The 72,089-nt window shown below is 37.6% G+C and overlaps 1 long non-coding RNA gene across 1 annotated transcript; it reads left to right on the top strand.

The window, feature by feature from the left end:
• The first annotated feature begins 19,491 nt into the window (after positions 1-19,491).
• On the top strand, positions 19,492-53,138 carry LOC144259451 (uncharacterized). The gene is made up of 5 exons (XR_013344843.1): positions 19,492-19,620; positions 20,054-20,242; positions 34,076-34,200; positions 50,578-50,781; positions 52,962-53,138. It is a non-coding gene; the product is annotated as an uncharacterized LOC144259451 (long non-coding RNA).
• Positions 53,139-72,089: the final 18,951 nt, after the last annotated feature.

Raw genomic sequence — 72,089 nt, 5'->3', positions numbered from 1 at the left:
GTCACTCGTAATTCCTGAAGCACTTCTACAAAATAATCTTTATCTTCAATAGCAGTTGCCATCTTCCTCTGGGCCTACAGCAGCAGAAAATTGTAGCAGCGTGCTCATTGCTGAGGGCATAGACTTGAATATAAAGAAATCAATGTTTTATTCATGCCTTTTGGCATTTTAAATGCTTGAATCTACGTCTCAGAAATTGCACTATTCTGAGAGTAAAGGGAGGAGAACCTGTACCAGTAAAACATGCACGTGTGTTTCTGAGAGAAAGCGAGAGAGTGGCTCTGTCTATCTTAGGTACTTATATATAGCCCCCATAACTGCAGTATCTGAACGCTCCACAATCTTTAATTCATTTATCCTAACAACACTCCTGTGAAGTAGGGCAGTACCGTTGTCCCCATTTTACCCTTACCACTAGACCATCCTTCCTCTCTAGGACTCATGAAAGGTGCTAAAATTGAGGTCCTCTGGTCACAGAACAGGTGTGACACGGCGGCAGCAGAGTAAATTTTTCTGTTTCTTCCCAACAATATGCCTCGAACCTGGCCCAAAGGAGCCACCATTGAAATACGAGGACAATTCAGACTTTATACTGTTTGATCCTAAATGTTCCAACCAGGGTGTCACTTATGCCAATTGTGATGCAGACACCTCTCTGCTCAGCAAGACTAAGATAATTTACTTTCACATAGGATACTAATTTATAAACAGATCAAGTGGTGACAACTTTCAGTCCTAAGCTAGTGATTGGGCCCCCATTCTGCAACTGACTTCAGTGGAGAATGGGGGCCCAGTCACCAGCATATTCATGGCACAGCAGTACATCTGCATGCTCTCAGCCGCAGGACTGGCACATTAGAGATTGAAGGATCTATGGTCTGTCAGCTCAAAGGCAGGCAGTCCCTCTTCTGCTACAAAGAGAAGACAATTCCTCCGTACTTTTCACTCAAATATAGCAAAATCTACAATAGAGATCACTTACTCACTTCTTTTAAATAGTTCCCAGACATTAGTGGTGGAGAGTTGCTCCTCTTCCCTGAGGATTCCCACAAGGATAGTTCTTGCCACCTCTTATTCAACATTGATTGTATGTAAGAACACTAGTAAGGATTGTGAGTCGTACAGACTCCACTGTTATCAATAGGCAGATGATACCCTTTGACGTTCAATGTCTCTGTTTCGACAGAGAGACAGTGCAGAACCCCTGAAGACAGACTGCCCAAGAGAGAATGCGACCTGTGCCAAGAGTAACTGGCTCAAGTTTAATCTACATAAGATGGAAGTGATGTTGGTTGGCGGAGGAAACCATTTTAAGGCACTGGCTAAAACAGTAATCTCACTGAATGTGTCTGCTCCTGTTGATCAGAGGGATGCAGTCTCTGCATCCTACTGTATTCACTGCTGCTTCTGAAATCCCAGGAGGGACGAGTGGCAAATAAGGCCGCCTTTTACCTTTAGCTACTCTGCTGCAGTCACTCTCTGTTGTTGATTTAATGACAGTGACTCATATTTGTCAGCTCAAGACTCCACATTCACAATATATTCATTTTTGGGTCAACTCTAAAGGCAGCTGGAGGAGAATGCAGCAGATTGAAGATCTGTGTTTAAGCACCCCACCCCCCCCAACACACACTCTAGTGTAGTACACTCTCTCCCTCCCTCTCTCTCTCTCCCCCCAGCTTCAGAAAGCTGTTTCTTCTGGAAAATTGACCACTGGCACCTACGTGCTCACTGTGTAAAAAGTGTCTTAAACTGGAGTGTCTTTCTAGGGGTAACTGATGTAGAGCAGCTAGATACAACAGTAATGAGTGCTTTAGAAAGATGTTTTACAATAATAAAGTGCTATTACAAAGCACGTAGGAATGGCCAGCCTATGGTGAATGTCCCTATGTCTCTTTCCATGACTGATCATTGTTCTCTTCAGGGGATGGGAGCAATAGTTTTTAAAAAATCCCTTTTCCTACTGCTCTGACTTAGGGAGCCACAGCGCCGCTGCCTTCATCGTGCTGGCCACCAGGATACTGTATCGCATTTCTGTCCCCTGTGCTGTCGGTTTTGGAGGAGAGCAATGTGCCATCTCTTCCCTCTCGGTCACTCACCCCAGTTGGTTGCTGCCACGCAGTGGGGAGCAGTGGAAGGGAAGGAGCAGCTGCTGTGGCAAGGACTCAAGAGGTGGCCCCTGTTCTGAGCACCATCCTGTCCCCCTGGGCTCGCAGAGTGAGAGGAAGAATCCCTAGTTGACCTCCTATCTGCACAGCGTCCCCTTGTGGGGGGAGGCCGGCAATGCAGACTTTAACACAGTGCAGCAGCCATCATCCCCAGGGTTACCCAGGCTGGATCTGGAAATGACCAAATGTGCAAACTCCAGAGCAGTCCTGGTGAGATTGGGAATGCTGCTGCTATGGTTTCTATGGAAACAGAAGGGTATGATGGGAGCCAGCTGAGGCAGCTAACAAGAGCTCAGACTCAGCTGCTGGATGCTGATTTGATAATATGGACTTTTTAAAATAACCCTTTACCTTATTCCCCCACAACCAATCTCTGTTTCCATAGAAAGGGATCAGAAAGGCAGTGGGTTGCCAGCAGCAATGAATGAAAACTCTTGCTTGTCACTTTCATCAGCTGTCTGTCATGCGAGACCTGCAAATACCAGTTTGCTAAAACCAGCTGCAGGCTCATAAAGTGTGTAGTAATTGTAATTTCAGAAGGAAAAAAAAGTGTGAAAGGCATTTTAAAGGTATTTTGTCCCTTTGTTGAATGGAATGACTTCAAGAATGGCATATTAGCTCTTTCCAACCTGTGAAGTTACACCAGATACCAGCACGGTCAGAATATTTTTCACAGATTGTGAAATCTCTTCTTTTATAATACGAGCATTTTATAAATAGATACAGTTATAACATATATTCTCAGAGGAAACCCAGATGTATCCATGCTCTAAACTGTGTATGTGGCTGGGTGGAAAAGAAAGAATATGGTTAATTTGTGATTCCTTTTAATTTGTCTTATTCCTTTTCATCTTTGCCAATATCATCCCTGCATTAGCATGTCTTGGTCTCTTAGCCCCAGTTACATAGTGTTTCAAGTTAATTTTTCTGGAGTTTTTCAAGTGATATCTCATGTGAAGGTCACTAAGTATTGATAAAAAAAGAGAATTCATTACTAAACTTTTATTATTTAATTGTTCTGATTTTTTTATTTAAGATATTTTTACAGTGGGGGGACTATAGTAATAAAATCTTCTGTATAAAATTAAAAAACTGACTATAGATTAAATTCAGCACCCATTTAGTTCAATGAGAATTATGCATCTGCATATGACAGGGCTGAATTAAGTGTAGCAACTGTTTCTAGTTTGGTAGATTGCTTCTGTTATTATTTTGCTAGTTGAGTGCTGCTAAATCTATTTTTTTGTTTACTTTTAGAATGTGAGCTCTGGATTGAATTATGATGGAATTTCCTAATGGTCAACCTTCTTTAATAATTTAGTCATTTAAATAGAGATTTTGAAACAAAAGAAATCAGGACATATGTGGGGCGGGGGGAAGAGAGAGCAAGCTGTCTTTCTCTCCCCACACAAAATATATCAGCAGCTTAGTGTTAAGGTTATTATTGCAGAATCCACCAGTGAAAACCCTAAAACATAATGAAATAAGCAGCTGAGTGATGCAACATTTTGTCTGTGCTACTCATTAGTTTCGCTTCTCAGCCTCAACTACCTCCATTACATCAGCCATAGTCCATGTATCTCTAGCCTTATCTGCTGCCTTGATGTGCCAGAGGTACCTTGGCACACAGCTACTGGCCCCCCAGACCTCCCCAAATTTCCACTCTCCCTGTCTCCCATGTCACACACATACTTTCCTGCTCACCCCACCTGTGGCTATGCTGAGGCCCATATCTTCTTGAGACCACTCTCAGATCTTCTGCTTCCCAGCCTGCTGGGTTATTTCCACAGCATGGCTATCTAGAATAGAACTGGTGAGAAAATGTTGACAAACATGAACATTAATATTTTAGGTTTTGTTTTTCAAAATAGCCAGTGGAACTTGACAATTCTGTCAGCTAATCTGGCCGAACTCAGGTTCAGAGGAATAAATCTTTGTGTCTAATTAAAAAAATGTCAGACGTACCTATGAGCTAACATGATATCTGACAGGTATCAGAGGTTTCAGAGAAGCAGCTGTGTTAGTCTGTATTCGCAAAAAGAAAAGGAGTACTTTAGTCGCTAAGGTGCCACAAGTACTCCTTTTCTTTTCATGATATCAGTGTGTGTATGTGAGAGAGAGGGAGGGAGAAATGTTTGGAGATGGTGGGGACTCTGGTGGTTTAATTAGAGGAACCCAAAGTATTGTGGAAAAAAACAGAGCAAAATTTCAAAAAGTGTCATTTAAAAATATTTCTTCAGCACAAGTTAGTAAATATTTTTTCTTAAAATTTTACATGGAAAATATAGTTATCCTCTGAAGAATTATTGGGCCAAATTTAAAGATCTTCAGTGTATTCACTGAAGTGTGAAACACAGGAATTTTTTTTCCATTTTCAGTGCAAATTTCAATGCAACCTTTGCTATGGAGACTCTACCAACACCTCCAATGATATAGATAATAATTTAAATTTTTATTTTTTGGAAAAAAGCTTAGCATAAATAAAAGTACAGTTTTATTGTAATCATTTTTCAGTGTATTTAGCATTTTTCAGAAAAGAAATAATTGAGTTCTGTTTATTATATTAACTTTATTTTTACCTTTGATTTACTCTGCCTTCCTACTGCTGATTATAATATATTTAGCTTTTGCTGTGCTTCCAGTTCTACATACTGATTTGTCTTCCCAGAGGCACGGAAAATTTGACATGCAGTTTTTGAAATATTGTACTTATAGCTGTTGAAATGCTTCTAAAACTATAAACATCATTAGCTGCTAAATAACACATCAGTTGCTATAGCGTAGTGTGTTTGCATACACACAGGTATGATTATAGAGTTCTCTGAATAGCATCGAGTGTGTAGTGATAATATAGCTATTATAATAGATGAAAGTACCTCAAAATCTTACTATGGGTCTGCTTTAAAATAACCTTTACCAAAACTGCGACCTTGCATACTGTCCACAAAAGGACTTCCTTTTATATTTTATTCCTTTCTCAGAAGTATTTGCATAAAACTGCAGCTGGCCTTATGAAAATACTTAAAGCTACAGTTTCCTCCGGATTCTTTCAATGAGACTTAGGCTTCTAAGACCCAGATCCTCAAAGGTGTTTAGTTGCCTAATTCCCATTGGTGAAGTTAGGCACTTAAATACCTTTGAGCAACTGGGCCTTAGTGCCTGTCACTTTTGAAAGTGGGACATAGATTCTTCAGTCCCTTAGCCACTTTTGAAAATTTTACCTTACTGACTCTGCCCAGTTGGCTTTTAAGGCTCCTGCAAAGTGGCAATGATGGGACTAATGTCAGGGGAGATTGATAGAAGTACCTAAATCCTGACGAATGTGGTCTGGGGATCTATATACCTCTCTAGGTTTTTTTATATTAGCACCCATCACCATAATATCTGAGCACCTCCCATGACCAAACTGCACTCTTTTATTTCTTCTTAGTGTGACTCATTCCAGCAGGGGTAGTTTTAAAATGAATGTATTTATATGTGAAGTGTGATAGTGTTGCAATGTCAGCATATAAGAGAGCTATTGCAGTACAGTTAGTGCAAAAGCATGAGTTCTGGAATGCAACAAGGCTAATGATCATTCTTATTTTAGCCAGGAGTGGGTTCCTAATGCTCCTGCATCCGATGAAGTGAGCTGTAGCTCACGAAAGCTTATGCTCAAATAAATTGGTTAGTCTCTAAGGTGCCACAAGTACTCCTTTTTTTTTTTGCGAATATAGACTAACACGGCTGTTACTCTGAAACCTGTGAAAGTTCTGTCTTCTATGGATCTTAGCCTCTCTCTACTCCTCAACCATTTCATTGTTCCAGTGGAACGTAGCCATCATGGGAGGTAATGGTTATGGTGAATGAAAGAAGAGGTCTTTTAAATTTCTAGGATAAATCCCATGCACCCTTCAACATCATTTCTATTGTGCTGGAGCCATATACAGTGCTATATGTATGGTAATCAGTCAGACTCTGTAACTCTGCTGAGGAGGCTGTCTAAGGCTAGTCAGCTATTTATTACAGAATCATTGGCGTTGGAGATGGAAACAAACCTATTAGCTGGCCTATTCCACTTCCAGTTGCCAATGCATTTTAATGCATTTTCTCACATTTAGTTTTTAATATTCCCAGAAATTGAGCTTTTATCATGGCCTTTTACCTGGTTCCGCACCTTAATAGAACCCGCTGTCCTAATATATTTTCCCCTTAATTTTCCCTTTCTTCATTTCATTCCATTATTACTAGTTATATCTCCCTGTACCACCCTAAATAATTCTTCACTACTCTTTAAGTGCTGAATCCCTTCAAATATTTACAGACTATTATGCTCCACCCAGTCATCATTTAGACAAATGATGCATATTTAGCACTTTTACTTTTTCCTTATAAATTAAACATTCCAGTCAATTTCTTTGTTTCTTTCTGTACTCTTTCCCTGATGGGGGAAGGTGTGTGTGTGTGTGTGGGGGGAAAATACTTGATTTCTGAGGAGGCAATACCACTTCAGACTAAACGTGGGACAGGATAGATGTCTGAATTATTTTAAACCAGAAAAACCAAGTAACTGGTGAGATAATTGTACCTACTTAGTAGTGACAACATCTACAGTTACTATAGTTAATTTTGTTATAGTAATATCTAATACATCTGTCAGTCAAGTCAGGAAAAATATTAAAGCCCCATGGCCCAAAGAAATTCTTCATTTGACAGCTCTTTCATGGGGCTTTGGGAGGGGAGCTATCAAGCAGCTGATTCCCCACCAACATGACACGTATGGCAATGGATGAAGTGGGGAATGAGGCAAACTAGGAAATGGACAGGATCATCAAGTTCCTCATATCATGAGCTGTTCAGAGACACCATACATAGGGCCTCCTGCCTCCAGTCAGTTCTTCTCTCCAGTGATGGGAGATCTCCACTTCACTCTAACTGCATTTTTTTTTAAAGAACACACCAAAAGAACTGACCAGGTCTTCTCAGTCTTCCACTCCTGTGGTTTGTGTGAGGAGAAAATGCACAGATTTGAGTGGGGAGTAACACTAATCATGGAGCTAGAATCCCCTATATGAGCTCACTCCCTGAACAACTTTGCAACTCTCAGTCATGGGGTGTTTTGATTTATTTATCTGCCATTACACAGTCTGTCTCCTGTATAGGTCAAACTGGTCCAAAACTGGCATAGACAGATGTCAAGATCTAATGTGCCCGAATAGTCTGTGCATCTTTTATGGTGGATTAACATATGTTGTCATAACAACAACTTGGAGGTACAGAACAATAGAGGTGGTTGTTAGTTTATTTTAAATGATTTTTTGGGGGACGGGGTTTCTTAAGTATATTTTTAAGAGATTTTAGGAAGAAATACTCAAACCAGTAGGAATCACCTCTTCTAAATTCTCTAAATCCTTAAAAAGAAACAAATCATAAGCTGCTGGTTTGTTTTGCTTAATTGTGTAATAATGTAGTTACTCTTTTTTTCTCAGAAAGGACAATGGGTTTTTTTATATGATGTAGAAAAAAATTAATGAAAACCTATTTGTCTATAAATCTGCTCAGAAAGACTCAAAAAAAAAGTTTTACCATAAATAGATTGTGGATTTCACTTCATTTTCTCAGAGAGTATCAAATACTGTATTGAATTAGAAATTTGCTACTTATTAATCAACTTCAAACAATTACTAGTCTAATTTATTACTAGTCTAATTTGGAAAAATAGAAACAAAAGTTGTTTTGAGTAGCCAGTGAAGAATCATTATGGTTGCACGCTGACATGTACTTTCAGAAATATGTATATTTCTGATTCAGATTCCACTATTTCCAGACCTAGATGCCTACATTTGTGCAACTAAGTTCATATGTATTCAGTCCACCTTATAGAACTAAGTTTATACTGTTTTTCAGAAGTGCTGAGCATCCTGCAGCTCCCATAGACCGCAGTGGGAGCTGCAGGATGCTCAGTGCCTCTGAAAATTACGTAGGTGCTGAAAGCCCTGTTACAGCATCTGGTAGTGTAGATCCCCGTGCCTGTACAGAGTCTCATGGAAGTCACTGGGACTCTGCACAGGCCTAGGGGGGCATACTAGAAGATTCCCAATGCAGTAATGGATCCAAACTGTAGATTTAGGTGACCAACTTTAGGCACTCATGTTTAAAAATGTGGGCCTGAGTCTCTTGGTAGACTCACACTGTTACATTTTCATCACAGTTGTCTTTGCTTTGTGCCATTGAGGTAGAAGATACCACTAAAAGAATCTGTCATAACAACAACTTGGAGGAACAGAACAATAGAGGTGGTTGTTAGTTTATTTTAAATGATTTTTTGGGGGACGGGGTTTCTTAGGTATATTTTTAAGAGATTTTAGGAAGAAATACTCAAACCAGTAGGAATCACCTCTTCTAAATTCTTTACTTGTTCTGTAAATTGTTGGTCAATGGCAGGTTGACATGGTTGGTCAATTTTTATATGGTTGGTCAATTTTTTTTAAAAAAAATTATTAAAGTGTACTTAGTGCAGGTATTTTAACATTTGTAGTAATTTGTTGGCTGAAAAAATCCTCCAATGTAGACCTGCTACAACTAAGTTATACTGATATACAGCCAAAATATGATTAACCTATTCAGTTTGCTGAGATAAAAACAAGTAAATGAATGTGCTTTCATCCATTATTATATCGTATGTCCCTAGTGAAATATGTTACATTCTACCAGCCTATTTAAATAGGAACTTAGAACACATTAGAGGAACATTGGAAAGAATATCTTGTGTGCGAGTGCGTGTTTAATTAAGAATACTGGAGAAAACAGATGGTTTATTTGCTTTTTCTTTAGATGTTCCAATCTCCCTAAAATGTTTGATAGCAATTTAAACAGTTTTGAAATGTGGTATGTTCAGCACAGAATGATGATAGTTTTCAGTTTGGGGAATTGTATTTCATGTTACCTTTTACCAGTGGTAATTCTGCTTTTGGCACAGTGCTGGGGCACTGTACACTCAGAGAAATATAAATCCAGGTTTACTTTCAGGTTTGGGGTTCATGCAAATCGTAAATTCAAGGGATGTGAACGTATATACATCAAAACTGAAATAATGGTTCACATGAATCCCTGAAAAACAAAACTACTGAGTTCTGTATGACTCTTCCTTTACCCTTGCATTGTGCCTGTGTCAGCAGATTTGGTACCATCCACCATTTGGAAACATTTTTCAGTTTGAGCAACCTTTCGTATTATGTGTGAGCTTATTTTTGAGTGTGACTGTTAAAACTTTCCTCGAGTCACGAGTTGTTCACAATGTTGGAAGTTGTGCATTGAGTAAAAATTATTTCAGCAGTGAATAAGTGCAACTCTATTAAAGTCAACGGAGTTATTCCTCCTTACTCCAGTGTTGAATTTGGGCCAAAATCTGCTCTGGTTTATACTTGTGGAAATTTAGAGTAACTCTGTTGAATTTCCTTGAATTACTTCTGAATTGCACCAGTGTAACAGAATAGAAATTGTCTCTTGTTCCTCAGAGGTCTGCCATATGTATTTTAATGATATTAAATGGGGTAGAGTTATGAGATTTTTTTAAAGGCCCAGAAAGGCTGTAATTTTCCTCATTTCTGATGTCAGTGTTGAGACATGAATGTATTGATGTCATCTACGTCCAATGACCTGAAAAATTCTAGTACTGTTATGACTTGAATACCATAATATGGTGCTTAAGTTAATTCTGCTATCATATCTGCATTGTGTATCTGTTTGTGATGTGGGTTTTAAGTGAATGTGACTCTGAAAACATATAAGATTTAAGCTTGTCTTACATACTGCCAGGTTTCCTCCATTCGTCAAAATACTTGTATCTACCTGTGGGAGCAGATCCCCTAAAAGAAATGTGTGTTGGTCAAAAATGGAAAAAAATGCTCAAACACCAAAGGTCTTTGTATTCCGTAGTTCTTCCCAGGTGGATTTGAAACCAGTTTTGGGTATCTGTTACAGTTGACCTTTGATAGAATAATTTAGATGTTTGAGCCTACTCAGACATGTAGCCAAAAGGGAGCTGTCTTGTTGCATGCATTTTTAAACATTTGCAAGCTGAATCAAAGATCAGAATGCAAAATTTAGGATTCGGAGATACCTGTGAATTTGTAATATTCTCTTCAGGACTTTGGGGAGCTCTGAGCCTATGAACATACATTATTCTGAATACTGTATTTTCTCAACTGAACATTGTTTTTGATTCTACAGTGTTTGCCTTAATTTTCAGTAACTCAAAAATATGTAAAATGGAAGTAGCTTAGCAAGCATGTGGCAGTAAGATCCGAAAACTCTATTTTATGAGCTAAAGTAAATGTTGTTTTACCTTTTCAAGTAGACCTCTTCAGAATTTGAGAAATTTAATACAAGTCCTATAACTTCCATTTCCACAGTTATAAAAGAATGATATATATTTCTTTGTAATTCACATTTGTCAAAAACTTTAGTATTGTAGCTGATGCATATTGTGTGACAGAATAATTTCTGACCATGTTTTAAGTATAAATAGCATTCTTCTGATGATCTCATTATTTTCATAGAATAATAAGATCCCAATAGTAATATTTAGAAGAATGAGAAGAGGACTGGGCATTAGGGGCTCTTGAGTTAAAAATCCAGGTTCTGTTACTTGCTCACTCTGTGACATGGGCAAGTCAGTTACCTCTCTGTAAGATGTAGATAGTAAAAGCTTCCCAGCTCACAGGGGTGTTGTGAGGTTTAATTAGCTAATGTTTATATAGCACTTTGAAGATATAAAGCTAAGATGTATAAGTGCTAATTATTTTCCAATTGATTGAATATTCTGTGCTTTATTTACATAATATCTGTTCTATATTTAGTGTATAATGATTCTTTAAATTCTTTTATAGTTTATTCCAATGAGTACATTTCTTTAGAAGTAGCTGCTAGGATACTGGCATTTCAGCATAACATTGATTATTCATCAGTTAATATTGGAGGGAAATGCTTAGTGGTCTAAGAATTACTTTTGAACTACCTAAATTCCCTGCAACCATGAGTTTGAATCCCAGAAGGGACCATTCACTCTTTCATCATTCCATGGAGTGTAATATGAGCTCTATTAAACTTTCTTTGTGATGGGCATCTGGGTAAAGCCTTTGTAAACCAAGGTCCTGGCTGGTATTTGTGGACATGAAAGAACTCCATGGCCCTTTTCAAAACAGTAGAAGTTTGCCTCTTGCATAATACATTTGCAAGCTAGCCAGCTGGCTGCCATCAACCACCCCAAACATGGTTGCATTTCAGCATTCAAGTGATTCCTATATGCTATAGTTTATGTGGTGCTTTGTGATCCTCCAGCTTGAAAGATGTTGTATGAATGAGACATTATGAGCATTAATCAAATCTAAGATGACGATCAACATTTAAGGAAATGGAAATACCAGTGACTTTATGATCAAGTATCTTTCACCCCATGCTCCGCTCCAGAACACCCATGTTCAAAACTCAGTCTCTTCCTGGCTTCCTCATTTGGCTTTTATTAACAATGTAAACTCCAACCCTAGCCATGTCCCTAGACTTGGCTGTTCCTACCGTTCCTCCATGAAGATTGCTTAGTCCCAGACCCTACATTCCTCTGCTCTTCCCTTATAGCCAGGGCTGCAAGTAGCTACACCTGCCACCGTGAGTCAATAGACTCAATTAGCATTTCTCTGCAGAGTTCCAGCATCTACTGACAAGGTGGGTCTATAGAACTATCAAGACACACTGTTAGATACCGCAATAATTCCCTCTCCCCTTCTCCCCAGGATAAAAAAAAATTTAATATAATGTGCTATCCTTTCCAAAAAAAATGTGCCCCTGTCAGGGATAACTTCTCTGGGTCTAATGTAGAGGAGAGAGGGTAGATCACAGAGGCAGTGACTACCCTGTCTAAAATGTAGGATAGCTCAGTGGTAATTTCCCTCCTTATCACCTCCTATAATGATAAGCACTTTAGGAAGTCGGGGGTCTGATTGACCCAAGCTATGAACTTTTCTGCCTTGTTTAGCTGGGAGAAGGTTCACAAACTATTTGGTATTGTAACATTGAAGTAGAACTGCATGACAGCTCTCCCAATCAATTTAAACATTACAGCTAGGCTAAGAGCTGTGGTTACAATCTCCTTTTTCCCCATCTGTGGCTTGGAAATCTGCTGTCTTTTCCAGGTGCTCCAGCAAATTGTCCGTTTTTTGTCGTGGGGACCTCTCATGGATCTAAAGGGAGTTAAATCTTTTAGCCCTGCTCCTCAAAACAGAAAATGGAAGAATCTAAATCAGATAGGAAGTAAAGTTTACTCCTTAGCCATGCTGTTTATGGAGATAGGAGTTGAGGTTTGGTGTATCACAGAACCTCTTTCCAGACAGGGTCCAGGATCAAGGTTACACAAACTCTCTCTTTTTTTAGGTTGTTTCTCTGTTTATTTTTTTCTGATTGTTGTGGGAACTGTTTAAAGAGCAACAACTCTTAAATTTATAAAAAGATGAAAAAAGGCAGTGTTCACCTGATTTTACCTTCCACTGCCTTTTGCTGACCTTTCATTCATACTTATTCCCAGAGCCCTTAAGTCTTCAGAAGTATGAATCTATTTTATAGGGTATTTGTAAGGGAGGATGACTTCCCTATAATAATTCTCCTCTGAACATCATAACAGATCAGCATTCAACTACTCCTTCCAGAAGAGAGCTGATGCTTTGATAGCCTGTTTTATCTTTATCATTCAAATCCCTTTAATACCTGTGTGAGTAACTTCACATCTTGCTTTAAAAGGAACTGATGACTAAAGTACGAGGGAGCGAATGCCTTCCATTGCAGTGGCTGGCAAAGCATGCCCATTGTGGGACCAGAGCTTCAGAATGTTGAGCTTATGGAGTTCCCATCTTGGCCTTGTTGTAGGGATGTGGAGGCAGGAGAGAGTGATCTTTTATGATGCATTTTCTCAGAGAACAACAATTACAGTTAACTAATATTCTTTCATAATTGTGACTCCTATGATGACATCAGAATGTTTCTGCAGAGTTTCATCATAAGGTAAACTGCTTAGCATTTTGAAACTTGTAGAGTGTTCAAGACTTAATTTGATGATAAAGGGAAGTGTAACGTAATTTATCATTTGAAATGAAGCAACACTCGCTCTGGCAATAGTTAAGCAAGAAAATTTCAAGTCAAAGCTTTATCATGAGCTCAACTCACAATATAAAAATTAAAATAGCACACATTAAATGGTTTACAAGCTGGCTAACTGATAGGTCTCAAAATATAATTGTAAACTGGGGGTCATTGTTGAGTGGATGTTTTTCTTCTGGGTCCCTATGCTATTTAACATTTTTATCAATGATGTGGAAGAAAACATGAAATCATCACTGATAGTTATAGATGACACAGAAATTGGGGGTGCTGTAAATAATTTAGAGGGCAGGTTGCTAATACAGAGTAACCTAAATCGTATGGTAAACTGGGTGCATGCAAACAATATGCATTTTAATACACCTAAATGTAAATGTATACATCTAGGAACAAAAAATTTATGTGATACTTACAAGATGGGAAAATCTATCGTGTGAAATAGTGACTGAAAAAGAAGTAGGAGTCATGGGGGATAATCAGCTGAACATGAGCTCCCATTGTGATGCTGTTTTTAATATCTAACTAAAAGAGCCAAAAGGACTAATGAGATCCTTGGATGCATAAACAAGGGAATCTCAGGTAGGAGTAGAGAGGTTATTTTATCTATTTGGCATTCCTGTGGCTGCCGCTGGAATACTATGTCCAGTTCTCATGCCCACAATTCAAGAAGGAAGTTGATAAATTGGAGAGGATTCAGAGAAGAGCTATGAGACTGAATAATAGATTATAAAACATGTCTTCTTGTGAGAGACCTAAGGAGCTCAATCTATTTAGTTTAACAAAGAGAAGGTTAAGAGAAGGACTGATTACAGTCGGTAAATACCTACATGGGGAACATATATTTAATAATGAGCACTTCGGTCTAGTAAAGAAGCGCATAACAATCCAATGGCTGGACATTTTTAAACTACACAAAATCAGACTGGAAATAAGGTGTAAATTTTAAATGGAGAGCGTAATTAATCATTGGAATAATTTACCAAGCATCATGGTGGATTTTCCATCACTGACCATTTTTAAATCAAGATTAAATGTTTTTCTGGAAGATCTGCTCTAGGAATTATTTTGGGAAAGTTCTGTGACCTGTGTTATACAGGTCAGGTGACATTATCACTGAGGTCCCTTCTGGCCTTGGAATCTATTAATCTGTGGATATGTATTTGGCAGGTTAGCTGTTCTTATAGGTTTATTATCTGTCATGTCTTAATATAGGGCTTGTCACAGAATAGCATGAGCTGTGTCATTTCAAACTAGGATGTCACATATATTGCAGAAAACAACCTTTATGCTTTCTCTCTCTCAGGATTTGCTGACCGAGCTGCAAAGTTACCAGAAATCATCTTTCTCTCACACTGCATTTTCATTCTGCAGATACTACAGGCTTATTGAACAATCCATTGACCCTTCTGTAGTGAGTCTGCTTAGTGCAGAATGGCTGCAGGGAAACTATTCAGACTTCCCATTAGAACACTGCACCAATTGGAACAAATCCCTTCAGGATTTAACACAGGTGTCTGAAAAATGATGGGAAGATGACTCATTATTGGTTTTACACTAATGTTTGACAAGTACAGTGGGGGAAGTATTCTAATGACTATTGCCATTGAGAAATGTACCATTATATACAATAATGGTCATAGCTTAACCCTCTCTGAAAACACTGAGTTTAAAGGGACATTGTTAACCTGAAGTTTTTGAAATGTGAAGTTTTCTGACAGAGCACATGTTAATTAATATGTCCTGAAATATTTAATAAACCCTTTAATGTATAAGGTTTTCTTCTGCTCAGGGTAGATGTTTAGAACTAGACGTGTCTTGGGTGGGCCCAAGAGCAACACCAAAATGCTCAGATCCATTTCACCCTACTCTCTCTTTGTACGCATCTGTCTGTTGCTCCCTTCGTTTCAGTTTCCCTTTCAGCTTCGCTGCTGCCCTTATTGGTCAGTGCCCTGTTGGGGGCACTTGTGACTGGAGGGGTAAGCACCAACAAGAGAACAGTGGCCAGGACCATATGTCAAAGTAAACAACCTGGAAAAGTAGAGAAAATATTGTTTCACTTGCAATAATCACAGAGGACACTCATGTCAGTAATAGCTACAGACCATTGCTAAACCCAAATCATGAGTCAAGCCTCAAAAAAACTTTTGAGATGAAATTTAAAAAACATAACAAAAGCAACACCAAATTTATTTGCCTGCATGTTTGAGAAAAATGCCAAATATCACAAGATTCAGCATAATATTGTGAGTCTCTGCAACGCTGGGTACAACATTTTCAGTGGAAAACCTTGGGTGGGATTTTCAGAAACATGCTTTGTGTTGGCCTAACTCTGCTCCCATTGAAGTCATTGAGCGTTTTACCATTGACTTTAATGGGAGGAGAGAAAGGTCAGTAATAAGCACTTTTGTAAATCACACCCAGGATTTTCAGGTTGACTGTGGCTCTTCTATAAGTAACTCTCTAAGGTGCCATAAGGACTCCTCGTTGTTTTTGCTGATACAGACTAAAATGGCTACCACTCTGATCCTTGTTTGTTGCCTTTCATAGAGGAAAAACCTGCACACATATTTCCCTTTAATTGTTTTTTATGATTTTTACATGTGAATTTAGTATTAATTTAAAGTGTCTACTTAGCAACTCGAGAGAGTGATGTCCCCCATCCACAGAAGATGTGAATCACAGAAAGGAAATTGGCAAACTTCCCTACTCTACTTTGCCAGTGAACCTCAGATTTGATAAAGGACCAGCATTAGAGTGGGGAGAGACCTCCATGTCGATTCTCTTCCAGTTCCTTTCTAAAAATCTCTACAAGGGTGACAATCAACACCAATTTTGTGGTGGAGACACATGTTCAGTGACAATGGATCAAGGCATCCAACTGGTTTTTCACTGCACAGCCCCATCAAATAGTAAAATATTTTGGTCACCACTGGTCTTAACTTCATTCTAACCTGGAGTCTAGAAGTAAAAAGCTATGAGGGCTCAACTTTGTTAAGTGCTGAGTCCACTTTGCTTTCATTTAAATCAGCAGGAGTTGTGAGAACCGGGCACCTCAAAGGAATGCTTGTCGGATCAAGACCTAAATCCCATTACCTCTTCTCTAAGCTGTCCATTCCCCATTAGTAGTCTCTAAATTTTTTAGAATAACAAGATTAGCATGAATGGGCAGCAGCATTGTATTATTAGGCTTTTCTTTTCCCCTGTGCATAAGGTGCTCTTGAAGAATCAAGGAAAGAAGTGTGATATCCCCTTGAATGTAAATATATTCATTTTCGTACAGTGTCTCCTTGTCTTGAGGATAAAGTTAGATTTCAGTGTTTTACTTTTCATCTAAATTTCTTTTGTGTTCCTAATACACTAAAAGGTTTACACTGAGCTGATGATGTATCAGTTCTTTGAACACTAAGCAAGTGATTATCAGTCCAATTGTGTGATACAATCTGAGATGACAGACTTAGAGAATTATGATAAATGAGATAATCTGAGCTAATATAGAAACATATGAGATGTTTGCTTAAAACTAAGCCCGAGTTGTTATACTTTGGCCTCATATTCAAAGTTTTGAATAAAAGAACTTAAACAACAAAGATTGTGTTCTATCATTTATTGTCAACAAATTCTGAAAGGTTAATACACACGTTATTTTGTGATATAGTAAGTGACATTTATTTAATGCTTTTAATGACTGCATGTTCTTTGTTGCTGTATGTTGTTGCATAGGAAGCACAGGACGTTTATGCAGGTACAATAAAGAAATGAATATTGGACTACATCACATAGGTCTCAGAGAACAAAAGAGGCTGTGCATTGAAATACCTCCAAAAGTAAGTAAAGAAAATGTTGATCCTTTTCATGCCTGAAGAAATAAAATACAAATTACAATTTAAGTTTATTAGAAATAGTGAGCAGGTTTGCTTGAAACAGTACAATTCCTTTACTTTGTTCTTGTAAGTTGATCACACTATAATTAACACTGAGTGGATAATTGTTTTTTCAGTTTGGTAACCAAACCAAAATAATTAAACAAAAAAACCCCTTTAATTTGACCTGAAATGAATTTTGTAATGTTTCTTTATTTTATTTAGTTTTTGGGTACTTTTACCCGTTTTGTTTTGTTTGTTTGTTTTAAATAAATCTACATAAATTTCTAAACAAAATATCATTACTAAATGAAAAGTCAAAACATTTTGTTTTGAACACGTTAAAATGAAATATTTAGACTTTTTAAAAAAATCATTTTTTGGCTGAAACTATTCAGCAAATTTAACCTGAATTTGTGAATAGTTTCAGTCAACTTGAAACCACATTTTTGGCAAATAAACTAGTCCTCTAAAAACCTTTGCCCAGCTCTGATCATAAGGCATTTAATGAAAGCAAAATGGGACTGAAAACTTGTACACATTTTGTACCTATTAGGTTTTTTTTTTAAGATTATTGGAGGTGTTTTAATTTTTTTCCAATAATTCTCCCATTCCTCATAAAAAATAATTTGGTATAGAATATGTAATTTCTGCATAAGTTTTATATTTTTTAAGGCTGTTGATGAATCACAGTTAACTCACGCGATTAACTCAAAAATATTAACTGTAATTTAAAAAATTTAATCACACTGTTAAACAGTAGAATACCAATTGAAATTTATTACATATTTTTGGATGTTTTTCTACATTTTCAAATGTATTGATTTCTATTACAACACAGACTACAAAGTGTACAGTACTTACTTTATATTAGTTTTTATTACAAATATTTGCACTGTAAAAATGATAAAAGAAATAGTATTTTTCAATTCAGCTCAGACAAATATTGTAGTGCAATCTCCATTGTGAAAGTTTAACTTACAAATGTAGATTTACAAAACAATGTAAATGTTTAGAGCCTACAAGTCCACTCAGTCCTACTTCTTGTTCAGTCAATTGCTAAGACAAACAAGATTGTTTACATTTATGGGAGATACTGCTGCCTACTTCTTATTTACAATGTCACTTGAAAGTGAGAACAGGCATTCACATGACACTTTTGTAGCCAGCGTTGCAAGGTATTTACGTGACAGATATGCTAAACATTCATATGCCCCTTCATGCTTCAGCAAGCATTCCGGAGGACATGCTTCCATGCTGATGATGTTCATTAAAAAAAAAAGTGCGTTAATTAAATTTGTGACTGAACTCCTTGGTGGAGAATTGTATATCTCCTGTTCTGTTTTACTCGCATTCTGCCATATATTTCATGTTATTAGCAGTCTCAGATGGTGACCCAGCACACGTTTGATTTATGAACACTGTCACTGCAGATTTGACAAAACGCAAAGAAGGTACCAGTGTGATATTTCTAAAAATAGCTACAGCTCTCGACCCATGGTTTAAGAATCTGAAGTACCTTCCAAAATCTGAGAGAGACCAGGTGTGGAGCATGCTTTCAGAAGTCTTAAAAGAGCAACATTTTGATGCGGAAACTACAGAACCCAAACCACCAAAAAAGAAAATCAACCTTCTGCTGGTGGCATCTGACTCATGATGATGAAAATGAACATGCATTCGTCGTCTCTGCGTTGGATCGTTATTGAACCGAACCCATCACCAGCATGGATTCATGTCCTCTAGAATGGTGGTTGAAGCATGAAGGGACATATGAATCTTTAGCGCATCTGGCATGCAAATATCTTGTGACACCAGTGCCATAAGAACACCTGTTCTCACTTTCAGGTGACGTTGTAACCAAGAAGCCGGCAACATTATCTCCTGCAAATGTAACAAAATGTGTTTGTCTGAGCGATTGGCTGAAGTAGGACCAAATGGACTTGTAGGCTCTAAAGTTTTACCTTGTTTTATTTTTGAATGCAGTTATTTTTTGTACATAATTCTACATTTGTAAGTTCATGATAAAGAGATTGCACTGCAGTACTGATATTGGGTTCATGGTAATTTCTGCTGTTTTTACAGTGCAAATACTTGTGATCAAAAATAAATATAAAATGAGCACTGTACACTTTATTTTCTGTGTTGCAATTGAAATCAATATATTTGAAAATGTAGAAAACATCCAAAAATATTTAAATAAATGGTATTCTATTATTGTTTAACAGTGCGATTTATTGCAATTAATTTTTTGAATCGCTTGACAACTCTAATTTTTCCTATGGTTTTCTAGTAATATAATTGGGTATTATACTGAATATATCATCATCTTTTTTTAGCTTTCTGAAAATGCTAATAGAGAGAAGTTTTCCGGGCATTAAAGAGTAAATCATGCACAGTTAGTTGAAAAACATTTTATACATCACTCATCCTGTTATATCCATGAAGCTGTGCAATTTCCCTACAAGGTAAGAGACCGATTTAGGTTCAGTTACATACAGATGAAAAGATATAATGCTCCTTTATTCAAATTATAAATTTTAATGAAAAAAGTGGGAGTGTCAAAATGTTTTTCTTCAGAAAACAATATAAGGAATAGCAAAAGGTGTGAATATTAAGCACAAAGTGCTTTTCTACTCTCAAGAGATGCACATGCTGTCTGTTTTAATGCAAGTATGTCAGTAAAGTCTTGTTCTCCCGTTGAGCATTCTAGTTAGTTTGCAGCTTCCAGGTATAGAAAATTGTCTTATTGAAGCTAAATAGGAATTAAATTAGTAACAGAATGGTTTCGTTATATTATGAGCAAGAGAGCAAAGTTCATATTTCTAATGTAATGACTGTGGGAGGATATAAAAGTCCCCTTTGAATAGATACATAACCCATTTATTTCTTCTCCTCTAGGTACCAGATGGATAGACTGGTAGATATTGAGAACCTCTGTCAGGTTTTAGCCTATGAGCTAGTTAATCACATGTCTTTAGTTGCCAAAAAAGAGCATTTATCCTGCAGGAAGAATGGTTGAAAGACTATTGTTGCATTATTAATAAAAACGGAGACAACACAGAATCCCTGATGCCTCAGGACGATAAGGTGAGACTCAGGAAACAGTTTTATTTTATTTATTTTTTCAGCTAGTTTTGCATTTCCATATTTCCACAGGCAACTGTAAAGTGTGGAATATAAAATGCATACAGCAGCTCTGCAGTGAAAAATGACTGGAAGTGTTCCATGTCATATGAATACATTATCTCATTCATATTTCTGTTTTGTATTACATTCGCATAGGCTTACTCTGCAGCTTTAACTAGTAGCGCACAATACATGATGCTGTACATAATGATCTGTGTCACTCAAGTGAAAAACAGTGTAAGATAAAATAGTTTAGAGGAAACATCAAGCAAGATTAACATTATTCTTGTGAAAAAATCACTACTAATCAGTAGCTATAAACAAAAGAATGGATAGTGAATTAAATATGAAACTGATAAGTATACATATACTATATGCCTGACAATGACATATATGGAGGTGTTTTAAAGTTAACATCAAAACATCATGTAAATGTACCTAGATTATAATGTCAGGCTGTCTATTTATTGAATTAGCATTTAAATCTGTAGTGGCCAAGCCTGAGAATAGAGGCTAGCAAATTTGTCCAGTAATATTTAACAGGCAATGGAGCAAGGAGACCTAATGTGTGCAAGATATAAAGCAAATGAGAGTCCCTAGGCCTCAATATTTTTACCCTTCTAACTCTCACTTACAAGCAATCTATTTTCACTAACACATCTCTCAAATGGGAATGATTATTTTTGAACTATAGTACATTGTCTTCATATTTACTGTTTAACATTATATGGCACTAATATTGTTCAGAAATATTAACATAGTAAATCTTCATATTGTGTTACTAGTATGTTGTCTAATAGTAATAGAATGCAGTTTATTGAAATTTCTGGGCTATGATCATAATGTCTTAGGTAATTAGGTAAAAAGTGCACTTTAAGAAAAAATATATATCTTTTATTCAGTGTAATCATGTAATATTGAAATGAATCACAATATTGTTTTTAAATGACACATTTTTAAATCACTGAGGTTTTGGGGAGTTTCCAAGAAGGGCCATGGTTGTACAAACATTTATTTTTACCACTCAGTCTATAATTACTGGTAATCAGGATACTGAGACACAGCTTTAGTTGCAGAAACAACATAATTTAGAAAGGTTTCAGAGTGGTAAATGTGTTGTTCTGTATCAGCAAAAAAAAAAAAAAATGAGGGAGGTTGAAGGTTTAACTTCCCTGGTCACTTAGTTTCAGACCTAAAAGTCACAATTCTCCAACAACAAAAACTTCAAAAACAGACGCCAACGAGAAACTGCAGAATTGGAATTAATTTGCAAACTAGACACCATTAAATTACGCTTGAATAAAGACTGGGAGTGGATGGGTCATTACACAAAGTAAAAACTATTTCCCCATGCTAATTTTTCCCCTACAGTTACTCACACCTTCTTGTCAACCGTTTGAAATGGGTCATCCTGATTATCACTACAAAAGTTTTTTTTTCCTCCTGCTGATAACAGCCCACCTTAATTGATTAGTCTCATTACAGTTGGTATGGCAACACCCATTTTTTCATGTTCTCTGTCTCTATATATCTTCCTACTGTATTTTCCACTGCATGCATTCGATGAAGTGGGTTTTAGCCCATGAAAGCTTATGCCCAAATAAATTTGTTAGTCTCTAAGGTGCCACAAGTACTCCTCAGGGTTTTTTTTGATAATTTAGAAAGGGTCTAGTACAGTAGGTGAAATTTGGGAGTGTTAGTAGGCAGGTTGCAAGTCATTTAGGATTTTATAAATCCAAGGCAATGCGTTAAAAATCCACCTAGAAACCAACAGATAGCCAATTCAGAGAATTACATCACTTAATAAGCAGGTTGCCACATTCCACACTAGTTTCAGTTTCTGTGTTGATTTAAGATAAAGTTGGAAGAAGAGCACATTGCAGTGGTCTAATCTCCAGGTAACAAAGACATGCATCAGAGCAGCAAGGATCTACATCTGAAAAAAGTCATATTCTCCTGGCCAAGTGATGATGAAAAATGGTCATTCTTGAAACTGCTGCTGTATGTTAATCTAGCAGCATTTTGAAGTCTAACAATCCCACCAGTTTATGAGTTCTGTTAACAAATGGCTGAGACACATCCTCAATATAAAGTAGGCAAACATCCTCAGTATAATATGGAAGGTATCTTTGCCATATCTACTGGTTGCTTCCCTCAAGTTACCAGCATTACTTTACCGTGACCAGTCTTATCTGGATTGAGTTTCAGCCAGTTGCCAATGATTTCAACCAGCAGTTTCATCCATTTCCTGATCTCAACCAAACACTGGACCAGACATTCAACAGCAGTGTCTTGGTTAGGTGAGATTGATACACTTTGACATCATCACCATATTGATAACTCTGCAGCCCATACCTCCTCACTCACCCTTTCAACAGGGGAGACAAGATGAAATGCTGTGAAAATCCAGATGATAGTTCTCCTAAAGATGAAGAGCAATTGCACAAGGTCTGGAAAAACTACCAGGAAGAAACTGAGCTGTCCCAGAGCAGTTGTGTCCAAACTTGGTATGCTTTTCATGTGAGTTATCAGAACTTTGTGATCATTGCTATTATGTGCATCTGATGGATCTAAAAATAGCAGCGTGGACACCCCAATCTTCATCCTTACCCAGACTGCAGGATCTTTCATTTACACCGCACCTCAGTTTCTGTCCTCTTATTCCAGTCATACTCAGAATGACAAGGGGTCATGTGAGGCATCTAAAGGCTCTAAGAGTTATCTCAGTTTTCTCTGTAGTCTTAAACAAAAATAGAAGATTAGATAGTGGAATGTTGTTGGCCAGATTGCCAGCATGAAGTGATGGTTTCTTGAGCAAAGGTCATACAACAACTTCCATAAGAAAAGACGATGCCCTACCCTCCCTTAAGAAGGAATTGACAGTCTTGACTAGTGATGAGCCACGTTCTTTCCTCACTGACCAGAAACAAGGAAGGACACTGGTTCCAAAGGGAGGTTGTGGAATGGAAGACTTGTGACAATGCCTCAATGAACATCACTGACTTAAATTCAACCAGAGAGAATTTATCATTTGTCCCTTCCTGCATTGAAGACCTTGCCAATGAATTTTAGCTTGGACGTGGAAGGCTTGCATGGTCAGCATTTAGATCTGACTTAATTCATTGTGACGCAAAGCAGTCAAATGGAAACCTAGAGGTACTTGGTGAGGATATTTTCAATACTTCCAACTATTTGTTTATGTATTATTGCAGGTGCAATCAAATATGGTGTTGATTTTCTTCAGCTGAAGAGTTTGTCATTACCTTGGGAAAACAGACTCTCCATTGCACACTCAATTCCCTGTGGATAGCTGAGGATTGCTGTAATTTTGAAACCAGTGTTCCAATTGAATGTCTGTGTGGGACTTGACCTATATGCTATATTAGGTCAATGTCCTAGTTTGAGGATCTTCTCTTATTATTCTGGGCCGAGTCTGCCCGCTTTCATGGTAACTAGTAAGAACAAGTCTATGGGATTTCCTGTTAATGTTTGGCGCAAATGACTTGGTACTAATGTAAAGAAGACTATATCCTTTTATTTATCTAGCTTGCCATGCATAATATATTCATATGGATACTTCTCTTTATCTTAACGGTCCTGGTTTGGCTGCCTGTGGTTCACCATCTATTTGGTTTTTCCCTAACTCTCCCATATATTGTCTGTGGAAGGGATTTCAGCATTCAACTGGAAATATGAAACAGCCTAGGAATTAGTGTCTTTCTAGTTTAGAGAATTTGTTTGTGGAGACTGTCCTTCATACTTCTTAATCTTCTTTCCAAGAACCGGAATATTTTATCTTTAGACAAGGAAAAATTATTTGCCTGTTATTTTGCTCCTCTCAACTTATAATTTGACAAGATTCATAATTGCCCTCATGCCTTCTCCTCATACTACATACTTGAATATTTTCCAGTGATTGACTTAATGCTCATTCTCTCTCATGTGTGTGTATTTATTTATTTGGGTTCTAAATTATGCTCAGGGGATGGGGAGCTCTTTACCTCTCACTCATGAGGGAGCCAGGCTCATGGGGAACAATTCTAATCACTTGTCCACAGACAGTTACACCTTTACATTCAGATTTCCAATAAGAAAATATGGTTGTGCCAGTTTCAGGATGGGGAGTACTTGTGGCACCTTAGAGACTAACAAATTTATTTGAGCATAAGCTTTCGTGAGCTACAGCTCACTTCATCGGGATGCATCCGAGACCTGTCAAGATGGGGTTTCTCGTTCTGTTAAGTAAATTTAAATTATTTTTTCTGCTGTGACTGCCTACTAGTATTTTTCTATATTTACTTATTCTAATCGGGATTATTATGCGAGGATTTCTCGCTATTATCCTTTTATTTTTAATGTGTATGATAATCACTTGACCTTATGTCTAACTTTATCGTTATTGTAATTTAATTAAAATGTCATGGCCACCATCAGTCTCAGACAGACAGTTAGAACACGGACCTTGCCGTAATTTATTTCCTATTCAACTACAATTTTTAATACGTAAGCAATAATATAAATAATAATCACCTATCTTGAAATCTAGATATGATCATACAGAATACCACCAGTCTGGTCCTCCACTGGTGCTACCTGTTGCTGAGGAATGCTCATTGTGACTCTGACCACAGATAAGGTTTGTTTCTGGTCCTCCTTCAAGCCAGGAGCAAAACATAATCTTCCAAAAAAAAAAAAAAATAGCCTGATGGTGCTAGACAGTATCACTCATATCTGCATGAAGTCCTGGCATGTGCTATTCTGCATACATGCGTGGTCATGAGACCATAGTTAGGGTTGCAGCAGAGATTTCAGTTTAACAGGAAATACTTTGGGATCTCTGCTGAAAGTCTGGGAACAGAAATAAACAAAACATAGATAACCTAATTTGGAAGGGGTTTAGTTGTCTGTATATATAATATATAGGCCTGTTTTGACTAAATTAATTGAAGAAAACGCCATATTCTAATATTTATTTAGTTTAGTGAGAACAGTATTTACACCAACAGCAATATCTCCTGTCAAGTGGATGGGCTGGTATTTAAAAGCTTTGTTCAAATATGTTTATGTACTGCGATTATTTTGTGGATTTGGTGGTCTTTAAATAAATTTTAGAGGCCACCATGGACATAGATAGGGCATTCTTCCTTTCCTCCTCATTCGGTACTTGCGTAAAGTGACCTAGCAGATTGTCAAGTTGCATATTGCCATAATGAGCAACGTTTTAATCACTGGAGCTGCTGTTGCTATAGCCTGGTGACTCAAGCATCCTGCAGTTCAATGGCAGCTTCATGCATATAAATCTGATTTTTTATTCACCTTTGCTACTAAAGACCCAGAACTAACTAAGCACTCCAAAGGGCCAAAGTACTGTAGGAGCTTCCTTCTATCACACTAAATGCGCAAGACCCAAAAGCATGGATCCAGTGAAATGATAACTTCAGAGAAGCAAAATTAGAGAGAAATAATTTTCCCATATGGGGGGCATTTTCAGAAAACTTTCAAAAAGAAATTTGAGTTTTTAAAAATTCTGACACATTTGTAAATTAAATTTGAATCTCGTTCTGCACAGGTGAAAGATGGCTGTCTTAAGTCACTGGTCTTTTCCTCACTGAGCATTTTTAGGCATTTTCAACCAGCATGCCAATTAGATCTGCCCTGACTAGAGTTAGATGGCACAGTGATAAACATGCCTGTGATCAGTCTACTGTGTCACTCCCATTAGTGCTAATACCGGAGGATCAGCATCAGTGATGGAGCAATAGTGGGAGAATTTCTAACAATGCTCAGTTTATACGCAGTCACTGCACCACCTAACTCCTGTATGTTAGCTGTGTATATACTGTGATGCTGGTGAGCTGTAGCTATCGTCATAACTAACTTAAATTTTGTTTTTGTTTGGCTTTCTCTGCTCTTTTCAGTCCAGTGAGTACCAGTGATGTTCTTACAGAAAAGATCAGGAATGGAACTGACTGGGTTGAAAAAAGCCAGGATTTCTTTCATGTATTGGAATTATTAGATTTGCCAAATAATTTTGCTCCTTTACTTGTGAGTACAGAAGAAATCGCTGCAAAATATTTTCCCTTGTCACTGCTGCATCTTTAGTAACATGAGTATGTGTAAGTTAGGCTAGCAGTAGCTCCTCCTTTCCATTCTTTGTTTTTATTTTTCCATAGTCATTTCTTCCCTCTTTTCTATTTCCACACCAGTCCGATATGTACATGAGACTCAATGTTGTTGAATATAGAGACAGAATCAGCAACTCCAGACATTTGTGTATATAATGGGTTATTCAATACAAGGGATTGGCTAAATAAGAAGTCATGTAAAAAAAAAGCCAATTATCTGAATTCGAAACTGTATAGCACAGCATGTTTACATTAAGCTTTAAAATAAAGTTTTCCTTTTCTTGAACTCTATTTCCATTCAGCTTCTTTTAAAAAAAATCATCCAATTTGACCTTCTGTATAATACAGGTCATGAAATTTCACCTAGATAGTCGTGTGCTAAGCTCAATAATTTGTGTTTGACTAAACCATATCTTCCAGGAAAGCATTCAAACTTGATTTGAAAACATCAAGAAATGGGAAATCTACCACTTCTCTTGGTGGTTTGTTCTAATGGTTAATTGCCCTCACTGTTAAAAATCAGTGCCTTATCTCTGATTTGAATTTATCCGGTTTTAATTTCCATCCCTTGGTTCTTATTGTGCTTTTTTTGCCAGGTTAAAGAGCCCTTTAATACCTGGAATATTTTTCCCCGGGAAGGTACTTGCACACTGTAATAAGTCCGTCTTTTTTTTATAAGCTAAACAAACTGAGCACCTTAATTTTCTTACTGTAAGGTATTTCTTCCAGTCCTCAAAATGATTTTTATGTTTTTTTTCTGAATTCTCTTCAGTTTTTCAAAATCCTTTTTAAAATATAGACACCAGCACTGGACATATTATTCTAGTTTGTCTCACCAATGCTGCATACAGCAGTAAAATCACCTTCCATTTCCTACTCATTACTTCCCTATTTATATATCCAAGGATGTATATGCAAGCCCTTTTTGCCACAGCCTCACAGTAGGAGCTCATGTTCAGTTGTTTGTCCACTAGGTCTCCTAAAATCCTTTTCAGAGTCACTGCTTTACAGGCTACATCAAATATGATGTCTTTTTTTTTTCCTCCCAGTTTTACCACCCTCTGTTTTCTCCTTTTTCCCATCATTTCTCCACATTTACAATATCTTGTCCCTATCTTTTTACCTTCTCTGTTATCTCAAAATCCAGTTTTTGGATGCAAGTTTTCTGCATTGAGGTGGTGGGCAGGGCTCTACTCTGCTACAACCACTTAGTTACATTTAGTGGAATATTGATTTTTCAGCATGTGCTGTAAAAGTCAATATTTCAGTAGACAGAACAAAGTGGAATCATTATTACATGGGTCAGTCAGTCATATTACATATATGACTTCAGTGCCATGCTTAACATAGATAATTGGCCTTCTCCAGTCTTCTCCTTGTCTGTTCTCTTCTTCACACTTGACAGAGAGAGTTCCAGTCTCTCAAGCAGCTTCTCTCAGGGTGGTTCTCTCTTGATGATCACTTTTTCATCCAGATTAGCCACCATAACTTTCCTCTGTCATTCAGTTTTTTTACATAACAGTTAATTTGGGTTCTTCCTCCCCAACCTTGCCCATATATATTTCTTGCACACGCTTCCATATTGCTACTTCTATGGCTCGGCCTATGACAGCGCAGATTCTGGGTTCCTACTGCTCACTCGCTCCGACAGGTGATGACCAGTCACCACCCAGCATTTTCTTGCGCTCTAGAGCTCGCCTGCCACTTTGCCAGTTTGATTTCATCCTCACTCAGAGTAACACACAGGGATGCAACCTTTATGGCCTCTTCTGGCTGCCATTTGATCTCTTCTTAGGAGGTGTTGCTAAGAAACAAAAGAAAAACCCTCATCTGCGCCTTTTATCCCTGGTGTCATAAGCATTTTTTTAATCTCCCTATGAGTAACATCCACTACCAGAGTAAAGCAAGCCAGCCATTTCTGGAGCTGGGAGCAGTTTCTGGAGCTCGGGCTGGGGCTGACAGACCTTTTAAGGAAAGAGTGGCCCAACCAACAGCAGTGATAGCAGGTGTGTCATCATCCCAGGCTGACCCGGACTGCCCCCTTAAAGGCAGTCATGGTGTTGCAAGTGAGCCCTTACTTGATTTTTCCCTCACCCAGGGTATCAATACGTCCAGACTGACTGTTAGATGCTAAAGAGCACCCCAAGTTGGAGGGTTTCATTTCTTAACAGAAAAGCCAAGGCAAGCCATAAACAAAACGCTGACTCCCACATCTTAGCTTGGTGACCCGGTCATTCTGTGTTCATTTGTCCCCGAACTGAGTCTAGTGTTCACCTCTATCCAGACTCTTCACCAGGGGTTCTCTCAGTTCCAGTCCCTCCCCTGGTATTAGACCTCTTGCTTCTTACGGAGTAAGACCCTGCTCTGGAGTCAGGGGTCCAGGCAGGTCCATCCACTGCGACTCTTCCAGGGACAGCGGGTGATCCTTGCCAGGCTGGGCTGCTGGGCAGAGTCTGGGAGACCCATGGCTCAGACCATGCCCTCTTGGATGCCTGCCATATGCAGCCCTCTGTCTAGGAGCTCCCCCCCAGAAGCACCTCTTATAGACTCTCCATTCTAGTGGGTTACCTGGAGAGCTCACCCTCCAGGTTCCCTGCTTAGCCTTTTGACTCAGGCATCTCTTGGGATCTCCTCTCCACAACAGCCTCCTGTTTTCCTTGGGAGTCCCCGCTTCACTGAGCTTGGGGTAAACTTTATTAGTTCCAGGGACTCATTTGCTAATCAGCCACCTGTGGCAGTTAGCTATCCCCAGATGAGGCCTTCACATGGCAGACTGATCCCTAGCTCCCCATAAAGGCAGCTGCCCCATAATAGGTTGTGTGTTGTGGGAGGGGGGGAGGTATTAAATGTTGGGTTTTTTTAAAGAATATATTTAGATTTTTTTAAAAGGGTTTAATATAGAGGAATAATATAATTAGCAGTTTACTAGCGCAATCGTATCAAAAGTTGTCATGAAAGATAAGTATAGTATACCAGGATTTCAAGAATTCATCACAAGCACAGTACATAACTTCTAGCAACCTTCTCCTCTTTAGAATAAATTAAACAAACCTGTAGTGCAACAATGAAGGACATATGTCAATGTAATGACTGCTTTTTACATTAAGGGAATGCAATAAAGTGCTATAATTGTATAACATCTCTGCCTGGGTAGAGCTTTTTTTCACTTACAGATTTATGTATGTGCTCAGTTCGTGTTGTTTCATGAAAAAGTTTTTAAAAACTGTTTCAGGTAAATCATGTTAACAAATATTTTATTATGACTTCTATTTTTTTCTATTCCAAGACACACGCCTGGGCGCACACCCAGCAGCAAAACCCAAAAACAAACCTTTAAAATGGCATTAAGGTTAAGTGTATGTATCAGTCATGTAAGGGTTAAAAACATTAAATAGATGGTGTAATTATCTCAAAATCAAGCATTACAAACCCAGGAAATTCAGAATTGAGGTTATACTTAAAAGAAATCCAAACACTAAAGAGACACTTCCAAAAATGTAACTCTTCTCTTTACTGATGCCATGCAATTATCATATAATTATAATTAAGGCATTCAGTGGTTGTGGTCCCAGAATAGATTAAACTAATTCTTAAATTTGTATTCATTTTTTCATATTTTCCTCTTCTGGATATCACTTTAGGGCACAGTTGAGGTTGTTTGATTGTGTTTTTCTTAACCTGTTTGGATTTCTTTATTTTAACTTAAATTAACTCTGAATTTCCTGGAATTATAATGCTGGGTTTGGGGATTATTATTACATCTCTGTGTTTTTTTTACTTTTACATTTTTGATATGTGCTCTCAACCTTAACTCCACTTTGACATAGTTTCCGTCTTTTAGATACCGTGGGGGAGTGTTTATTAATTGTTAAAAGTTGCATAAATGAGCACTAAACAACAACCCAAAAAAGAATACTATCATGTGACATTTTGAATGATTTGAAGACATGTAATACCACCCTTAAATTCTTTATTAATTTTAACTTTTAAGAGCAATTTCACCTGTAAAACAGAGTAGCACAAAGCAGCCAAAGTGAACTAATGAATACTAATACTAATGATACTAATGAATCTTGCAATTGGCTTGTTGGCTTAGAGGACTTTCTGAGTGAGACCAGTGCTATGTGAAGGAAGGGCAGAGGGAGCCAGTTCCCTCAGTTCTAATGTCTTTCCCCAGTGCTTCTGTCTCCGTTTCCCCAGCAATGTTGTTGGCAGCACACAGTGGAGCCAAGGCAACAGTGCCACGAGGAACCTTTCAAACACTGATGTCCAAGCTAGCATGCAGTCATGGAACACTTAGGGTATGTGTACACAGCAAAGAAAAACCCATGGTTGGCCTGTGCCAGCTGACTCTGGCTCGGGCTGTGGGGCTGTTTCACTGCTGTGTACCCTTCTGGACTCGGGCTGCAGTTTGAGCTCTGGGACTCTCCTACCCCTCAGGGTCCTAGAGCCAGCCACGGGTTTTTCTTTGCTGTGTAGATATACCCTTAAAGAGCAGTGATGACTGGGCCAAGTAATTGACGAGTGAGAATCCTTGAGTCATAAATCCAGTCTCTTATACTACTGACGCATTATAATCAATAGAATTGTTGCATGCAAATTAGCAATAGAGGAAGGGTGGAGATTGGTTCAATTACCTATACTGTCACAGTGGTTGTTGACCAGATCCTGTCTGGAGCCTAAAATATCATGACAAGTAGAAAAAATAATCACTAATAACTTTACTTACAACTTATTTTCTTCAATATAGCCTTTGCACATTACAGTTATTTTTAACTATATGGAAGAAAATTCCTAAAAGACCCAGTTTTTAATTAACTTTAACTCATACATTAATTAGCATATGGTACATTTTCAGAAAATTCATAGTCAGAGTATTGATGAAGCAAGCGGGGGGAGGATACAGTGTCTTTTCAAAGAGTTCGTATCACTTCTTTATCTGCAAATCAGAACTTTCCTTGTGTGTCATTACTGCACATTACTTCATTTAATAATAAAGAAGGCAATGGCTTTGTCAGACAGCTGTATTAACCTATGATTTTCATCTGGCTGCCCCATTTTAAAGGGTGTGGTTAGGATTTCAATCCGTGTTGTTCAAAAAATGAAACACAGTGAGAAGTGAAAGGTGTCAACTGTAGTCGCTCATACTTCATTTGGGTTTGGTTGGTCAGCATCCATAGGCAGCATGAATAACAGACTGGTCCTAATTTCAGCTGTATACATAATATCTTACTCTTTCAGTTTGTGGATAAGAATGGGAGCGGTTTGTGGGAAAGGTTTTCTTATTTCAGTAGTCAATACCAGCAACATCAAAAAGCTCACCTAATGTATTCTTTGGCAAGCCACAAAGCCACAATGAAAGCGGATTTCCAGGTTTGCAGTTTACTGGAGCACCTAATGTAAAGTTTTGCTGCTATGCCATATGTAGGGTCAGGTTTGGTCATGTCAAGTTCCCTGTAAGTCCTGAAGTGAATTTTTTCTATTTAGATTTGGCTCTTCTTCCTCTGACTCTGGCCTTCTCCCAGCTTAGTAGTGCTGCTGTTGCTCAGGCAGATGGAGCAGCCTTATAGCCTTCCTACTGAGGCCTCAGAAACCAGTTTATGGCATGGTGCATGAAGGCCTACGCAAAGGCTGACGTTGCTGCCCAGCCCCTTTTCTTCACTCATGGTGATGGCAGTTCTTTTAGGGTCCACCATTCTGTCCAGCGCACTGAGTCCTACCACAGGAAGAGATTAAAGCTGTACCCTGGGGGAAGAGTTGGGAGCTGTTTTTTTTTTTCATATTAGTGACAGGGCTTGTGACTAGATGTAATATCTTCCCGCATCTGGACGCCATACTGAAGGAAGAACTGAGGTGGCAATGGAAACAGGTCTCTTAAGAGCCACAGCCTCAAAGGAGGGGTATGGGGTTGTAGCAATGTCTCTCGAAAGCTTGCCCGCTTAGCTCAGTGTTGCTGGCCAATTCCTGTAGCCACTGTGAATGAGAGAGCCTCGTCCTGCCTCTTTGAGCAACAGCACATACCAGAGAAGGAAGGGAGGATCAATTGTACATAGAGAAACCCTATTTCAAGTCTTTACTGAGTGCCAGGAAGAGATATGGAAGGAAATGTGAGCTCTTCTCTGTGGAGAAATGAGCATCACCCACACCACTGGCACTCTCCGCAACCACCATTCTGCATCCTAACTAGTCTGTACTGGTATGTCCCCTGCTAGTGTGGATGAGTGAAGTTCTGCTGTGTGTGTCATTGCAGTGAAATATCAGTGATATTGCATATCCATCTTTATTCTTTCAGTACCCGTTGGCCTCAAGCCAGTGAATTGAGTTTGCAATGGACTTAACACAAAATGACAAAACATAGGAAAAGAAGTATCATTCTTGACTATGAAACTTTTTGATTGGGTGGAACGTGTAGGAAGAGGAAAACTCAGGCTGGGGGAAAACTGAGTGATATTTATTGTCATAGTCTGAGATGCAGTCAGCCTAATATGGTTTGGGTTATGCTTTGCTAGGGATTTTGTCACCAACATTTCTTACTCTCTGTTTCTGTGGGTGGAATTACACAGAAAATGACATTCTGTCACCTTTACTCCCCTTTACTCTGTAAGCAGTCGCATTTATTTCATTTATTTGACTTGTGGTGGAGCAGAGCACTTTTCATTGTGGGTAGTGGTCACAGAACCTGACCTTAAATGGGGAACGTCATACATTGCTCAAATAAATTATTAAAAAGGACTAGTCACAATTATACCTAGCTTCATATACAATATGTAAAAAGAGTAATAGAAAACAGTTTTCATAGGTTTTCATTTTATACATAAAGTACTCTTTCTACCTGTGACTAGGCTATGTTAATAAATAGTAATCGAAGGGGAAACTAGATGACTCAAGGATAGGCTACAGGAGTCTTTGATTTATGTATCACGAGTTCAAATCCAACCCAGACTGATAGTGATCAAAAGTTGTTACTAGCTGTGACTAGGCTCTAACTGGTCAATAGCAAAATGGGGATTAAGGACTTCTCGACAGAATAAAATAGTGAGGCAGGGCAGTTGTTTTTAGCAGGAAAACCTCCATTTGGGAATATTAAAGTCACATGAAATAAATAGAGTATTTCTCCACTGGAAATAAATTGAGCAGGATGAACTCTCTGAATCTGTAGCTTGCTTGCTATTGTAAATTGAGTGGGGCTGGAGACTTTGTACGGTACACGTTGTTTGATGATCACAGCTGCTGCTCATTTAGAATCAAGCCAAATGTTGCAAAATGTAAATTTAAGCTTGAACACTTTCTAAGCCACTTTGGCTGCCTTTTGAAAAACACTTTAGGCCTGAAGTCTGCTTTATTCATATCAATGGGAGTTTTTTATTAACTGTAATGGAAGCAGAATCAAGCCCTTATGTTGTAATTTTATTGCTGTTGTTGAGAAATAGTTGACCTAGAAGTTGAAATAATTTAATAATACAGAGAAAACAAGGTATATTAGATTCTCTTATAAAAAAAAGGGAAGAAAACTCTTTAAATAGATTGTAACTCCTGCAGAGGGTATTTGCATTGTTACCTAGAAACATTGCAATGATATCACATTTCACTGTACTGCTTTATACCCAGGAACAAAGATGAACTACTTCTTTGCCTGTGTTGTTGTAACATATGTATCCACTCTACTTAGGAAGAATCTTTGGCTGACCTTGTTGAGGTGAATGAAGAATATGGCAGATGAAATGAGAATGAGGGGATTATGCATCTGAAAACCAAGGACATCCAGTTAAAGCTCATCTTATTTTAATCTTCATGGTATGTTCAAATTTATTTCACTTTGTCAGTAAGCTCATGTAAGATAGTTTAATTGAAAAATACCCTTTTCTCAGTGGGATTTATGCTTTCAAACAGGTAAAACTCAGTTATCAGTAGTGTGCAAATTATGTCAATAAGCCCAAGGAAAAATCAATGAGAATATTTCCCTCAGGGCCTAGCATACTGATTATAAAAATATTAATACTTAATACCTTTATTACTCTCATATCTCTGCAACTGAAACATATAAAGATCCTTCTTATCCATTTATAAGGAATATATGATGTGTGCAAGTCCTTCAAAAGCCTGTTTGTTTGAGAAACATTTACATTTTGGACAAAAGTGCAAGAGGAAAGACAGCTGAATGCAAATTTATGTCTATCTTTGAAGGCATTATATATACATGTATACATATATATATATAATGTAATATAATATACATTTTGTAACCATATGTGTAAATCTGACACACATCAGACCTGACAATGTAGACAGGAATATCTTACGTTTTGAACTATCTGTAGTAACACTTTGTCATTTTCTGTAATAAAACTTCAGCTTTCCTAGGATGAATTACAAATGTTTGCTCTCACACAAAGCATAAATATAAATGTTGACAGTGTCATGCAACACTAACTTCTGTCATCCTTACCAGTACTTGCCACTACATGTACAATAGCCGGTGAAGCTTATTTGTAAAATAGAAACTACACAGATTGCTTGGGGGGAAACATATGTCAGTGTTGCTGGATTTCTGTTTAGTTTGACTTCTGTTGTTTAAGAATGCAGAGATATTTTTAATTGAATTCTTTTTAGCTTCCTGCGAGGACTGCACTGTTTAATGGTCAATTATCATGTTCAATGTAAATTGATTTTCAAGAACTTTTTATTACTTGGCTACAAAGAAACTTGACCGATGTGTTTTCAGCCTGAGGATCAAATTCTTTTACAAAATGAGAAACTAGCATAAAACTAGCTTTAACAAATAAATAAATATGAAAAAAGGTCATATCCATATTGTCAGATACTTTCTTTTGGCCAATCTTATCCCCATTGAACTCAGAGGGAGATTTTTCCATTGATTTCAATAGTAGCAGGGCCTAACATGTAAAGGTGTCTTTGAGTATTTCTGACACAAGGGTGAAGGGGAGAGGGGTCATAGGAGACTCACATTTAAAGTATTCATTCTATGAATATATTTTTAAAAATAACAATTAAGGACTTTTACGATGTCGTTTTAGCACTAATGCCTCTTGCCCTGCAGACTTGGAGGTGCGGGGATTTGTCTGGGCCAGCAGAGGAAAGAAAACTGTTGTTCCCTTAAAGGATTGTGCCCCCTGTTTAGAGTTGAGGAGTGGGATACTGTGGCTCATTGGCTGGAGCAGCACAAGCCTATTGACTCCCACACACTCAAAGGAAGGGCTAATAAACCCTTCCTCCGGCCCCAGCAGCACCACTTGCACAGGGAAGAAAACCTCCCCCATTGGATTAGAATAGCACTGGGTTTGGGGGCCTCACTGAATTTACCCCTGGACTGCCAGGTTGGCCAGAGTGGTGTGAGGTTTTTTTCATCTTCCTCTCAGCAGCCCAGGGACCCAGTGGCTCAGTTAGGTTGTAAAATTTATTTTGTTGCAACTTGGTAGGTGCCCAGTGCAGGTATTTGTTCAGAAGGGGGTCTGGTTCCCTGAACTGGAATTGGAAGCAGATTAGAAGATATCTCCTAAAGAAAGTGGGGAATTGGGTTCCTAATGTCTGGGTTCAGTAGGGAGACAGCCTGCTCTTCCCCACCCTCCTTAGCCCTCATAGAAAGGGAGGATAATGGGGTCTCAGCAATATCACTGAGACCAGGTTAGCTGCTGTCAGCTCTCCACCAGATGAAACAGATTACAAAGGAATTACCTGCATTGGGCAAGTTAATCCCAGATAGCTCCCAGATGTGTTACTTAAAAGTTTCAGCCTGGTTAAACCACATTCCTGGTGTCTTGTCTTTCTTCCTGTGGTGTATGGGATAATGCTTCATATTTGCCATAAATTGGATGCTTGCACCTTTTAATGAGTTTTGGCACAGTGGCCACAATTTTTGCAGAAGGAGATTTAATGACAAAAGAAAGACATAATACAATTAATTCTTACCATAAGAATAACCCTGGTCTATCTCTCAACTTGGATAAGTTGTCCAAATCAAGCAATTAAAGAGATCCTCAGTTCCTCATAACAGTCTGCCTCATGCATTCAGCCTACTCAGGTCTGTATGGCTGATTTAGGCCTCAGTCCTGCAAGTGCACGTGCCTAGGCAGACCCCCCATCTCTACGCTCAGAAGTCTGCCCATTTCCCATTTTTTGTAACCTCACAAATCATCACCATTGTAGAGGATATTGGGTTTGCCACCACTCCAACTGTGGCAGTATTTTCTGGTAGGTTTCTCTATGCTGTCTCACAAATTCTTCTTCTGTCGTTTTGTTGGCCTTATAAGGAGACAAAAACATTTTCCTCCAAATACATTGCTAATTCTACTAACATTTAAAACACTGTACAAACTTATCTACAAGGTACAAAAATCTCTAACATGATTGCAACCTGAAATACACCTTTCAATATTAAACAGAATGGCAATAATTGCCTGATTGAGTAAAGCAAAGTATGGGACAGATTAATATACATTGAAAATCAAATATTATTTCACATAAATGAAATGTCCCAGGCAGTTGCAGTTTTTGCTTTTTATGCTGCAACTTTAAACATTATTTATTAAAACCAACAAAACAACGGAATTAAACAGACTGGCATAATCAAGGCATAATATTGACGTGTTTTTGACAGTTCTGCCGATGGCAGTAGAAGGGAGGGAGGAAGGGAGACCCCATTCCTAAAGTAGTTATTGATACCTTTGTTAAAATTAAGGAGTGTTTTACATATTGTCTTTTGAGAATTTGACACTAGTTATTATTAAACTTACAGCTGGACCTTTTCTAGATCTTTTAAGTTACAACAATTTTACTTGTGCATTTTTCATATGGTCCACCTGAAGTCTTTGAACAGTGCCATAGTGCAGAATGTTGCTATTTTGTGAATACGCAGGCCTCTCTCTGCTTTATTTGATGCTTTACAGTGCACTCCAAAGCGTTGAGATATTCAGTGCCACCACACAATCTTTGTATTGTCTTACTACTTAAAACTCAACAGTGCTTTTGATACTGTCTCTTGTCTGGAGCAATGCTTTAAAGTAGAGGAGACTATTTATTCTTCCAGTATAATATGAAAATGATAACAGAGTCAAAAATTCCTTTTTTGTACAAATTTTTGGGGTCTTGTCTTTAAAACCGAAAAGGGTTTCTTTTGGGATTTGAGTGTCTAAATCTATGGTCTCTCCAACATATGAAATGATAGGCCATTCAAAATGCCCAAATATTAATTTTTGTGGCATGTCTGTTGTATATTCATCTGTCAACCTTGGGTGAATTTTCTGGATTTCTATTAGCTTGTCCCAAACTGCTGGCAAGCTAAATTTCTCTAGCAGGCATCAATTCATTGTATTAAATGCCTGTTCTGCCCTGCAAGACATATTGATTATTTTTTTCTCAGCAAAGTGACAAATACCATTTTCATGACTATAATAGAGATTGATTACAATTTTATGGAACACAGAGGGAGCTCATCTTGCAGAGACAACCTTGGGGCATATAAAAATTGAAAAAAATCATTTGAATTAATAAAGAAATTAATGAATTCATCTGTTGCTGATGAAGCCAAAGCATTTTTGAGATAATGAAAATACTGTAGATGCATGGTCATTGCTGAGTGGGGACGCGAGCTTAAATGTATTTATAGCAGCTAGTGTCTGAAATCATTTGCAAAAATGCTAGTAATCAATCTTTAGGAGCCCAAAGTTAAACTGGACTTCAAAATCTTCTTTGTCTATTAAAGCACATGTAATTATATAATGTATGACCAAAGTCATATCTTTATTGATACAAAATAAATCTGAAAAAGGGAGGGAAGAGTTTGAGCTTTTTGAGTTGTGTGATTCGTTTTAAGCATAAAAAGAACTAATTCCTTTAAGGCTTTTTCCATTTACCATAGACAAATGTTCCTAGATACTGATTTACTGATTGTCATGTTAACTTTGAACCAGATTCTTATACCCTCACACTTCAGCAGTTTACTCCACTATTAACTTCAGTGGGACCACAGCGGGGCAAGGTGTGTAAATGATGTTGAGCATCTACATCTGACACAGAGTTAGCTTATTCATGGCACTGACGCCACAGTAAAGTGAATTATAATAGCAACAAAACGTATGCTAGGCATTTAGGTTAAGACAGGATTTTAAATTCCGTGTGTGTATTATTTGTTTGGTTGTCTTAGTCCAATAATGTAGTATTTGCTGATAATATCTTATTGATACCTTTTTTAATATACATATTGTAAAAGTAAAAATGTGTTTAAAATGATTGCATATTCATCCTTATTATTTCCATTTTCAAAAACATTTTATCTTTTCCTATACGTATACATTTTTTTTAAAATGAGGTGTGAATAGCAGTTTAGCAGAGAATCACAGGCAGGCTGAAAATAAGACAAGGGGAAGAAAAGTCACACTAGTTAATGGCTACTTCCCCCTTTATTAAAAGTGTTTTTTAGAACTGTAATTTGCAGTAAACTTTATTCTTTTATTGCTGAAAAAATGTAAAGAATAACAACTGTACTTGAATAAAGTTTTACATTTAGAAATCTAGACACTGAGCAAAAGGATGTGCATGATATACAGGTGCAAACTTGGTCACAGTGGAAGCAAATTACGAAATTTCACGTTTTGCACCTATGACACAGGAAAACATGAGTTTTCAAAAAAAAAAAAAAAAAAATGGTCATGCCTGCCTAACAAACTGAAGGCTAATCATGGCTCTTACTTTCTGTCAAACAAAATCAATGTGCATTTTTTAAAAAACAACTGGTACATGGAGGGATTATAGTCAGATACCAAATATAAAAAAAGAAAAGCCAGGTATGGTATATGGGTGGACGACGTTTCTCCAATTTATAGTATTAAAAAGTAGATTCAGATTTTCTTTTTTGTTGTTCAAAATATAGTCAAAACATAATAACTTTAAAACTAACAAGTTCAAATTCTTTTGCTTTAAAGGAACCACCACTGAAAGAGTCACATGTCAGATTTTCCCCATCTGTTGAAGAAATTTAACCATGAATATAATTTTATAATGGAAAATTTGGTTGTCCATATGTAGCAGATACCAAGAGCTGAACACCCCACAATTCCTCACACCCCTCTTTGGGACTTCAGTAGTAATTAAAAATAACAATGAAGCCAATTTATGTGTTTAGTCACTCTTTTCACGTATTAGGTAGACATTTTCCCAGCCTGGTCTCTGCCCAAAGGGGATTTTTTTTTTAAGTTTAAACAAGAAAGTCCTGCTGTTTTCAGAGGAGAGGAGAGTGAAAGAATGTATCCATTGTCTGGCTACACCGGAAGAAAGACAGGATGCAATGGATGGATATTTCAGTGGTAAAAGTAGCGAAATATAATCTTCTACTGAGACAAAATTGGGAAATTTTTTTCTTTAAAATACACCCCTTTCCCACCCCCAAAAAACATAAACTAGTCAATTCTATGATTATGTTAAGAGTACATGAACATTGCAAGTTTACACTCTGAAAACTCAGGAAATGATTATACTGAGGTTGCAGGCACAAAATTAGTTTATTCCTCCTTAAATATACATGTTACTATGGAGTCTGTAATTACATGATCACCTACTGTTTCTCAGATAATGCAGTATAATATGTTGTGTGCCCTTATTTTATTTTAGTAGCCTCTTAATATAATTCTGTAAAAACTGTCTTCAAAAATATTGCACATCCACACCATTTTGTGAAGCAATAAACTTTGGTGGTCATAAAATGGCTACAGAGAGTGAAAGTTAAAATAAGCTCTATTACCCCCCCTTTAAAATAGAGACTTTGGTTTTTTACAGAAGTAGTGCAATATATTTAGCTGCTTATGGCTCACTGACAATTTTTAAGTTATTTTTAAAATTAAATTTCGAACCAATACCTGCAATGAGGAAGCAATACATTAAATGGCCAAAAAAAAAGGTGTGTGGGGGGGTATTTACTACCCATAGAATCTGACCCTTGGAATAATTTACCTGAAACTGAATAATGTAGGTATTTCAAAAATAAAAGAGGTGTAAAAAACATATTCTATGTTTAAAGGATCTGATAGAAACGTACCCTAAAACTATTGAAGAATGAGGATAGGGCCGTCTAATCCTTTGCAGCTGTTCTGGTGGATTTCATACAGAAGCTGCTTATTTTTACAGCCATATTTTGAAATGTGTTGAAATTTTGGAAACGGCAAGTCATTTATTTTCATTTGTTTTGTAAATATAAATCCATTTTACATAAGTAAAGTTATTAATAATGAATGTGTGTGATTGATAATTAACTTATTGTTGTATTCATTCTTTCTTTTTTATTAATTGTGTTTTGCATTGGAGTCAATGGGAGTTTTGCCAGAATAGGGACTGCAGGATCAAGCCCCACATTCATGTAGTAGGTGAAGCACTCTTAAATCAGTCTCTATGGAGTTATTTAGCTGTTACCAATTACTCTTGCATTGTAAACAATCGAAGTGCTTGTATCTGCAGGCAGTAGATAACCTGGAAATCAAATATATCAGCTCTACACAGATCCATGAAGAGATTGTCCTGTCTGCTAAAACAAGAGTAAAAGATGTGATTGTAAATAACACTCATAGGCCAAATAGGTTAGTGACATTATATAAAAGAAAAAAGGGAGAGAAGCCACCTATGGCAACAAGTTGAAATCTAATTGAAAAGTTGGTGAAAATCAAATCAAAGCCTTAAAAAACTTCAAGTTTATTGTAAGTTTATTTTGCTTTGTGCAGTACTCACTTTCAGTGTATGGACTGCAGGCTTGCTTTGGAGCTTGTTTGATCCATTACTCTGAGTAAGACCTGGAATAGCATGTTGATGATGCCATAAATTTGTAAAGCCTCAGCAATTTACCCTTTGTTTCAAGTACTGAAATTATTGTTACTACTGTACTTAATTTTTTATATGTAGGGATTGTGTTTGGAAATAAAAGTTGTGGACAATATAGGAAATAGTTTAAAATTAATCTAGTTTCTATTCCAGCATCACTTGAAAAACGTTATCTTAATTGGTTTGTTGTCATGACCACTACTTAGCATTATAATATTTTTCCTAGTTTTATTTCTCATTACCAATGAGAAAAATAAGAGCAAAATAATGGGTGTCCTATGCTGGGATTTTTAATTTTTTTAGTCTATCTGATGGTTAAGACAAGAAAGGGAACTATATATGATACTATTTAAAATGATTCCTTTATTAGAAATTGTCATTTTTTCAGTGATCTTGAAGTTTCATTCTGCCCCAAAGAAGTCATTGATAGTTTTTCCAGTTAGCATCATATTTACAGAGTAAGCAAATGGATTCTAAACCAGAAATATTGTTGCTGATATTTCTGTAGAGTTCTAGGCTGACCCTATTATGTGGGTTCTTAGGCTTCTATCACAGGAACAATACTTAGTAGGCTTTTGTTTCCTTTATAAGTGAATGTGAAGATGATGGTAATATTTGCTTTTCATCCATGTTTTAATGAAAATGTTTGATAAACCAACTTACTCTAAGGGTAAAAAGAACAAATCTATAAATTGTAATTTTCCTGAACTGAAAATTTCTTGGAAAAGTGTCCTGAATGCACGCTTTTGATTTCTCCTAAAGATAGCTATTTAGTCCATTAGTGGATTTTTTTTTCTGCCAGCCTGGCTTCCTGTTGGTTTGACTGTGGAGTAGCAGGTGTACAATTCCAGAGTGTCTTTAAAAGTGGCTCAGCAGGGCTTCTCCGCCGTGCGTTCACAGGAGACAGCTCATCTGTTTAATCCTTATGTTTTAGTCAACCTTTCTTATTATGCGGACAGAGCTCTGATGCTCAGCTGGATTTTGACTCTCAGAATGAATTGATGGAGCTCTTTGATCTTTCTGTGTATTGCATCTGTTTCATCTTTCATCTTAATGCATGATCTTCACAACTCCAGCTAGTGCTTTATTTATTTATTTTTCCACTTGAATCCATCAATTTTACTTTGTTCTCCTTTTTTGGCATTCCTTTTTATGTGCAATGAACTAGATTGCATAATTTTAATATAATGATAATTAAGTTGGTATGTGTATTTAAAATAGGGTGACCAGACAGCAAATGTGAAAAATCTGGACAGGAGATGGGGGGTAATAGGAGCCTATATAAGAAAAAGACCCAAAAATGGGGGCTGTCCCCTTAAAATCAGGACATCTGGTCACCCTAATTTAAAAATACAGAGGAAGACCAAGACAGCCATGTTTATTTAAAACATTTCCAGAGACTTGATCAAAATCTTTAAATGAGACGTACACATCTTTACAAATTTGCAAATTATTGTATACAATGTGTGTAATTAACAGACCCGATACTGAAAGGGCAGAAGATGTAATTTCATACATATTTGGGAAAGCCCACCACTCGAACTAAAAAGTCTCATAAATTCAGATTTCTAAGAGTATTTAGCAGTAGACTAGAACTAATATATAATGCATTCTTGAGATTTCCCATTAACATTTCAGGCTATAGGCCCTAATTCAGTACAGCACTTAGATGTAAGTCCTTCCCTATTCAGGACAGCACTTAAACATGTGCTTAAATTTAAGGAAGTGCTTAAGTGTTGTCTTGAATAGGGATGCTTTTCTGAATCATGGCTTTAATCTGCATCCGACAATTCTGATTAAAAATATTCATGGAACCATGTAGTAACTCTGTTAAATTGCATATAATCGATAGCAGGTTTTTAGCTTCAAGTACAACAGACAATAGGGGATTCCTTTTGTTGTTTTAATGAAACCAAGAAACGTGAAATTTAGATTATTCTTTAAATTCAACTAAAAGACTGTAGAAGTGTAGCATTTTGTAATTGTATGTTTGATTCTTATGCTTATACCAGAGAGTTTGTGAATTCTTTTGTTTTCTATAATATTTAGTTAGTGTTCAGTTGTGACAGTCCAGTTGTTGTGTGCATGGGTAATGTACAGTGCTGCAAGAGCTTTTACAAGTGAGCAAAGAGCTGTTGGGTTTTCACAGCCAAAAGCTCAAAAGTGTTATCAAAGGGTCTTTCCTCATGAGGGGTTTACTGGCATATTTGATTGTCATGCACTGTCCTGGATATGTATCAGAACAGCATATACAAAATGTTTGAATGACCTGAAGTCAGGTCTCACCTACAGGAAAATGCACTTACTGCTTTTGTCCACCCACACAGAATGATGAACGTAGTTTGATTTAAGAAATCTCTTAGAAATAGGCAACAACTGGGGACTGCATTTCTTAGTGGAGTGCTCTCAACACTGAAATTCACTTCCTCGGTTGGTGTGGCAAAGCCTGAGTCTGTTGGCCATCAGCGCTATCTGTAAAGTCCCAGGCCCTTGTCTGAAGGAGGATTTTTTTTTTAGAACTAATGGGTTAGTCCTTCAGTAATGTTGCCTATAGTATAGTATAGTATATCAACTGAATATTGATACTTCTTTAAATATTTTTGTACATTAGATATTGTGAACAGTTCATTTTTAACACCACAAATACATTAATTCAATTAAAACTTTTACTGTTTTTTCAGATATGTTTTTCCTTAAAAATATAGCTTAAAATTTTCAAAGCCACCTAACTGATTAGGATACCTGTTGCTTTAGTACTAATGGACGTCGGCTATCCAAATCTTCTAGATTGTTCTGAAAATCTCAGCCATATAGTACATACGTATGAACCATCCATTATGTGTATGCCAAGACCTTGAATGCAGCACACACATTTATAAAACTGGTCAGACATCACAAATGTTTCTGAATGCTTATATATATAAGCTTTTTTAGATAATCATATTTTGCTTTGTGCTTACTTGAGGTCACTGTGTCATGGATAAGTACAGCTGATCATAAGTATAGTTGTCTATAGAAAAGTACTGTAATGTGGTTATTTTGAAATTAGATACGCTTAAAAAATGTGTATTTTCCCACAGTATAATAAACATATTTTGATCAATTTTGTTCCTTTTATGGTTTGATCATCTTTTGTTACTGCTTGACCGTGGAATCTTACAAATGCTTGCTGTCCCTAGTCACTAAGAATAACTTAGATGTGTTCATTCTCAGTGAGCCTCATTTTAGAGTTTATGAAAAGGAAAATGAGGCTTTGAAGAAAATAGCTACTGAAATTGGCCCATTTGATCGTTGTTGAGCCTTTGGTGCTGCTGCTCTAATGTCTCTGAGATTAATCAGGTGCAGTATATTATCTTTAAGGAAATTAAATAGTAGACTTAAAATTAAGAAGCCCATTAAAACAATTTGGCGAATTATTAAGTCCCTGACTGGTCAGAGGTGGACAGTTTGATGCTTTCATTGAGATGCAGCTTTAGGTGCATCCAGGTCCTAAATATTAATAGTTGGGCTTTCTTGACTTTCTCCTCAGAGGATAATCCTTGTGAACAACAGATGTGCTGTTCTAATACTTCTTTGTTTCCTGATGGTTTGGATATTTTAGTTTATACTGATTTGCTTCAGAACACTGCAGATGTGTTCTTTCAACTGTTTTATTAAGAGTCATGTACTAGCACATGTTCCTGTTGTATTATTATGCATGTTCCAGTTTAGCAGAGATAAAATGTCTTCTTTGAGAAGAGGCTTCTGTTGTAAATGCACCTTTATTTTTGGAAAAATATCAAATGCTGCTTTGAAAATTAAGTAATTTATCTAAAATAAAATACTATGTTGCTTGAACAGCTCAGTATTTTTTCCCCAACAAAATGGTTTAAGTTCATTATCTCTGTAAAAATATTCATTTAATTTAGGTTAGGTGCATCTATCATTCACCGCACATATTTACCATCACATAGTATAATTCTTTCCAGTTTTCTGTGTATGGGTGTGGGTCTGGCCTTTAATCAGGAGAGGCTCACGGGTTTCAGGAAGTGTGCCAGACCCAAAAGTTGTGGGGAACGGCATGATAGAATGACTCTCCACCTGCTAATCCACACGCAATGGTGTAAGCCCTGCCATTATAGGAAGAAGTAATGCCAATGTCTACGGTCATAGGACTGTGACAAGTTGACTTGGACTGATGCTTGATTCCCTATAAAAGTTTTCCCTGTGTGGAAAGCATAATTTCTTCTTCCAGAGGATGATGCAAATCTTTTCCATCCACTCTTCATTGTATAAGGCACAGGTAGCATCTCTTTTGTGCAAGACTGTTGAGTGTCTGCAAAATCAGAAGTTGGAGTTCCCCTTTCTGGCTTGTGTGTGTTTATTTTAGTAGGCATCAATTCATTTTTTGTATCACCTGGAATCTTCCCATAACAGAGGTTATGAGCTGACTTGTCTGCTTTTTTGTGTGCAATTGTTACTGAGTTTTGTCTTTCTGTGCCACGGTGAGGGTTTATGAAAATCCTTCTGGCATTATGCAATGACTTAGGCAAGAAAGTGGTTCTGCAGATAACTACAATGGGAGTGACATTGCTTGTTTTCCCTGTTGGGGAAAAGGTGCACGTTGTTTCTACCTGATGAATAGACATCAGCCCATCCACCTCCTGGACAGAGGGGGCCTGTCCCACGCCTGCAAGCCAGAAAGGGTAGTACAGTTGGCGCTGGTAGTCTGCTTCAGTGTAGTAGAACTTGATATTGTGTCTGGTGCAAACAGTGTTTGAATATCCAGAGTATTTTCCACTCCATGCATCTGATGAAGTGGGTTTTAGCCCACAAAAACTTATGCTCCAATACGTCTGTTAGTCTACAAGGTGCCACAAGACTCTTTGCCACTTTTACAGATCCAGACTAACATGACTACCCCTCTGATATCAGAGTAACCAAGGAGATCTCTTCAGCAGGTTTATCAGTACAAGAAAAGGGCAGTGGCTGACAGAGGCAAAGGAAGCTCGTCTTACCACTCTCAGGCTCATCTCTTCCTTTATCGTCTTGGCTACAGCCCAATAAAATCAAAGCCCTTCAAGCCAACAATCTTCTTACTGAATAAAGTTGAGTCTTTTGCCATTATAAAAACAAACCCTAGAATGGAAGTATTATTATTTTTCTTAAAATGTATCTGTATTACAGTAATGCCCTCAATGGGCTAGGTGCTAGCTAAACATATAGTCTCCCTCACAGTGCTTATGAGTGAAGATGCCAAGTGTGATTTATTTCAGAGGTGATTGAGTTTTGTAAAACATTTGAAGTTTTCATTCTGTTCAATAACATACACATACATTTTGTCAGGCAAGATGATTCATGATCTGCAGTACTAAAAAACAATACCCATTTCTATACTGTTGTGTACCCTCCCTCCGCAAAAAACTCATTCTTGGCTCGCTCAGGAACCAAACTGCCATTGGCTCAAGGGCTGGCTGAAAAATAATAGTTCTCTTTTGAAAAAAATGTCAGTTTCAACATTTATTTTTGTTCTAGAATGAAACAGATGTTTTGAAATTTTTCGTGAAAAAGTATGTGCATCTGGGTGTGTGTGACACACACCCACCCTGGAATAGCTACAAGGTACAGAGCAATATAAGGGAAATATGAGCCCCTGAGAGCAGGGACTTAAATATGGGTCTCCCACATCCCAGGTGAGTGCTCTAACCACTGGCTATTGGCTATTTTGAGGTGGGTCACCATCTCTCCCCCATTTTGACCAGAAATTCTATCCTGGACCTGAGAAACCTTGCCTATGAAAATTTTGTCAAAACTAATACATTTCTACAAAACTTAGTGATTTCAGTGTATTGGCATTTTCTGACAACAAAACATAACTTTTGTCAAAAAAGTCCAGACCACCTCTAATAGGCTGCCTCCCTGCAGTCGCACACAGAGGATAGCAACTTTGAAGGGGGGAATTAATGCAGCACTGAGCTGTACTAACTCCTGATGGGTTTGGAAAAGCATTTACCATGAAGAGATGTTTCCTTCTCAGATCTATCTGTGCTCCTGCCCCATATGTTCCTCCAAATCTACAGAGTTGTGCCATGCTTCATTGGCTTCTTGCCCTTATATTGCTCCTGTGCTCTCCTCTGTACCTTGTATCATAGTCAAGCATTTTAGGGCACCTATTAATTGGCAGACATAATTTTTAAAACTACTGTGTTTGAATATTTGTATTTAATCACATTTTTCATTTTTATTTAAATTTATCATGTACATACTTCATTTTATATCATTTACATTTCACTTAATATTCTGCAATACAGTGTTGAGTTGTAACAATGGAAGTTTATTATAGTTGTATTTTTACAGTTAAACCACCAAGTAAATTTATTTAATTTAAAAGTAAATGAGCCTATATTAAACTGGCTTACGCAGTGCAGCTTGGACAGTATTTTGATCCAACAACTTAAAATACTCATCACAGCTTTTTTCTTTAGTTGGTTGTTCCTGTTCCTTCATAAAGTTGTTTAATCTTGTTTTGCCTTTTCTTTGTGATCTGGGATCTTGCTTGCTACAGCAATCTCTGTGGAAAGTTGGGAATGTGTTTTGCTCAGAACACGTGTCTCCGTTGGATGTAGGTGGTCACAATTATGGTCCCTGTGAGATGTTAGTGGAGGTGTCTTCCTCTCTCTAAACCTGGAGCTGCTGCATAGTAATTATGCTGTGGGTTTCTTCTGGTTGAGGATTCTTTCCCTAGAGTCTGTTCTGTAATTCTTTTCTTACTGTGCATCTTCTGTGCCCTTTACTCCACCAAACTTCTTTCTCCTCCTGTTCTAGGCATGATGTCTGGCACCTTCTACTAAGCGCTCTTCCTCTGTTTCCTCCTTGTGGATACCCTCTGTGATCTCCCCCCAAGCCCTATACATTCCTTGCCAATTTGCTATTTTCTTGAGATACCATTTAATATTAGATGTCAATAGGAAGAACAACTGAGACTGGGATTTTCAAAGCCTCAAGGGAGTTGAAAGCCTAAATCCCACTAATTTTCAGTAGCAGTTGGGTGCCTAACTTCCTTTGCCCCTTTGAGCACTCCAGTCTCAGAGTCCAGTTGTGTAGTGAATGAAAAAAACAAAAAGTTTGTCACATTTATACGCAATGGCCAAACTTAAATGCCGGTGATGTACTACTTTGAACATTCTTTCATACTGCCCTTTATGGATGGTACAGCTCCCCCAAATTAAGCAGTTAAACCACTACCTATTCTCCTTCACATCCCTCCTCACTTCTGCTGTGATGCCTACAGTATACAGACAGCTGACAAAGCCTAGGAAAGTAGCCAAGTGGGGATGACACAACCGATATGTTTGTATATTTCATATTATTAAAAATGAGACAGTCTTAGCTACCACCATATGGTGCATAAAGCTTATCTGTGCAAAGAATAAAATAAAGTAATATTATCGTTGCCTCAGCCTCCCATCACTCCCCCTGTTTGTTTGTTACACTCGCTTGTTGCATCTGGTCTGAAACCCAAGTTGTGTGCTGGGTCTAGCGCCTGTCTCATCTTCATGTTTGTACAGTGCCTAGAACAGTAGGGTCTGATACTAATTAGGACCTATATGCAATAGGGAAATACATATAAATAATAAAAGGCATAGTGCACAAATGGATTCTTAAATATCGAGTGAAATCCTGGCTCCACTGAAGTCAAAGGGAGTTTTGCCATTTACTTCAAGATTTACCTCTATAAACAGAGGTCCCTGTTTCAGCATTTTGTATGGCTGTAAATATTTTCCTGCCTACTTTTAGTCCAATAAATAGCAGTATAAAATTCTATTACAAGGATCAATTTGGGCAATTTGTGTTTTGATGATTAAGATAGATCTAAATGATCATTACAACCAGACCCCTTAAACTCTCCACATCAGACAGTTGCATAAAAGCAGAATTTCACACTTAGAAGGACAAAGCAAGCTCTGATAACATTGTAATTTCAAGGCAGCATAACCAGATTATACCTGATATTCTCATAAACTGTTACATTTTCTATCTGCAGCTATTTTCTCCCTAGTGTTCAAAAGTGTGTGAAATTCTTATCAATCTTTTTAAATGTTAAAGAAAAACAAAGAAATGACTTTCAATATGATAATTAAAAGGGAATAAACAAAGCTAAGTACATGAGCTCTGAAAGGATATGTTTTTTGGAGAATAGGCTCTGAACCAAATAGTCAAATGTTCACTGCAAACGGTTCGGCCAAAACTGAAGTCCACCCTGGAGATTTACTGTAGTTCCTGTGTAAATGCTACAAAATAGAACATAAAAAGAAGAGTCCAAAAAAATGTTTGCATGTCATTATGAATTGACCATCATCACGGACGGTACTTATGCCTAATTCGTTAAATGTAATATCACCATACCTTTATTATTGTACAACCGTGTTTAGTATTAGTTTTTTATTTTCACTACTTGTATGCTGTTGACTTTTTCTATTCCACTATATTTAATTCACTTTTTAGTACCTCACAATATGCTTAGTTTTTAACTACAATCTTGAAGCCAGGATGCAAAGCTGTCCAATTTTCTGTTAAATAAAAAAGGTCAAACATAGTGTTGCTTCCTAGAGCAAGGCTGAAATTAACTATCAGATTAAATTTAGTTAGGATACTTTTATATTATGAGGTTATAATTTATTTGCATTTTTTAACCTTCTCACAGTGTAGGCTCCACTAAGCAGAATTTATAGACGATCAAACTAGTTGAGAAGGATGATGTCTACAGAGAAGCCTTTAATGGCAGCTAACTGCTTCTATGGGCCCAATTAAGGCTATCCAACTGTGAAACAGAATCCCTTGGGTAACAGTGCAGTCATCCTACACATATTTTTGGGGAGGAGGATGGAAGGGAATATCCACTGTAGCTGTAAAAAGGGAGTTTTGTAAATTTTCAGATTATTTTTTTCGATTCTTTAAACTTTCAAGATGCATTATTAATAAGGTCAGGGTTGAAGTCCCTCACTACAGCTTTACATATGCACCACAGTCAGAACTTGAAGCCCTAGTCACTGTGCTAGAGATATGGATGTGCTTTTGGTCCCAAATCAATCTTGTCACTCCTCAGAAAGCAATGAAAGATAATAAGTACTATTCACCTGATTGCCTTCCTGCTCTGAGACAGCTGGTGACGCTTGTCTTCCTGATAGCCAGGAGTTTCAGATCTAAGGCAGGGATAAAGAAAAGCTGGGAGCTTGCTGAATCTAAATTTGACAGTCGATGGCTGTGTAGAGGGTCAGGAGGGATAGAATCTGTGACACGTATAAGAAAGGAACAAAATTTATCTGCTCTGGTTGCAATGATTAGATGTCTCGTTGTCTGGCTTTCTTACAGTGGATGATTGATCATACCCGCCAGCTGGCTAATATCATAATTAACAAAGTTGCTACCACATCTGAGAAGTATAATCGAAAAATTTACCAGCAGTGTGATGCCATTGTCACAAAGATCATAAGCATTACAGAGTCGACTTTTGCAATCCTGGAGCTGCAGAACTATGTAGATGTGCTGAGAAGGGGTGCACTTGTACAGCTAAAGGTATGTTTGTTCTTTTCACAATAGCACTTGCTCTAATTGTCTCTCGTTAATTTAGGCAAATGTTCTTACGACTTTTAGGTTTCATTTCATGGTGCCACATGGAGAAATTTGGTTGTTTTATCTGAATTTTTAAAGCAGTTATAACAGAAACCAAGAATAAATTTTACCTAAGAATAAAAAGATTAATAATCAAAAATATAGTTTGGCACTGTGCACCTTATTTTTGTGTCAAACACTGTTTGTCAAAACTGTGAATGTGGTGGTTGTCATTGCTGATTTTCTCAGTTATAGGTATTACAAAAATGTTGGCAGCTTATCATTTAGAAACTAAAAATATTGTTCAATTTGTATTTTGTGATATTTTCTTAGGGTTTTTAGTTTAGTTTGAATCTGATTAAAAGATTAAAGGAAACAGTTAAAGCACAGGGCTCTTCCATTTGTAATTTAATGTTAAGGAATGTTGTTGCTAAAATATACATGTTTGTATTTACGTCTATATGTAAAAACTGAGAACAATATCTGAGCTGCTATCTAGAGACCCAATTCACATTGCATTTATAAAACGTTGTGTAAGCATTTCACTTATTCTTTTCTATATTTACTTGTTTCTCAGAGTTAAAAATTATTCCGCTGAGCCTTTTCTTCTTTGCCACTGTATTTTTATATTTGTGTGCTCTACTTGGTTGTTCAGTTATGCGCCGGAATATGTGTTGAAAATGCCCGCCTGACATATTGCTAATGAGTGTGAATATTGACAGTGACAGGAGTGTTTGTGTATGTGTGTCTGTGTGCCATATAAAAAAACCAAAAAGAGGAAGAGAGAGAGACAGAAAAGGAAATACTGGGAGGTAAAAGATTATATTTATATTACAGTGTGTGACAATGCTATTGTTATAGTTAAACAATACATTTGAAATATAAATGGGGTAGTATACAAAGGTTCCTCCACTTCCTCTCAGGGATTAGAAAGGCCAGTATGGGAGCCTTTTGCTTATTACTCTTTGTGTGCACAAGTAATTGTAACTTTTCAACGTCAATTTCCAGAATTTTGGAAGCAAATTCCTTGTGTTGCACTCTAGTTTTATATCAAGTCTTCATCAGGTGTTCTTTTGGACTTCTACCTATTTAACTATAAAGGTAAAATTGTTAGGAGCATTCAAATGATATTGTTTGACCAGAGGCTGGAAAGATTGTATTACAAATTAGCTAATATGATTGACTTTTATTTTGGACAAAAAATGGAAATATCTATGCAGACCCTTTCTGTTAGCAGCTAAGTCTTGTATTGTTTTCAAGATATATTAAAATCATTAATAATGAAACGTAATTCTGGATAGTATTTTACAGAGATATTTTGCAGTCCTCAGCCAAATTAAATGCAGTAAGATATTACTTTTATTTAATAGACAAAATAAGAAGTGGTAACTGAAACCCTCATTTTTAATGGACAATGCCTTTGTATCAAAATAGGACATTGCTCTGGCTGGAAAATGTTATTCCTGTCATCAATTTCCTATTGTCAGTGGTTTTAGCATAGCCTGGTATTTCTGTTGCTATTCAAGAGCAGTTTAAAAAACTTATAAATCAATATTTTGTTTCGAATAGGAAATGTAGTGAATAGCAGCGAAATAGATTAGTGATGTAATTGCAGACAATAGGCAAGATTAAGTTACTACAACAGTGTATTGTTGTTTTAACCTAAACCCCATAATATTTTATGTAATTGAGACTTTGTGCATTGTTAGAACTCAGTTGGAGTATCAAACCTCTGTGAGGATTAGAGGGGTCCACTAAAGCAACTGTCACAGCAGATGTGCCTGGTTTTTAACAGGATTATTTCCTGAGATGTGAAGAAATGAACTCTTGTAATAGTTTTAGAGGAATTAATAATGTTAGTAAAATGTTAATGGTGAATGTGCTAATGTAAAGAGTTAGAAGATTAGTAATGCAGTCTTTTGCATGGAAATAAGGATATAATAAATGTCCTGCAGGTGATTGGAGCTGCAACAATTTTATTGGAGATTAAAGTTTTATTGACTTTTGCTAGGGTGATTAACCCTTCTGAAATTAAAAAGCATGGCTAAATTATTCTGTCCAATTTAAATGCAAACACAGAAAAGAGTGGTTTGTCATTCAGGATTTAAAAAAAAAATGTTTTAATTTTCATTTTTGCATGTCAGTGAGATACGATTGCAGAAAGAGGAAGATTTAGTTCTGGCAAAACTAGTCCAGTGGCAAAGTGAAGAACTGATGTGGCTGTCATGGTAAAGGAATTCCGGAATAAAGAACCACTGTCCGAAGCTAATCTTTACACACGGGAGCTAGATGGTATCAATGGAAAAAAATGGGAACTCATTAAAGAGGTATGATATATAAGTCATATTGATGTATTTTGTCTCCCTTAGAACTTGATCCAACAAAGAATTTCTCACAAGTGAGCAACATTACTCTTGTGAGTAGTCCTATTGAAGTTAACAGGACTACTCTCATGAGTAATGTTGCTGACCTGCACAACCCTTTGCATTTGGAGCTTGATCCTGCAGGGGACTGAGATCTCTAGTTTTGGATCAATAAACCACATAAGCACCCGCTTAAATGTAAGCATATGAGTAGTCCCATTGAAGTTAAGATCTACTCACATGCTTAGATGCTTTGACTTCAGTGGTACTATTCACATTGTTTAATATTAAGAATACGCTTAAGTGCTGAAGAGGCCAAAATCACCTGGTAGGATTGATCCCAAAAATACATTTGCACTTAACCACATGTGTGACTTGAGTAGTTCATTGAAACCAATGGGACTGGTCACATACATAAAGTTTTTTGTGTTTGCTTAACTGTTTGCAGGATTGTGGGTTGGGTTACAAGGACCACTGTACTGCCTTAGAAAATTTCAGCAGTCTCCAACATAATTTCTGATAGATTTTGGTTTTGCATTGCGTTAGGTTTACATTAAAATTATGTTACAAAAAGTTTTAAACCCTATTAATTTATTTGTATAAAACGATAATGTCTTGATTTGTATAATGTCTTGATTTGTATAAAACGGTAATGTCTTGATTTTCCTCAGGAATTCTTTGTCTTAGAAATGGCTTCAGAACTATCTAATTTGTTCTTATTTAGTTTTAAATAAAAAGAAACTCCAAGTTAGTGAATAATTTTGTAGTCATTTATGGCTAAATTGTGTCTTCACAATTCACCCAGGGTAAGGATCTGTGTATTGCTGGTCTGCCCCGAAGCAGTTCAGGAGGAAGATAGTGACCGTCTGAGGGCTTGGCTCCACAAAAACTGAACCAAAATAATTCAATCCATTTAAATTCATACCTTCCATTGTTTCGGTATAAATCTGCGTGTGGGATGTTCACATGTTGGATAAGAGGCTTTCACCAAAATATCAGTGTGTGTGAATTAAAACCAGTACAGTTCTTTTTTATCCAGTTTGTGTGTAGACAAGCCCTCAAAAGGTCACTGTTTCCCTCCCAGTTCCCCCCACTCATCTGGAGAAGGAGTAAACTATACCAGGTTAACATCTTTCCCCATTCCCTTCCCTATTCTGTCCCCTCCTGGCCACCTGCCTCTCCTCCTGCATGGCTAGCCACAGTGCAGGTATCTGGATCAGCTGTAATGGCCACTTCACTGACCCAGCCCTTAGCGGCTCAGTGCATAGTAAAAAGTTCCTATCCTTTTCTATAGCTCTACACTATTAAAATGATAATAAATGTACTATCTCCATTCCATATTCATTTTTTCCTCTCTTTCATCAAAGAAGAATTCATACTGAATTTACCAAGGTAAAGCAGTCCAAGGCATTGTAGTGCAGAAATTAAGGAGCCGGAGGTAGTAGCTCACTGCTGCCTAGTCTTTTCATTTACACTTTAAACAGCCTTCAGAAAGACAGTCTTCTGCTTGTGGGACCCCAGGAAGAAAGTGAGGTAGAGATGAAAACTATACTTGTGGTGGAGTGACCTAGATGGAACAGCTGGCAAAAATATAGAGGGGATCCTCCAGAGTAATGAATTATACCTTGAGGCTTGGATTAGCAGCATGTTTAACTAAGAGATCCATTTGCTAAAAGGATCATTGCCTGATTCTTAATTATGGGACTTGCAGTCCATTCCACATTTATAAACAACTCATTGTCTCTCTTTTGTGAGGGTGTAGATTACTAATGATTAGCTATCAGCTTTTGCCTCTGAAGTTCTCAAATCTTAAATTTACTGTATAAAAATGATAATTTTTACAAATTATACAAATAGTTTACAAAACTAATTTGTATTGAAATATCATGAATAATCAAATCCACACTAGGTATACCAAATAAATATTGAAATTATAATGTCCAAATTAATTTAAATACATAGAGTATGATATTTATTACTACCTACTGTAAATTAAACAAGCTTGGTCTTCTCAGACCTGAGTTTCTTTAATAAGATTTCCTTTAACACTAGGTATCCATCACATTTTGCTAATAAAGGGTACCTCTATAATCTCATGCATTTTGTCTCTTCATTACCATTAAATATGCCCATTCCCTCCCATATTGTAAAGTGAAGTGATAAATGAGCAGTAGATGAGTTACATGTGTGTTGGTTAGTCTCTAAGGTGCCACAAGTACTCCTTTTCTTTTTGCGAATACAGACTAACACGGCTGTTACTCTGAAACATGTGTGTTTGAGAAATTCTTCATGTACTAATCAATTTCAGTGTGAACCTCTTTTAGTTATTTAAATATGCAATAATTCTTTGATCAATATTAGTTTATACCATCTTAAATTTCCATAAATCTCAATAACAATTAATAAATGCAAAATTCAACAAATATTGGTATTCTAAGAGAGTATTAAATTTTCCAGCGAATGGTGAATTGTGCCGTGATGGCGCTTAGTGAAGAGAAGCTCTGAACTACATTTGTTTATATTTACTGATGTAGTAAGGGCATAACAGCAAACCCAACTATGTACAGTACTTGCCCACATTCCATTAAAAACAGCTCTGTAATTACTTTAGGGTGGAGGAAAGCACCAGCTGGGTTTTATGCTGTTACTGTAGTGCTTTTGCTACAGTGTGTACTGTTTAAAGCAGCATTAGTGACTGCAGCTTTTGTTTTGCTCTCTTAAGAAAACATTAATCAGGCAGAAGGACGTTCTTTCAGAGACAGGTCAAATCAGCTGTTTTGATGAAATACAGTGTATGTCAATGTAAAGGAATTATTTGACAGACTATGGACAACTGCTGTTCAGTTTAACATTTACATGACAAGTGGGTGAATGTCCCTCTCTTATAAGTCAATGCAGAGGAAGTGGAAAAGAGGTGAGATTATATTGTTGCTTCATACTGCCTTCAGACAGGATGGCAGGGGGAACTTTATATGCTTTTAGTTTGTCTTGGTAAAAGTTAGAAATTGCCTTATCCTAAATTTCAAGATTTGATTATAGTAACAGCAGTCAATGTGGCTAATTGATATTTTAACAGCCAAATACTTCAGAATACTATTTTCTACCATACGCTTTAATTTGTTTTCTTTTGAATTCTTTGTGAGGTGGATAAGGTGCACTCGGTAATGTATTAATACATTTTAGTGGTATTCAACTCAAACAGCTAAATTAAAACTGGAGGTTTGTTAACCCATTTAACTACGGTACTGGAAACTTTAGCATTTTCATACATTCTACACAACAGCAAATTACGCAGTACAGTGTGTGTGTATTTCTTTCTGATTCAAATAAATGCTATGCATTTTCAAAATCTTTATTGGGTTAGTCACTGATAATTACAAAGAGTTAATATATTAACATAAATATTTTAGTAGAAATGAGTAATTTTATTATAATCATAGTATACAATGTGGATATTAAAAAGTTTATTTGAAAGTGAGTATTTCTGAGCTATGGGACGGGAGAGACCTGCTGTAGTCTAAGAAAAGATAACATGCTATTTTGAAGAGAAATCAATTTTGCTTTATATTGTTCTCTTATGAGAACAAGAATTAGCCTGAGGTAGGCAAAATGGTAGATTAATTTTAGACATCTGTTAAAAATCAATAATTCCCTTCGTCAATTTTTTTCATCAGGTTCAGAATTTATGGAAGACTATCTACAAACTGACAAAGGTATTTTGTCAGCTAGACTTGCATAGCCTTTTGAAAGTGCCCACAACTATGAAAACAAAAGCTGAAGAATTTAAAATCAACATGTCACTTATAAAAGCTCTATGTACACCTGGGATTTAGCCAAGACCCTGGAATATGATGAGTCAAAAGGTAAAAGACTATGTGTTTGTTGTCATGAGTGTTCCTACTTTGAATGTATTGTCTAATACAAATTAAGTATTGCCTTTGATATTAATGTACAGTTGTCCCTGTGCTTTACTAAATGTTGTTCGGTGAAAATGTAGAAAAAAACCAGGGGAACTGGTATTTAGTAAGAGGCTTTGAAAACAGAGCTGTAGAAATTTAAAGTTAAGTAATTTGTAACCTGGAGTATTTTGGTGTAATTTGGTATTTACTATTTTACACTGTTAAGATGAGGTGAACATGGGAAGAGATCTCTTACATAAATGGGAGAAAAGAGAGACATTTTTAGTGGTGGTTTCTTGAAGATAGCTAACATATACCTTCTCTGAAGAAAAGAAAATGAAAATGCGCTGAGGGCATTTTCATTAAGAAATTGCTAGACAGGATATGAGAGCATGTTTGACCAGCATAGCCCATAAATACATAAATATTTGAAGAAACAACCTTGTAAGTCCTGTCTGATGATATTAAACCTCTATTCAGACATGAAACAACTGTTCTATATGGAAACATTGAGGAATACATTTAAACAAAAAATACAGTCCTATTTCTGAAAATACAGGCCAATTAAACAGTGAGATTTAATTTAGATATTTTTCACTGAGGCTACATCAGGTATGTATTAGTGCTGATTTACACTTTATTTCCTCATCTTATCTGCAAAAAGAGACTCATGCTTATTGGAATATTACTGAAGAATCTAGCTTTCCCCCCAAATTACACACTTTTTGCATAAATGTGCCTAATTACCTGAATTCAGTTTTGATTAGCAGTGTTAATTGATGCAGCTGTGGATGGGATCTGTTTACCTAAATTACCATGTGCAAACAGCAATACGTCTGAAAGTGAATATGCTAAACTGAAAATACTAATTAACTAAGACAAATTGTTATTCAAGTCACATCTCAGAGCTTTTTAATGAAAGCCTGGATGTGTCAGAGCTTTATAATATTCAGACAGAAATGTCTATATTACATATGATTTCTAAATTTAATTCCTGGGAACAGATGGGATGTCGGCCGGGGTTCTTTTGAGTTGCTTCCAGTATTAATGTGAAAATTTTACTCTATTGGCAACATTCATGGTGGGTGTTTGTTTGTGTGTGTGCGTGTGTGAGGGAAAGAGAGAGAGAGAGAGAAACTCACTCTGCTTTGACAATGTGCCAACCCAGTGCATCGAGACTGGTCTATTTTTTGACCAATATATTTGCAAATTTTATCCACACACTGTCCCCAAAATGAAGATAAATATACTATCTTGCAAATTTAATAAAATCAGTTAGTAAATTTAATCACACCATGTAACAGAAAGGTTAAACAGGCTGCTCTCAATGAAAGATTTTTTTTTCATTTTTTGCAACAACAACCTGTCAGCTTTCGAGGACGAGTTTCGAGGACGAGTTTCAGTTTAAGAGGACGAGTGGTGTGTGCTAGCAAATACACATTCTTTGCCTTTAAATTTTGCTGTTGTCATAGGACAGAGTATTAAAAAATTAATAGAATGACAAACAAGTGAAAATTCATTATTTCTGTGCTTACCTTTTGTATGAAGTTCTCTTCCATTGATAATGAGAGTAACTACCATTACTGTTAATAGGAGTTAAATAAATTGGAGCAGAGACCCCTAATATTATAAATATGAGCCCTTTTCTTACACCACAGTTTGTGTTCCTGAGAAACAAAATGGTAGAATATCAGTAATGACAACATGGGTGACTGTTTTCAATTGTAGACCTTGAAATGGAATTACATTAAACTATATTCCAAAAGTGTCACACAATGGTCTTTTTTTTAATATGTTATTTTATTTTAATTTCAACAATGCAGAATCTGGTATACAGACAATGTATTGTCCACTAGTTAGAGTGGATATTACAATGTAAATATGCTGCAGTCTAGCACCAAAGAGCATTAAGCACATATGGAATGACTTAAACCAAAGTGAAGAATGAATGTCAGAATAATATGTGTACTCTATATGTGCATTCTCCAACTTATTTATTCTTATGTTTGTGTGAGAGTTAAAATTTCGGCAGGTCTGTAACAGGGACCCATCAGCGTTAATGCAAAGCCCAATAATTTCTTCATAAGCTTTCTGTACTGTACTGTGAAAATGCAAAGCACAGATTACAAATATTGTGCCTAATTATTAATATGAAAAGAATTATTACAGTTGTAATCACTTAATTGACAGATTTTGACATCGCTGCCATAATTTTCTCAATTTTGATAATAGGACTAGTAAATTTAGACATGTAGGGTTGTATTTTTTGAAATTGTTGCCAAATTATTATTCCTGGCGAGTGAGCCACATTTTGTTCTCTGTTACACCAGGGTAAATATAGAGTAGCTCCATTCATTCCAGTGAAGTTACTCAGATTTGCAACAGTGTAATGGAGAGCAAAATTTGTCCCTAGTATTGTATGTGTATTGGATGCACAATATTATTTTCAAAGGTACGACAGTCTTGCTTTTGCACAAGTAAATGTGTGCAACTAATTATGTTGTCAGCCAGGCAAGCATTATCTACGTCACTGTAAGTTCTAGTAATTTACTAGATGATGTACCAGGAAATTTCAGTCAAGCCTTCTTTTACTTAGGTAGGCTCTCCTCACATGAAAACCAGCATATCTAATGATTACTTCCTATACTTTTCCACAGTCTGTGCTTAATATACTCAGTATTTTACAAACAACTTAACAATAAATGTGTGTGTTTGAAAAATTAAGAGACTGAGTTGGAAGATACTACTCTAAACACGTCTGGCAGGTTTAAATATTATACTTTCACCTTGTGTTAAAATGCATACAAAAACCAAAACCTGTAAACCACCAGAACATTGTTCTTGGTGATTGCCACTATGTAGACTATAGCATCTGATCTCCTCTCCTGCATGGAGCCAATAGGGTTCACACAAAATATATCTGGTCCCATATGTTCAACATGCTAGATTGATCTTTTAGCCTAGGAATGAATGTTGGAGACTTAACAAGCATTCCTCTCCTCTGATCTGATCACTACCTCACATAGGTGGAGATCATTACATTTCTCCTTCCATTAGGAGAGCAAATCAACAACGCTGGTTCACCCTGAAGGTTCCTGAATCTATCTATCTTATAATATTTTCTAGAAATGCAAATTATCCAGCTGCAAGGCCCTCCTTTCTCACCAACCATGAAGATTTCCACTGACAAATTACTGAGGCAAAAGAGTAGAACACTAATGAGCAAGCCAAGTCTGTGCCACTGCAGTAATAGAAGTAAAGCAACAATTCTACTCCTCCACCAACACAGCTGCAAAATCATGACTGGCTGACCTATTCTGTATAGTGAAATGGCTCTTCAATACAGACTCTATATCCCAGATACTTCACCCAAGCACTAACTACTGCAAATTCAGATATTTCTTTGGGGGGGGGATTCCAGCCCTTCCCGTAGCAGGGACCCCATTCCGGTTTTCGCTTGTGCCCCCCCTGCACCTCCCACAAGAGCCCTGGGAATCTCTTACCCACACAGTGTGTGAGTCTGTGCCTCCTGGAGTTGAGTTCTCAGAGGGCTTCCCTGTGCTCTGCTGTACGGGAAAAGACTCCCAGTGTGCCAAGTTGCAACATCAGTTGGCCTAGCTGTCCCTCCATCGTCTGGCCAGACTGGCAGCCAGGCCAAATTTAAGTGGTGTTGAGATCCTGTGCACCAGGCTGCACTGCAATTTAGCTTGGCCTCCCCTCCCTCTGTCTGGAGGGGCAGCTGAGTCAAATTTTAGTGGTGGTGTGACCATGGAAGACGGAGTGATGCTCTGACCATTCCAGCAGCAGCTGCACAGATTTAGCAGGGGAACGCTGCTTTGAAGCGGTGGGCGTTGGCCCCCCGGCTCCGCAGCCTGTGGAACTTTGAGCAAGTGCAAAAACTTGGGGGAAGGTGGGACATTTGCCCCAGCCTCCCCCAGCCTCTTCACTGGTGCCACTGCTGCAAAGAGTTCTTATGTTACTTTGCAGGGGAGATAAGTCAAATATGATGGGATTTTACAGAGCTAGAGAAGTCCATAACTTCTCTAACTTGGCAATAACCAGCCACCATCCCCAGTGCAGATTGCGCCCATCATGCAAGGTGAAGCTCAAGAAAATTTAGGAATATTTGACCCACCACCTTAAAAACACATCAGTGCTCATCCAGGATGGTGAATGCCAGGAAAGAACAAGTGTGTACATTGCTAATGGAAATTATCAGAGAATTCAGAGAATTGAACCTGGCAACTTTCCTGTAAAGTGCAATCCATTCACTGAGCAATGTGCATTCTCAGAGGCCTGCTTGAATCTTCATATAGTGCAGGAGACCAGCCTGCATCAGCCTTCTTCATCCATTCTGTGCACAGAAGGATCTGACCATGATCTGTATTTGTCATCTAGAAGCTGCATTACTGTAACTGTGTTCTGATTTCCCCCACTGGATCTCAGGCTTCTTCTGTGCCAATTCACTCCCTTGGTTATGATTTTCAGAACTAGAAATGGGTCAGTACCCTGCTATATCAGTGACTACTTTCCATCCATGGCTCACCAAGACATACGCACCTCACAAAGCTTAGGATGAAATGTGTGAGTATTGTATATGGCAATCAGATAGAAGTACCTTTATAGACTAATTTTGGGGGATGTTTCCAAACGGTGAGGTTCGTTAACCTGTGAAGAAGTCTTTTGAGGGAAGCGTTGGAAGCATTATTACAAGAGTCATTTCAAATTAGATTGAACCAAAGAACTCAAAAATATACTGTTGGAAATAATTATTCTTTGGCAGCAGGATAGACAAAAGTGATAAAGGCTTTTCTGTAATGATTTTTTAATTAACCTTCCCAAAACCTTCAAGGTGCTAAGCACTTCCTGAAGACAATTAGAGTTGAGGGCACTCAACACCATGGAAAACTGGGCCCTACAGCTGTTCATTCAAAGGCTATAGGCACTGAGCTTTTGCTTTTATTGGTAACATACAACATAGAACAACTCCTCTGTTTTTAACCTTTCAGATCTTCAAGACACAGGTTAATCCATCATTATCTATTTGTTGTAGATTTATTCATAAATTGTTCCATAGTGAAGTGTCAAAAAGAATAATAGCTGTGTCCCTGTGGATTAATTTTTCCATGGGATTGTCTCCTAAATTTATTTTTCCAAAGCAAACACATAGGTTCTTCTTGCTAATGTGAGGGAATAGAGATAGTCTTCCTGCAATTTATATAATTTTAGGCACTTTCATGTTTCTTACTCTTGGATTTAATGTATAAAATTACATAATTCAAAATAAGGACTTTTAAAATTTTATTTCCTGTCTGTGTTTTTATCACCATCCTTTCTCCAAGTATGTTTGAAAGGTGCATAATATTGAGTATTGCGTATTACTGAGTATGCCTGTTTAACAACACTTCTCCTTCTCCCTCCATGGAGTTCTATGCCTTCAATTCCATCCTCAGACCCTGTGCCCCTCCCTCTTTCCCAGGATCTCACCAACTTCTTTAAGAAGATTGGAAACATCCTTCAATACTGTGCTTCTCCTTTCACTCCAGTTGCTAACCTTGAGCTATCTCACAATTACTTTCACTCCATTTCCTTTACATACCCCTGACCTTATGTCCTCACTAACTAACCACATCTCTCTCCTTCACCCTAAACCTCTCAGTATCTTCTCATCTTTTTCCTTACCCTCAGTGTAGTATCCCTCCTCCAAATGCTGAGTTTTGAACGCACCTGTCTGTTAAACTGCTGCCGCTCCTCCCTTCATCTTTAAATTCCTTGGTAGGCAATATATAATCTCTGTCTTGATTTACCAGTATTACTGCTGTTTGTTTCTGCTAGTACCCTAATGATTTTAAAAGAAGGCACTGACGTTGTCACAAGGCATTTCCTTCTCTCCTGATTCCCTCCTGGTATTCCTTATGTTCCACTGAAATGTCTCTCAGTGAAATATCTCTCAGTGAAATATTTGGTTACCTCTTCCTGGACAAGTCTGAGGGCCTTTACTCTGTGGTCAACCTCCTTAATCTTGCTGCAAAGTGATCTGAGAGACTGGAGAGTAAGGGGCCATGAAAGCAAAGGGAGATCAGAGTATCAAGGAGGAAAGAGTGGCCTCTGTTCTTGGTACCCTCCTTTACCCCCAAATCCTCCTTTCTGTCTGTTCTATATAGGTTCTTATGCTTGCCCCATCACCGTAGTCTCTGGGTGCCTTCCACTAGTGAATTGAATGGCATGACTAACATTCTTTCTCTCATCCTCTCCCCAGGGGAGTTGTTGGCCATGGTCTTCGTGCTGGAGCTTTAGGCTATGATTTAAAAATGCTGGGCCCAGGCCATTGATCACCTTGAAGTTAAGGACCAAGACCTTGAACTTGACTCGTTATTCAGTGTAGGGAGTGGAGGATGGGTGTGATGTGCTTACGATAGCCTGTATTGCTGAGGTTACTAACTGCAATATTTTGGACTAGTTGGAGTTTCCGTGGGCTGATGGCTTTATGCCCAGGCGTATTGCATCTTTGTAGTCCAGATGGGAGGTGACGAAGGCATGTGTAACTGAGGCCAAGTCATTATCTGCCAGGATTGAACAATCTCTTGGCCAGATGGAGACGACAGAAAGTGTTGTTTTGGGATGCTGCCATGTGAGAGCTTAGCATCAGTGCTGAATTCAGGAACTCTCTTAAACTATGGACTGAACTGACCAACTAAGAGCATGTGCCCTCAAACGGAGGAGACTGCACCATGGCTGCAAACTCTTCCAAATGCTTTTCTCTGTCTAGTGGTGTAACCTGCATCTTGTGCAGGTTCAGCTTCAACCAACTGTTCTTGATCCAGGAGCTGATCTTGTCCAAGCTTTGGGCCATCTTGGTAGTATGGTCATATAGAGTGAAAGAGAAGTAGAGCTGTACATCATCTCCATAATGTTGGTCCAACTCTGTGCAAATGAAACATTTGTCCATGTCCTGGTTATCTCCCATCTCGATTACAGCAACTTCTTCCTTTCTGTCCTCTTTGACCTCACATTTATCTCTCCCAGCCAGCTCAAAAGATAGTTTCTAAAATTATCTTCTTCAGCCTTTGATTGGACCACACCATTCATGTTGCATTTCTGTACACAGAGGAAAACATACGCTTTCAGTCAAAACATACATTTATTTTATATTATGGAAAACAGGAAGAAAGAACAAAAGTAAAGTCTCCATGGGAGAATGTGTCTCCTAAGACTCTGCATCAACTCTGCCTTTCACAGTGGTTCCCTGTGTCTGCAGGCAGCAGTGTTCATATGTATTTAAAGTTGTAGTACAAAGTACACTAGTCATGTAATTAAATGTGCCACAACTCCCCTCTTTAATCGCTCTATTTGGCTCTCCTTTGCATACCATATTAAGTTCCAACTTTGCGTCCTCATCTTTTAGACCTCACCTAACACCACTCTAGTCTTTATCTTGGGTCTTGTCTCCTATTGTTACCCATTTGTTCCCTTCACTACCCCCAATTTCTTTTTCTTTCTTTCTTTCTTTCTTTCTTTCTTTCTTTCTTTCTTTCTTTCTTTCTTTCTTTCTTTCTTTCTTTCTTTCTTTCTTTCTTTCTTTCTTTCACTGATTCAGACATCAATACACTGAAATGTCTAATAATGAAACACTTGAAATGTTTCCTCTGTCAGCTCTGTGAATTGAGATTAGAGCTGGCTGTGTTTCTTAGCATATGGTTTGAATTTTCATTTTAGTAGCTGATCAGACTATTGAGATTTACATACCATATCTCTGCAAACAACTGCTTTTCAGTTGTGAGCAAGTTCTGGTGTAGCATCTTTATACTGTGATAGGCTCAGACTTTTCCATTTTAGTATAATTGTAATTTTCTGAAATGACAGATTTTCAAAAACAATATTGCATGGATAGATTGAATTATGCTATGGTGTGTTTAGAGTGATGAAAGAATTATCTAAGTAGTTTCGCTATTTTACACTGTGTACTCTCTCTCTCTCTCTCGCTCTCTCTCTGTGTATGTACATGTTCGTGAATGTGTGCTTGCAAATGTCCTCCTCTCTCTGTGATATACCCATGTGCACCCCCACCCACCTTCAACATATATATGACGGTAGTAACCATGTGAAAAATTGCTTTTATGCTGTCCCTTTAAGCACCTCACCTGCCCTTTTTACTCTAGTTCATCTAATTAGGACTACTAATGTTCCAATGCTCTGAGCATCCTCAAACAGCAGCCATTTTTTTTCACAAAATAACCTGCCAGAGAAGTGTTTTTCTTTCCCCCTTACATGGGGATTTCCCCCGCTTCGTTATATTGGTCTCAGGAGCAGGATGAGGCAATGTTCAGGTCTGAATCAATGACACTTTTAAAATCCAATATCTCTCCACACATCAGGCCTACCAAGTGAGAATTATACCTTTAGAAAGTAGAAAAAAGAGATTCCCAATGGCATGCAAAATACTTGCTTCTAACCTTATCAGGCCCTGAGATGTCACACACAAAATCTGGGCATTATAATGTATAGACAAACTATTTTTGTTAATTTGTAGAGATTTGTAAATGTGGTTGCTTATAATTGTCATCTCCTTCTATGGCCTGTACAATTGGACTGGAGTGTAGTAACACATAATAAACATATGCAACCTGAATTCTACCCCCTTGTGCATTATATGTCTTCAGTTACATGATCAGATACTGTTTTTCCCTGCAGGGTGTCTCCTTCATTCAGTTAAAAAGGGACTTGGGCAAGTCACTTCACCGCCTCTCTTTTTCACTTCTGTCCTTTCTTTGTCTTGTCTATTTAAGTTGTAAGCTCTTTGGTAGAGCTGGTTGAAAAAAAGGATATATTAATGAGTTTGTACACTTCTACCATGGGCCCGTAATCTAGGTAGGCGGCTTAGGCACTACTGAAATACAAATAATAGAAAAAAAATGATAATTCACCTAAAAGGGGAGATCTAGGACAGAGGTATAACTACCTTTAAATGCCAACAGTACCACTTTAAACTTCATGCCTGTGTGTCAGCAACAAATGTACTCTACATGAACCAATAACGGAGTGACATGAGAATAGCAAGAACAATAGGAAAATTATCTAACAGCATCATTTTAAATTTCATTGCAAGCTCTTCAGGGCAAGAACCATGTCTACTTCTGTTTGTACAGTACAAAGTACAACAGTTCCCTGATCCTGGTCATTGCCTCTGGGTGCTGGTGTAATACAAATATTGTAAATAATGTACTACGAGTAAAGATTGGAGGCTGTGCATGAAGGAAAAAGGATGGCTGGCTAAAAGGAAATAAATATTACAGTTATTGAAATAATGATGCAACTAAACCAGGAGCCAATTTTTATCAGCTGAGAAAGCACCAAGAGCAATGTATTTAAGCAGTATTAAAGAAATGAAGTAATCAGTATCAAATCCCACCGCTAATATTAGACGATAGAGAAAGGTTGGTTCAAAAAGGTGTCTCTGCCACTGCTACTGGGTAAATGGTTCGACAGTTAACTTCTAAATCTTGAAAGCAGTGAGATTAAGTTGAGAATCTGAGGGTTGAACAAGATTTCCATCTTGCCAGTATGTAACTTAAGAAAGAAATGCAAGACATCTGCACCCTGTGATATGAGCCTTAAGTTGGATAATATGGTCATGGACAATATCAGAAAAACTAGTAAATAAATAATAAATCTGAATATCATCAGGATTTTAATGTTACCTTAATCCCCCAGAGTGAATGCAGTAGGAATTCCATTTTGGACTTGATAGTGCATTTCACATAAAATGTGACGGAATGGCTATTTGATATCTCTGTGTGAAGGTTTGCATATTCAAACTTGTTTTATCTGTAGTGGTATGCGTTGTAAAATCCATAACCTTTACAGCAACAGTCTTATTTCAAGAAGTAACTTTTAGCTGCTGTTCTGATGGGAACTAGTAATTCTCTGTCTCGTTTTGATGTTCTCTGTGGTGGTTTTGCCTGAATAATGACTGCAGGATTTGGGTCTTTCTTTGTTTTGATAAATGTACAAAACTTTAACAGCAAGATGGATGCTCAGATACCACCTTGATGGACATGGCATAAGAATCTAGATTAAAAGTAAGGCTCAAAAAACATTATGCTATCAGTTCCAGGAGTTATAGGCAAGGGTAGGGGTTTGATCTGCATGCAGAGTTTCCTTCCCCTACCATGGGCCCTCTCTTTGGGTTGGAAGGAACTGGGGTCTGGGGCTCCCTGATTCTCACCCTACTCGGTGTCTTGATTGGCTGCTGCAGGGATGCAGGGACCCTGACTGGTTTGGTGCTCTCCTGTTCCCTGAGTGGGGTCTTGAAATTTTTTCCAGGCCAGCAGCCATTTTGAGTTTGCTGTTACTTATCCTCCCTCTCTGTGGTTTCTTTAGTCTGATCTCAACTTCCTGGGATGCAGAGGGCTTTTGCTAATTGTCTTTTGGGGTTATGAAGGGATTTTTTTTAATCTCCTTTCTGACTCATGAGGTTTGGTTTCCTGAAGTTTTATATAAAATGTTTCTGTCATAATATTTTCAGGAGTCCAGCATATAGGAGTTTGCAAAGTCCAGCTGGCATGTTGACAGACCCGTAAGGCTCTGGCCGGTGGAGGGGCTTGGTATAGTAAGCAGGGTATGTTTCTCTAGGATTTGTGCATTCTAAGGCCTCCCTTAATCAGTTCAGCCATCACTTCACTGTGAGGTAGGAATTTGGCTGCAATGCCAATTTCCTTATCATTGCAGGGGTGCAGCTGGCTTACATTTTGATGTTTTATAGGTCCTGCAGTTGGTGCACAGGCCAGTTTTGGAGTGCAGTGGTATTTACCTGCTTGCTAGCATTGGGGTAATTAAGCATTTTCTGATTCTAATTGTCTGGTCAGAGTTAATAAAATTAGGGCCTCATTTTAACCATATGTATTTATTCTGCGCCCTATTCAAGGTGCGTGTCAGTCATGTGCTCTTCTCCCGGGGTAAGAATTCTGCTGACTTCAATGGGAGCAGAATTAGGCCAATGCAGGGAGTGTTTGAAAATCTGACCCATGAATTTGAGTCAAAACTATGCAACCACGAATGATTTTATAAAAGTCAGGCATTTCAGGCTGCACCAATGTAAATAATACTATATGTGATGTAAAATATTATTGTTTGGACTTTGATAGAACTAATAACCCAATTCCAGGTAGTTAAAGAAGGCTTAGAATTGGAAAAATGCATTTTTAAAAACATCTGTAAGGCAGTGGCAGTGTGAGTGAAACATATGGTAGTGTAAGAATAATTTAGAATTTATCAGTTCAGGTTCCATCACAATATAACACTAAGCCCAGTAATTTCTATCATTTTTGAAGCTGTAGATTTTCTCACATGGTGAAGATGTAAACCCATAGCCCCCAGAGATAATTTTTAAATGGCCTCTAAATGTTCATCTACTATTATTCACATTCACTTGCATAGGTAAATAGAATTTAGACATACAGTCTAGATAGAGGCATACAGACTGGGTAGCTGAACATCCAGTTTGCATTTACAAACTACATTATTTACCTGTATAAATAACTGTGCAAGTTTGGGTGCATAAATTTAGAGGCTGATTTGAGGTCTCTGAAAATGTGGCCCACAATGAATGAGCAAAATGACTCACCTGTTAGTTCGTCAAATTCAGGGCCAAACTTCAGATCTCCATATAGGATTTTTTTTGTTAGCTAGTCTTTTTTCTTGTCTTACATTTTGGGGGTTTCTTTGCTTTCAGAAAAGCAGTGAATCTCTGAAGTTTTTCCTCTGTCCATTGTATTTGATAGTAACTCTCTTTTAGATTGAAGAGTGTTTCAATTGTTTTCATGCTAAGACATTATAGTTTCAAATTGTGCTACTTAGGTTGGATTCAACACATGACCCTCCAGGAAGGATCTTCTCTGGAGGAAGTTTTAGAGATTGCCCTTGAAAAGTATTTGGAAGATTTAAGCCATGTTAGCTCCCAAGTCAGTAAAGAACATGCTTTGGAGAAAGTCCTTAACACAATGAAAATGGATTGGAAAGGTGTTTATTTTAGTTTTTCATCTTACAAAGACACAGGAATTCTTGTTCTAACCGCTGTAGTATGCATATAAAAGCATATGAATCTTAAATTGAAATGCTGAAGAAACTGTGTACAAAATCTTATTTTACCTTGTTAGAAGAGCTTTAATTAGTTCCTTTAATGACTGGAGGAGAGTGGTTTCTCTCGGTTTTATTTTCCCCCTCTAAACATGCATGAAACATTATCATCTCCCGCTGAAGCACATACAATATTTTAATTGCATTTCATTGTTCCCAAACCTAATTTGTTGAAAGTTAATTCTAATGATATCAGTGCCTGAGCTGAATCAGTGCTCACATGAGAGATTTGGTAAAATGAAATCTTTATACACAGTAAGTCCACCAGCTTTTTCAAACTACTTTTATTATCTGTCTTTAGGAAGATCTAATTTATTTTTAAGAGTGAGCTGCTGTTTAAAACATAAACATTACTACCAGTGAATGATAACTTTTTTCAAAGTACTCAACTCTCATGTATAAAAAATAACAAGGGATTCAAAAAGCTGTGTTTCTCAGAGTGATTTTTAAAATAGAATGGTTTGGTGATTCTGAATATTGGAATGGACATATTTTGAAGGCATCAAGTCTGGTTGAGCTATCCCCAGTATAATACCCAGAGTTGCATGTCTCTTCTATGCTTTCCTTGAGCACTTTTCATTTTATTTTGAAAGGGTTTGCCATTTATTTATTTCCATCTATAGGATTTTAACAAGAGACAAATAATAAAACTAGCACCTAACAGCTAACCCTGCTCATGAGAATCAACTGTCAACAAAGATTCTCCACCCCCACATAAACCCTCAGCCTCCTTCTGCTACATGCAAAGTAAGTAGATATTCTTTGTAGTAATCCATGCAAGTGAACAACATTGTTTGGGCTAGAGCAGTGGAGGAAGTTGGTTCCAAACCACAGGTCTCTCATAGAGGACGCTGTAATCAAGATGGATCCAGCTCAGGCATCTCTACTGATCACAAGGACAGAGGCACATCTTAAGTAGGAGGGTCCCAAGCCATTTAGAACTTTATAGGTTAAAATCAATGCCTTAAACTCCATCTGGAAACCAGTAATCAGCCAATACAGATGGCCAAGTACTGGTGTGATGTGTAGCCAGTAGGAAGCACGCTTAAACAGACCTTCACTTTCACCACCTCCACCTCTACCATTTTAGGTTTATGGGTTGATTTAACATGAAGTGCCATGCAGTGCACATTTCAGTAATCCAGTCTTCAGGAAACAAAGGCACAGATCACAATAGCACAAGGCCCGCATGTGAAAAAAATGGTTGCAATCTCCTAGCCTGACAGGTGAAAAAAGCATGCCTGACCACTGATCCTATATGATCATTTGGCAGCATCTGGGGATCTAACTTTGCTCCCAGATTCACAGATTTTAATTTGAGAAGGGACCAGTCTGATTTCTGCATCGGAGTTAGAGCATATCTTTCTATCCCAGTGATGGATTAAGCCCACTGTTAAATAGTCACATCTTATTTCCGGTTTCAGCTTTGAACTTTGCTTAGTTCAACTTCCAGCCCTCAACACTGGGATCACAGTATGAATCACAAATGTCAGGCAGTGTTTCATCCTCACCATTTCTTCTGGTTGCTTCTCGCAGCATGGAGACACTCAGATACAATGGCGATGGACAAGTATTTAAAAACCTAGATAGACGGCATCACTTCAGTCTTCTCTGGATCGAGCTTGAGCAAGATAGCTCCCATCCATGTCTCCCAATGGCTGGCTCGCTCAGCTGAAAAAGAGCAAGATGGGTGCTGTCAGCATACTGAAAATTCCATAAGCCTATCTTGTGGCAAACACCTGTGGAAATGGGAGAGATGGGACTGTATGCAACTCCATATAAAAGTGCCCTTTTGGGAATAGGAGCAATTGCCCCACACCGCCTTCTAGGGAATGTTCAACAAGGAAAGAACAAAACTATAAATGAGCAGCACAACTCACTCCTGCTGAAGGCCAAAGACAAGTCAGTACCTCATTACTGATGGTATCAAAGCTCTCAAAACAAATAATTCTAAAAATAGTGAAACAGAACCTCTGTTAATGCCATTGAGCTCTTTTTAATACATCTAGTGCATGGAATCGCTCCTCTAGAAGTTGTTGTTCTTTGCAGCTATTAACACTGCTTGTTGGAGGAGTCAAGACAAATGTACAGGAACCAGAAGTACTAGGCTAGAAGAAGGCCACTTTTGCAAAGAGGAAACTGAGTAGGGACAGACAAAATATGGTGTCAAAATATGTAGACAGGACACTCTTTTAAAAAACTGAGACCTGGCTCGTTAAATTGTGATATATAAATAGTCCTCATTTTCAGCATGCAGGAGCTTTCCTGTGGAGAAATTTGTAGAACAGATGAGCTCATCATTGGCTGAGCTCAAAGCAAGAGAGTAACAGAAACTTAATTTCTGTGCCAGTCCTTCTGTTTGCAAAATAATGTTAGAGAAAATCAAAATATTGTTGTTATGTAGTCCACAAAGAATGTTGTGGGGGCTCCCATGTCTTTACACATCTCTCCCATTAAAGTATTAGATTCTCATTGTATTCCAAAGACTAGAAGACAACAGCAGACAGCTAATAAAATACTAATCTAAGTCTTAAGGCTGAATTCGAGGAGTCCAATTAAATTGGTTTAATCCCTCGTATGTGATTTGTTTCCTCCAGTATATGCAAGAGTGTTTGTCTTCCTTTGAAGCTTCCTAAATTATTGAAGAAAGTGTTGTGTTTAGGAGCCCAGGTGTCTCTTTTCCTCTAAGGAACAGCCCCAGTTCAGCTGAGAGTATCAACTGCCATTAACGGAACAATTCACAATCCTTTTCATTCCTTGCTACAGCTAACCCTTTCTGACTTGCTTTAAAGGCTTTGTTGGTTGGAAGATGTATGCTCCTCTCACTTGCAATTTCTTGTTGTTCTGAATGTTTTGGGCTTAAGGGGAGGGAATA

Source organism: Eretmochelys imbricata, chromosome 1, assembly GCF_965152235.1.
Source record: "Eretmochelys imbricata isolate rEreImb1 chromosome 1, rEreImb1.hap1, whole genome shotgun sequence".
In the NCBI taxonomy this organism is placed as follows: Eukaryota; Metazoa; Chordata; order Testudines; family Cheloniidae; genus Eretmochelys; species Eretmochelys imbricata.
This window is presented reverse-complemented; position numbering and strand designations above follow the sequence as displayed.